At 49.2% G+C, this 64294-nt stretch overlaps 20 protein-coding genes across 20 annotated transcripts in view; 12 read left to right on the forward strand and 8 right to left on the reverse strand.

The window, feature by feature from the left end:
* Nucleotides 1-1002: 1002 nt before the first annotated feature.
* Nucleotides 1003-2088, forward strand: BC939DRAFT_40580 (uncharacterized protein). Its single transcript, XM_051552837.1, has 2 exons — nt 1003-1203; nt 1429-2088. The coding sequence occupies exons 1-2, from the start codon at nt 1144-1146 to the stop codon at nt 1993-1995; spliced, it is 627 nt and encodes a 208-aa protein (XP_051406629.1). The 5' UTR covers nt 1003-1143; the 3' UTR covers nt 1996-2088.
* A 252-nt stretch (nt 2089-2340) lies between these two features.
* On the forward strand, nt 2341-4050 carry BC939DRAFT_40582 (kinase-like domain-containing protein). Its single transcript, XM_051552839.1, has one exon. It carries the CDS (start codon nt 2489-2491, stop codon nt 3947-3949), a length of 1461 nt encoding a protein of 486 aa, XP_051406630.1. The 5' UTR covers nt 2341-2488; the 3' UTR covers nt 3950-4050.
* Nucleotides 4051-4140: 90 nt separating this feature from the next.
* On the reverse strand, nt 4141-7327 carry BC939DRAFT_468599 (uncharacterized protein). The gene has a single exon (XM_051557929.1). The coding sequence runs from the start codon at nt 7194-7196 to the stop codon at nt 4233-4235; it is 2964 nt and encodes a 987-aa protein (XP_051406631.1). The 5' UTR covers nt 7197-7327; the 3' UTR covers nt 4141-4232.
* A 387-nt stretch (nt 7328-7714) lies between these two features.
* BC939DRAFT_468600 (peptidase S8/S53 domain-containing protein) lies at nt 7715-11401 on the reverse strand. Its single transcript, XM_051557931.1, has 7 exons — nt 11368-11401; nt 10888-11273; nt 10700-10782; nt 10503-10599; nt 10223-10403; nt 9221-10128; nt 7715-9100 (listed from the first exon to the last, which is right to left on the reverse strand). Exons 2-7 carry the CDS (start codon nt 10999-11001, stop codon nt 7889-7891), a joined length of 2595 nt encoding a protein of 864 aa, XP_051406632.1. The 5' UTR covers nt 11002-11273; nt 11368-11401; the 3' UTR covers nt 7715-7888.
* A 2975-nt stretch (nt 11402-14376) lies between these two features.
* On the forward strand, nt 14377-15505 carry BC939DRAFT_468605 (ribosomal protein S5 domain 2-type protein). The gene is made up of 3 exons (XM_051557932.1): nt 14377-14683; nt 14778-15026; nt 15124-15505. The coding sequence occupies exons 1-3, from the start codon at nt 14392-14394 to the stop codon at nt 15465-15467; spliced, it is 885 nt and encodes a 294-aa protein (XP_051406633.1). The 5' UTR covers nt 14377-14391; the 3' UTR covers nt 15468-15505.
* Nucleotides 15506-15607: 102 nt separating this feature from the next.
* BC939DRAFT_481906 (DNA-directed RNA polymerase) lies at nt 15608-16946 on the reverse strand (the record flags this gene model as incomplete). The annotated part of the gene is made up of 4 exons (XM_051559065.1): nt 15608-15729; nt 15816-16593; nt 16711-16782; nt 16896-16946. The coding sequence occupies 4 exons, from the start codon at nt 16944-16946 to the stop codon at nt 15608-15610; spliced, it is 1023 nt and encodes a 340-aa protein (XP_051406634.1).
* A 126-nt stretch (nt 16947-17072) lies between these two features.
* BC939DRAFT_416988 (P-loop containing nucleoside triphosphate hydrolase protein) lies at nt 17073-22642 on the reverse strand. Its single transcript, XM_051553017.1, has 3 exons — nt 22524-22642; nt 18848-22382; nt 17073-18743 (listed from the first exon to the last, which is right to left on the reverse strand). Exons 2-3 carry the CDS (start codon nt 22286-22288, stop codon nt 17232-17234), a joined length of 4953 nt encoding a protein of 1650 aa, XP_051406635.1. The 5' UTR covers nt 22289-22382; nt 22524-22642; the 3' UTR covers nt 17073-17231.
* Nucleotides 22643-25860: 3218 nt separating this feature from the next.
* Nucleotides 25861-28871, forward strand: BC939DRAFT_468610 (uncharacterized protein). The gene is made up of 3 exons (XM_051557933.1): nt 25861-25976; nt 26087-26230; nt 26330-28871. Exons 1-3 carry the CDS (start codon nt 25948-25950, stop codon nt 28812-28814), a joined length of 2658 nt encoding a protein of 885 aa, XP_051406636.1. The 5' UTR covers nt 25861-25947; the 3' UTR covers nt 28815-28871.
* Nucleotides 28872-30920, reverse strand: BC939DRAFT_468613 (geranyltranstransferase). The gene is made up of 7 exons (XM_051557934.1): nt 30653-30920; nt 30405-30429; nt 30183-30298; nt 29996-30076; nt 29610-29894; nt 29289-29501; nt 28872-29184 (listed from the first exon to the last, which is right to left on the reverse strand). Exons 1-7 carry the CDS (start codon nt 30764-30766, stop codon nt 28981-28983), a joined length of 1038 nt encoding a protein of 345 aa, XP_051406637.1. The 5' UTR covers nt 30767-30920; the 3' UTR covers nt 28872-28980.
* Nucleotides 30921-31102: 182 nt separating this feature from the next.
* On the reverse strand, nt 31103-35370 carry BC939DRAFT_468615 (BRO1-like domain-containing protein). The gene is made up of 5 exons (XM_051557935.1): nt 35003-35370; nt 34461-34893; nt 33562-34359; nt 33063-33455; nt 31103-32962 (listed from the first exon to the last, which is right to left on the reverse strand). Exons 1-5 carry the CDS (start codon nt 35275-35277, stop codon nt 31214-31216), a joined length of 3648 nt encoding a protein of 1215 aa, XP_051406638.1. The 5' UTR covers nt 35278-35370; the 3' UTR covers nt 31103-31213.
* Nucleotides 35371-35621: 251 nt separating this feature from the next.
* On the forward strand, nt 35622-36910 carry BC939DRAFT_508174 (uncharacterized protein; the record flags this gene model as incomplete). Its single annotated transcript, XM_051560968.1, has 3 exons — nt 35622-35951; nt 36114-36728; nt 36815-36910. 3 exons carry the CDS (start codon nt 35622-35624, stop codon nt 36908-36910), a joined length of 1041 nt encoding a protein of 346 aa, XP_051406639.1.
* On the reverse strand, nt 36706-38761 carry BC939DRAFT_468619 (tryptophan synthase beta subunit-like PLP-dependent enzyme). Its single transcript, XM_051557936.1, has 5 exons — nt 38515-38761; nt 38282-38430; nt 37712-38189; nt 37165-37597; nt 36706-37072 (listed from the first exon to the last, which is right to left on the reverse strand). The coding sequence occupies exons 1-5, from the start codon at nt 38615-38617 to the stop codon at nt 37000-37002; spliced, it is 1236 nt and encodes a 411-aa protein (XP_051406640.1). The 5' UTR covers nt 38618-38761; the 3' UTR covers nt 36706-36999.
* Nucleotides 38762-38990: 229 nt separating this feature from the next.
* On the forward strand, nt 38991-39695 carry BC939DRAFT_508176 (oxidoreductase-like protein; the record flags this gene model as incomplete). The annotated part of the gene is made up of 2 exons (XM_051560969.1): nt 38991-39364; nt 39464-39695. 2 exons carry the CDS (start codon nt 38991-38993, stop codon nt 39693-39695), a joined length of 606 nt encoding a protein of 201 aa, XP_051406641.1.
* A 139-nt stretch (nt 39696-39834) lies between these two features.
* Nucleotides 39835-42057, forward strand: BC939DRAFT_40718 (HAD-like domain-containing protein). Its single transcript, XM_051552865.1, has 8 exons — nt 39835-40295; nt 40411-40477; nt 40575-40637; nt 40728-40788; nt 40872-41014; nt 41126-41159; nt 41256-41616; nt 41717-42057. Exons 1-8 carry the CDS (start codon nt 39973-39975, stop codon nt 41904-41906), a joined length of 1242 nt encoding a protein of 413 aa, XP_051406642.1. The 5' UTR covers nt 39835-39972; the 3' UTR covers nt 41907-42057.
* Nucleotides 42058-42645: 588 nt separating this feature from the next.
* On the forward strand, nt 42646-43819 carry BC939DRAFT_383481 (DNA glycosylase; the record flags this gene model as incomplete). The annotated part of the gene is made up of 5 exons (XM_051551779.1): nt 42646-42765; nt 42871-43164; nt 43276-43307; nt 43431-43527; nt 43613-43819. Coding segments are annotated over 5 exons (750 nt in total), but the record flags the coding sequence as incomplete, so codon positions are not given.
* A 3345-nt stretch (nt 43820-47164) lies between these two features.
* BC939DRAFT_403650 (Muskelin N-terminus-domain-containing protein) lies at nt 47165-52137 on the forward strand (the record flags this gene model as incomplete). Its single annotated transcript, XM_051552758.1, has 10 exons — nt 47165-47339; nt 47486-47593; nt 48423-48619; nt 48723-49198; nt 49304-49499; nt 49601-50111; nt 50730-50946; nt 51042-51147; nt 51340-51453; nt 51982-52137. 10 exons carry the CDS (start codon nt 47165-47167, stop codon nt 52135-52137), a joined length of 2256 nt encoding a protein of 751 aa, XP_051406644.1.
* Nucleotides 52138-53004: 867 nt separating this feature from the next.
* BC939DRAFT_403646 (armadillo-type protein) lies at nt 53005-56328 on the reverse strand (the record flags this gene model as incomplete). Its single annotated transcript, XM_051552757.1, has 14 exons — nt 53005-53220; nt 53323-53454; nt 53632-53926; nt 54017-54177; nt 54296-54429; nt 54518-54592; nt 54672-54811; nt 54907-55075; nt 55164-55229; nt 55326-55464; nt 55545-55685; nt 55785-55923; nt 56023-56153; nt 56242-56328. Coding segments are annotated over 14 exons (2025 nt in total), but the record flags the coding sequence as incomplete, so codon positions are not given.
* Nucleotides 56329-58124: 1796 nt separating this feature from the next.
* BC939DRAFT_468650 (SRR1-domain-containing protein) lies at nt 58125-59115 on the forward strand. Its single transcript, XM_051557937.1, has 3 exons — nt 58125-58460; nt 58551-58798; nt 58896-59115. Exons 1-3 carry the CDS (start codon nt 58224-58226, stop codon nt 59092-59094), a joined length of 684 nt encoding a protein of 227 aa, XP_051406646.1. The 5' UTR covers nt 58125-58223; the 3' UTR covers nt 59095-59115.
* A 2715-nt stretch (nt 59116-61830) lies between these two features.
* BC939DRAFT_468659 (uncharacterized protein) lies at nt 61831-62064 on the forward strand (the record flags this gene model as incomplete). Its single annotated transcript, XM_051557938.1, has 1 exon — nt 61831-62064. A coding segment is annotated over one exon (170 nt), but the record flags the coding sequence as incomplete, so codon positions are not given.
* Nucleotides 62065-64088: 2024 nt separating this feature from the next.
* BC939DRAFT_41130 (uncharacterized protein) overlaps nt 64089-64294 on the forward strand; it is a 974-nt gene continuing 768 nt past the window's right edge. The window contains exon 1 of the mRNA XM_051552938.1: nt 64089-64274. Within this exon, the coding sequence (XP_051406648.1) occupies nt 64183-64274 (92 nt within the window). The 5' untranslated portion in view covers nt 64089-64182. The remainder of the gene's footprint in view (nt 64275-64294) is intronic.

Genomic DNA, 64294 nt, shown 5'->3' on the forward strand with positions numbered 1-64294 from the left:
CGACCTGCAACTGAACCGTGCCTGCCTCTTTCTGATATATCCCATGGTAAAGATGCAAGCAGGTTTTCGCCATGACTAGTATCGATAGCTCCGCTCCTTGCTCCTCTTGCCTCTGGATACAGTACCCCAGTACAGGCAGCAAGATGAGAGCAATTGCGTGTGTTTATTTGAGCTGTTGTTTCGCTTCTTTTTTATGAGCCAACACCCAAACCGGCCTGAAGCCGGCGCTCACGACTTTGTATCCGCTCGTTGGAAATGGAGATGATATGCATGCTGGACTGGACTGGGCTGCAGTAACCCTAATTATCGATTGCGGCGTATTATTATTTCTCTTGCTCTCTTTCCCTCTCTTCCTTCTCTGGATTCCGTCTTCCCCCCATCCTCTCCACTGCTTCGTCCCATTGCTATCTGCCATCTACCCTTGAAGGGAGTAGTAATAGGAAAGGGCATTTGCATCTCATTCACTCGACTGATCCCACTTTCCATTCCACATCTGGACATATACAAAAACACACTGGCCCACAACCCTCTCCCCTCCCTTCCTCTCAGCCTCTTCTTCATCTAACACTCCTGGACGGCAGGCCCCTTCATCAGCTGCATCCCTTTTTTTTTCTTTTTTTTTTCTTCGATCTGCAGGTAAATAATTCATCAGCCATACCAACGCCTGTTTCTTTGGATGAGATGGGAAATCCTATCCTTTTCGCAAGTAGGATCGACCATTGGGCTGGTAGTGTTCAGCAATATAATAAAGTGTGCGATGCCCTAGCACCCATGGATGGATGGCTCGAATTCTATTTATGGAAGATTGCCCTGCACACACTCGAATTGATTCGACTGCTCAAGTCAACAGGGCACACATGATACAGCACAGCAATTGCCCCAGGACGCAAGAGACGAAGAGAAAGCGAATGATAGAGAGAAAGAGAGAAAGAGAGAAGGAGAGAGAGGGAGAGGAGGAGGAAGGGAGGGGGAAAGGGATGAATGAACCCATAAGAAAGAGTAGGAAAGAAGACAGTGTAAGGGGAGGAGTGAGTGTCGCCTCCAGTTGCTGTGTGTGTGAGCGAGATGATGGAGAAGGCGATTCTGTACCTGATTGCGCTCAGCCCACTCAGTCTCAGCTGATGCCACAGCGTGTTCATAGACATGGACATGAACTTGGGCATGGGTAGACAGGGCGGAGCAAGATATAGGGCGCTTGGAATGGTATGCCTCAAACGGTTCCTTCTCCGCTTTTCGCCCCCCCTTCCCATTCAAACGCTCTCTTCGTTACACGAACACAAACCACTCAATCGAACTGACTGACTGACTGACCTTTCCCTCGCCCTCCGCTGCATGCTCACACTCCTTCCTCTTCCTCCCCCCCTCGCCTGCGCGCCCTTTTCCTTCCCTTATCTTCGCTCCCTCCCAACGTCCCCCCCTCCGCAACAGGAACCCGAGCCTGGCTCCCATCTCTTCTCCCCTCGACTTGGAACCCCCATGGCACAGCCTCAGACTATCCCAAAACTGGGATACCCCTGTCTCGCTGCCTCTGATGACACCATCTTCCTCGTCGGCCTCCAGTATCCCGCTGCTGCTTCAGGGAACTCCACCACGCCCACCAAAAACTCCACCTATGCTCTGCAGTCCTACACCCTTCCCATCGACAAAAACCTCTCCAGCGGCTCTCCTCTCGACTTTAGCCCCATCCCTGCGGCCAAATCCAACACCGTCAGACCTCTCGCCAACAGCAGGATGATCTGTGCCCTCGACAAGACCTCTGGCACATTTCTTTACATCTTCAACGAAAATGTCTACCTCGAGAACGCCCAGACACCTGCCCTCGCAGCTTCAGAGCCCATTGCAACCTGGGATGCTACCCGAGGTACGGCGCCGCAGGTCGCCTGGTCCAAGACTGATGGTCAGGGCCAGTTCCAATGGCTCGGACTCATTGGCGGCAACTGGACTATGTTCGACATTGATGCCGCTCACGGCGTCTCGGGTCCCACGCCTGCGTAAGGCCTCCTGTTCGCTTTCAATGCTTTTCTTTTGAGTAAAGGCCCATTAATGCCCTAACTGCGGTACATTTTCTTTTACTTGTCGATAGCCCTGTTCCCGCTGACATCCCCACGACCAGCATTTTTTCGATTTACCGAGAACGGACCGGATCCTTCCTCGTCATCTACAACAAGTCCTCCAGCACAATGGCCTCAAGATTCACTCTCGGTGCTCCCAGTTCTACGCCCTTAGTACTTGCTGCTGCCGATATTGGCTACATTGGATTCTCAGCCGTCGCTCACGCCCATGATGCGACCTACAACTATTTCTTTGGAAGCGATGCTGTAAGTAAACAGAAAAGTAGATAAATTCCGATCGTTTCTGTAGCGAGCCATGGAGTCCTCGCTCAACTAATTTGGCTCTCTTCTTGTCCGCCACCGATGGGAACGCGGTCTTATAGAAACAAAAAATCTCCTTTACGGCAACGGCGGCCCTAAATGCGTCCTTGATCGAAATGATGTCCACCAGGTCTTTTCCATCAGATTTTCGAGGTCCTGTCCCTCAGTTCTTTGATTATGGCGCTGCGACCATGTTCGATACTTCCAAGGCATTGGTCTACGGAGGGCAGGTCAATCCTGCCATCAACAGCTGGAGCTTTGGCTTGACTACAGTCATCACTAATGCAGGAATCCATTTCAACAACTACTCCATCTTTGCCACAGACAAATCTACGAGTGCCGGTGCCTTCAACGTCTACACGCCTCCAGCACCCGCAGCCCAGGAGTCATCCAGTAAGGGCTTATCAACGCCGGCCATTATCGGAATCGCTGTCAGCGCTGTTGCTCTGGTCATGCTTGTGGCTCTGTTTGCCATCTTTCATCGTCGCAACAAAAAGATCGATGAGCGCGCTCGAGAGCAGGAAGGATTGGGGATGGCAGTTCGCGATTTGCACGCCAAGGGCGGCAAAGGCATGAGCTCCTATCAACCTCGTTTCGCTTCAACCCACTCACTGCTGGATTCAGAGGCCAACACCTCCCCTCGCGGCCAAAACAGTGTCTCGACCGAACGCCCTGTAGAAAATTTGACCTTGCGCGTCCCCATTGTGCGCTACGACGGCCGCGATGTTGCTCAATCGGTGCCTCATGCTCCATTGGGCGCGGTTGTCCTCTCACAATACCGTCTTGGCCAGACGGCCGTCAATTCCAAGATGATCGTCATTCAGTTAGGCGAGAACGTGGACACGGCCGAGAGTGTGACCCTCAAGTGGGTTCGGGACGAGATTGTCTGGCAGCGAGAGGCCGCTATGTTGAACCACATCGTCAACCCCGCCAAAATCATCTCGCTTCACCAGACTATGATCATTCCCGCTGCTCTAGAGTGGCGCCATATCCTCGTTCTGGATGCACATGAATCAACCCTGGACTTTATGCTTTCGACTCACCAGCACCGCCTTTTGCACCGACCCGATCAGCTGGCAGTCGCCAAAGCACTGTTGAGCGGACTGGTCTGGTGCCACGAGAAGGATGTCGTTCATCTTTCCATCTGTACAGGGTCGCTAGTGCTGAACGAGGAAGGCCATTGGGTCATCTGGTCTTTTGGCGGAGCTAGGTTCCTGAATGAGGCTGTTGGACCCCGTCAGGGTTCGTTAATCGGCCAGGAGAACGGCACCGTGGAGAGAAACCTGGCTCCTGAGCTATTGAACGCTCGACGGGAACTAAGACTGGACACAACATTGGCTACAACCGCGATGGATGCCTGGGCAGCGGGCTGTGTCCTGTTCGAGGTGCTCACTGGACAGCCTTTGTTTAGGACCGAGGAGGCGGCAGACCAAGCGGCAACTGGGCGATTCAGTGCATGGAAGGATCGTCTCGTCGATATTCAGGACCCCAACGAGAGAAAGGTCGTCGAGGGGCTCCTTGTCCTCGATCCTAACTTTCGCCTGAGTCTTAATCAAGCTGAATCTTTGTTTGTGTGAGAGACGGCAGACAACGCCAACATCAACGCCATCAAGACACCGCCAAACACCACCTACAAAGAAATAAAATACCCGCATTACCTTCATTCCCGACTACCGACTGTGTCATTATTGCTTTTTTTTTTTTTTTTTTTTTTTTTTTTTTTTGTTCTTTCTTAATATATATAAGGCCATCCCGTGAGATCGATGTAGGCAGCATCGTAGTAACCATGCTGTGTTTATTCATAAACGACAAATGCTTCAAACGCTTCTCATAAAAATGACAGCTATGGTTTCCATGCACCTACGCAGTCCACATGTAATCCACCTCGCCCAGCTTGAAGACGCACTTGCCCTGATTGATGTTGTTGCTTTTGTCCATTCCCAGGAAGTCAGGCTTGCGGACAAAACCATGCCTTAGCAGAAGAACATTCTTTGCTGTATTCAGTGCGAACGACACCGTGCGGAAACGAGTAAGTTCAGGAAGAAATCCGTTCAAGGCTACAAGAGTGCGCCACTCGAGTTCTAAAGGATGGTCCACAGTTTGTGACCCAGGAGGTGAGTAGGGCCACAATGACGGACGAGTAGTGCATGTGCACCCCTCGATATTGACGCTTAACGTTCTAACCCCTGGACAAAACTCGCGCAGGACCGAGAGGAGGCGGTAATCGGCTGACGGACTGTGTCTCTCCATTCTGGCGATCTGCTCTTCGAGGTCACGATTCAAAGGCGGCCTCTCAGGCAGAGTATCCAGATCTGGCTCCCCCACAGGGTCAGATGGGCTTATTGGCTGCGTCTCGGACTCCATGAAAAGATGTAGGATAGAGTCCTCAAAATCGTAAGGGCATTCCATGTTGATTATAGTGAACTTGCAGATCAACAGTCCCTGCGGCAGCGAAAATGACTTATTGTCCAACTCTGCTGCGACGTCGCAGATATTGACATATGCCTTGAGAATGCTACTGTATTCTAGGCCATTGACCTCCAGGACCTTCAAGGACGGCAAAAACTGCAGCCAGTCGAACCGAAAAGACTTTGCTCCGGTTCCTGAAAGTTGCAAGGTCCCGAGCTCGGCCAGGAACATCTGGGGCATCCAAAGTAGGGGCGGATGCCCCGAGCCATCATCGTGAAGGGCAAGGGACTCCAGTCGAGACAGTCGGGCCAGAGAACCGAGATCAAACATCTGGCGGATCGTGTGGCCATCCAAAAGCAGCTCCCTCAGACTCAATGGTGCTCTCCACACGTGAGTAGACCGGCGCGTTTCCCCATCAGATACCAGTATTAGACGTTGGAGGCGCGGACAGCCATCGAAAGGATCCTCTCCCAGAAAGTGAGTATGACCAGAAAGATGCAAGTACAGGTCCACAAGTTGAGGCATTGTAAAGGACGCACTGCCTAGGTAAAAGTCTGTCCTGTGCGGTTCAGGAGTAGAGTGCAAGTTTGTTCGACGCTGGGGGGGCACTAGTCCAAGTTTGAGCTCTCGCAAGCTATTGCTGAATTCCAACTTGATTAAGCTGAGGATGAGGTGTAGTTCATGGGTGTTCAAGGCATACAACTTCGCAACAGTCAACGCAGGTGGCGTTGACAAAGCTGGGCTAAGGGTCCATACGTCCTCTATCGCCAGTGGATCGCCTAGCGCTCTTTGAGTTGACCTTTGGCGGCTCTGAAGCTCGAACCACCAGTCATTGTCGCTCAGGACTACTTGAGTCGTGTGAGAACCAAAGTCGACCTCGCCTGCATTCCGGACAACCATCTCGATCTCTCTCAGCCGCGGGCAACGTCTCAGGAAGCCTTGGAAGGAGAAGGATTCCTGCTGATTGCCGAGTGATACAAATCGGACTAGTTCCTGTAAATTCTCGTTACCAAGCTCGATACTCAAAAATGCCCAGTTTGTGCAGGCGCTAACATCCAAAGAGAGTGGTTTTTGGACAATTTGAAGGAGTGTTGCTGCCTCGTCCTTGTAGTCGCCCATGAAATAAAAGTCTGGTGGAAGTTGCAAGTGTCGAATCCCTTTTACTCGTTCTCGATCCAAGGTGTCCATGCCTTTTCCCTCGAGCTCAAGGAGACCATGGAGAAGACGCGCATAGTTGAAATTGGTGTAATAATCATGCGAGCGTCTAAGCTCCTCCGGGACCTCTCGATAGGACGTTCTCTCTGTGTCTTTCTTATAGTACGATGTAGGAGGGGTCTGGTCGAAGCAAAGTGTCGTCCAGCTTGGCAGCAAGTTGGCAATGTCGCAAGGCAGGTTCGTATCTGGATGTAGCACAAGGGTTTTGGCGTTCGGATTCTCAACAAACCAATCGAGGATCGTGTGGAATGAGAATCGAAAGGGCGAAGCGAGATCGCTCTCACACGCTGCAATGCATCCAACATGGACGGTTTCCCAAAAATCGAGATAACGGCCCCAAGGCGCCCAGTCAAGGACCTCTAGAAAAGACATGTAATTCACGGTGGTGCGAATTTCGACTCCATCCTTGTCCACCACGCGGCAGGATCCCGCCAAGCCGCTGACCTCTTCGGAGACCAGAACGGTCTTCTCCCCGGGTTCACTGGGACAGAAAATGGAGCGCAATAACAGGCGGACGAGCAATCGCTCTTGAACGGGGTGCAACCATGGCTTTGGGGCGTGTCCGTCAGGTCCGCGTCTGCCTGTAGCATCGCTGTGGAAAGGATCGCGGTAGAGGTGCTTGACCGCAAAACAGAACCAAGGCTTGCTGACGGTCAAAGATGAATGAAGGGAGCTTTGATCGAGATATGAAAAGATAGAGTGGGCGACTATAGGCGGGATGTTACCAGGAAAAGTTGCATGACTAGGGTTAGACCGCTTGTCTTTGGTGATCGTTTTTGTTTGAGAAGAGGTGGGGGAAACACTGGGCTCGGAGCCAGGTGGGTCGTCCTGGGAGCTGGCGATGCTGAGCACGTCGTCTATGCTGTTCTCGTAGGAAGTATCCGAAAGGTGCTCGCACTCATCCTCAAAAATTGTCGCCGAGAACAGATTATTGGCGTGATGAATGTCTGACTCGAACGGATAGTCAACGCTAAAGACACCGTTGTCGTAATCCTCCTCGTGTTTGCCACCTCCGTAGTGGCCATTGCTGTCGCTGCTCTCGCCCCTGCTGTCTGCACACGATTTTTGGTCGTCGTCATCATCGTCGGCTAGACAAAGTTGGTCGTCCTCCTCATCGCTAACAAGAAGAAAGGAGGAGCTAGAGCAAGACGACGGTGTGCGTCTTAGTAGCCAGGACCGTGCGGCTGTGCTAGCGTCCATGGAAAGCGTGTGTGAGTAATAAAAGTATGGATAATGTGTGAAAAGAATGAGAAGGTATGAAGTATAGGAAAGAGGGGAAAAGAGAGAGAGTGTGTGTATGTGCGTGGGTGTGAGAGTGTGAAAGAGAGATAAGGAGCGGTACGACTGCGAGGGCGAGGGAGCCCTCGCCACCCATAACGGAAGTCTGCGACGTGTCATTTTCCCTCACTGCAGACAGCCGATGGCGAGAGGGGCACAAGCGCCTTCCTTCTTCCCAAGTAGCATTATCATTGATACTGTGGTAGGGCATTGTTGCGCTATCCCAATACGTGCCCTCGCCAAAAGGAAGAGTCTAGGCGAGAGAAAGCAGGCACCCGCCCCCTATTCCTTATTCGGCGAAACACACTTGTACTTCCCAGTGTGCAAGAGACGAACCCCTGCCTGCAACCTGTCTGATAGATTCGGGCAGATTGCCGCAGCAAAATCGGACCACACCCCAGGATGCTGCTAGTAACGTTTGCTTCAGCGCGCTGGGTGCAGTTTGCTACCGTGCTGTAGTTAATTATCTTTGGCATACACGGTAGTAATTGGTGCTGAATGGTAAGTAATGGCTCCAAATAGATCTTTATTCATTATTGGTGTATTATTATATATATATATATAAACGACTATATATAATAGATAGAGCTGGCGCTGCCTTTTTCAGATCATGTCTAGGATAATGTGAATGGTTCTGTAAGGTGCGACTCGAAGTCGATATCATTATCCTGGTTCCCAAAGTGCTTTAAGAGCGAGATTCTCAACCTGAACTTCTGCCCCACAGGGGCATCTGCTGGCTTAGCCCTCACGCCGTCGTCCAACAGCACCTGCCCATCCCATCCCATGACCTGGAATGCGTTGCCTTCGATCTGGTCACTCCTAGACACGTATCGTGCAATTCCGTTCTTGAGAACACCATAGCTCTTGACCTGGTAGGGATCGTCACCCTTATCCGAGACCAGATCAAGGACCAAGACCTCACTGGCTGTGATCATGCGAAAAACAATCTTCATCAGACCAGGCGATCTGCGCGGGCGACTTTCAGAGGCAGACGGGGTGGCTGTAGAAGCGTCTGGTGCGTTAAAGCGGATACTTCGGGTCTTCTTGCTGATAGCCCCGCCTGAGCCGGCCTTCAGTGTATCATTGCGGGAACTACTCTGCCTACTTGCAGAGCCCAAGCCTCGGCTACGGCTGGCATAAAGGGGACGTCCACGAGCATCAAAGATGCGGAGACCAAAGACCGGATCAAGGACATTGACGTTCTTGTAGTTGCCGTGCATTCCCATGTAAGGTACATGCATCACTGGCGACTCTGAGCTGATAGTCCTAGGTGTGAAGCGGATGTATCCCGAGTATATCACATACTGCGAGGGATTTGTATCGGGTCCTGTGAACATCATCTCGACGGTCATCGAGGAACCAGGCGCGACAATTACGGTACTATGAGGAACCTTGACCGAAGCCTTGGCAGTGATGATCTGCGGATTCTTTTCAACCATCATGTTCTTGTCAAAGGGCAAGAGACCTGCGGCAGAAACGACATCAAGCTCGTACTGTAGTGGCGTCTGACCGTTGTTGGTAATAGTGATCTTCTGCTTCGAATTCATGTTAACTGTGTCATTGAGAGAGATGCTAGAGGGCGTGATGATAACCCGGGTCTTGAGGACACTCATCATACTGAGGAGGCCAGCTCCCTGTTGTGTAACCGAAGCAAACCCTTTATACCCCGTTTGCTGCAAACGCGGTTGAGCACTGTTCTGGAACGCAACCTTGATGCCTTTTGCTGAGCGGTCTGCATTGGGAAGCCCTTCCAGATAGAGCGCAACGCATCCAACGACATAGGGTGTAGCCATCGATGTCCCAGAGAGAGTGGCGTATGAACCAAACTAATATCGATGTTGCATTGACAGTGAGTCATTCTAGTTGTGCTCTGCTCTTTCATACACTTGTCTAAATATTCATGAGAAATTCAGCATAGATATAATGCTCCAGGGAACCGCGCATACCTTGATAGGGAAAGTTGACCAGATCTGGCCGCCTGGTGCAGCAATATCCGGCTTCGAGTTCAGCTCTGAGTCCGGTCCCATGGACGAAAAGATTGATAAGAAGCCACCATTCGGGTTAACGACCTCCTTGGGCCCGACACCCGCAACGAGCTTGATGCCCTCGACCTCCTTCTTCTCTTCAGCAATTGTCCTGAGCAGGTATTCGCCATCGTCCAGGGTAATGGTCCTGGATTTGATTATGGCTCCTGATGTGTCTCCAGCAAAACCATTGGAAGGAACGTTGTCCATAATAATCACACCGGTCGCGTTGGCCAGAGCTGCATTTGCAACCTTGACCTTGAAAGTGCAACCGCCGCGGCGAATGAGAGCGATCTTTCCCTTCAGGTCAGTATCGATAGCGTGGCATGCATCCTCCTTGACTTGACCCGACGTTCCTGGGGCGACTTGTACAAGCGCAGTATTGGTCAGATTCATATCAAAGTCTCCCATATACAATATTGATCGCGGTTGCTCTGACTTTTTGTTCGCGTCGTCCTTATCACCATCAGCGTCCTTCACATCAACGGACTTGCCCTTGAGCGCGGACTGGTCCACCATAAAATACATGTTGCTTCTGGACTCATTCTCGATCGAGGCTACTGTGATAACAGACTCTGCAACGCCAGGTGAGGATGACTCGAAAAGACCCATCTGACCCTCATTACCCATGGCAGCGACAATAATAGTTCCTTTTATGGCCAGTGCATCTGCAAGACGCGCCTCCCGATCCTGGCGCCATCCACCTGGACCTCCAAGAGACAGGTTGATGACCTGCATTCCATCCGCTGCAGCACGCAGAAGCGCCTTCATGATCAAATCATTGCTTGTACCACCTTTGCATCCGAAAACTCTGTATGCGCCGAGAATTGCTGCAGTAAAGAACATCAAGATGGGTAAGAGTGAATAAACGACGGGTGCTTTCAGATTTTTTCATAGTTCAATAAAATATATCCTGCGTATTACCTTGAGGAGCAACTCCAAGGAAAGCGGTATCATTGGCTGCTATAATCCCAGCAACATGTGTACCGTGCCCATCGCAGTCAGTCATAGGATCGTCGTCAGGACTATTTCCATCATCTCCGACAAAATCCGTTCCGTATGCAATCTTGCATCCAGGTCCAAAGCATCCTCCTAGAGCCGGGTGCTAGTTTTGCAAAAGTTAAAACAAGAAGGTGGTGCCATGGCTTTTGTCATTTTGATCAAAGATCAAGAACCTTGCCACGAACAAAGAACAGTTCCTTACATGGTAGTCAACACCAGAATCAATAATCCCGATCTTGATACCATTCCCAAACAGCTTGAGCGATTCGTGCACTTCCTTCACTCCTGTAAGATCATGCCTGTAACAAATAACAGGAAAGGAGGTGTGTAAATGCGAGTGGGGTATCTTCGGTAAGAATAGGTTGCAGTCTGCATCAGCGATGTATAGGTAATTCTTACACGGCGTATTTTTTCATTCTTGAGGCACTTTGTTTATGGACATGAAGAGGCTCCTTGATATAGTCGGGTCTATCGTGTATGACCTGAGAAGCAGAAAAAGAGGAAAAAAAATAATTTAAAGTTAGCGAAAGGCATGCCAGCATGGTACCCATAGGGCAGACAATGCATGATATGTGTGACATTTTTACCACGGGCTCGATCATCTTGATCCCTGAGATCTGGTCAAGAATCTCCCCCAAAACACTCTCGTCCCGTACAGTAATTGACACGGCGTTAAGGGCATCCCAGAACTCGTGTCGCATAGTGATTCCAGGGTGCTCTTTGACGAGTTCTGTAAAGCGCGTGCGCTGGTCGAATTGGTTGTGGAAATCGATCCAGAACGCGTTCTCAATCGCATTCTCAACCAGATCGGAAGAGCGGATAATGGGGTCTTGAAACTGAGGGCGGTGGTGTTTGTGGCCGCCAACAGTGACACCTCCGTTAGAAATGACCTTCACGTTTTTTAGGACCTGGGAAACACGTTGCGATTCAACAAACTGGGCGAACAAGGGTGAGAGTGAGAGAAGGGACGCTGCTGTGAAAGATAGGATGAGCTTTGGGGCCTTCATCTGCTTGGAAGGAAAGTTGTCGCGTTGATGGCGACAATAATGATTGCTGGTAGAGTGTACCTTGTGTGAAGACTTGAGATGGGAGAAGAGACTGGTTGTATACAAGAGAGGAGAAGGAAAATGTGGGCCATAGAGTTAAATACTTGTAGCACCTGGTAACGGAGTGTGGCCCCTCCCCTCTCTTGACAGAAATGTGTATGTATAGTATATGATGTGTGCTGTGTAATGTGTAAACGTGTGTATGGTGTGGCATCCGATGAATTTCCAACCGCTTCGTAGCTGGTATGAGAACGAACGTCTCAAGCCGGGCAAGAGATCTCTATGCTGCTCTTGTTGCTCTTGTTTCATATTTCAAGTACTGTTCCTTATCGCTCTTAATCCAACGGCCACATAGTTTGCTGGAAACGCGTTCGTTGCAGGCTGTGCTGTGATTATCCCCCCCTCTCTTTTTTTTATCCATAGACGGAATGGCAGGCGATATATTCAATATGTGCCATTCAAAACTCTATATCTACTGGACGTTCTAATCAATACAATGTTGTTTTTGAACGAATAGCATGAGATCTATGCAAAACACAATAACGAGCACAGTTCGCCCTATCCTCGAAAGGAATAGATTTCTCAAGGGTGAGACCAGGAAGGTGCGCTGATCGGAAGAGAGGAGCAATCTTGGAGGGCTTCAAAAAGCTGTAGCGACTACCCAAGAAATCATTGTCTGAGCCGTCGATAGCCTGCGGTCAGGGTTCGGACTCAGTTCGCGATTTGAGAAGGCCGATCTTCAAAAAAAGGCTGGGAAATATTTCGGATAACATCGCGGATTGCAAGAAAATGGTAGCCTACGAGTTCGAGCACTAGTGGCAGCAAGCGATCGAGGATAGGCAGGAGAGCCAAGGCGACACGGAAAGGGGAAAGAGCGAGATCAGGAGCAGGCTCGAGAATGGGGGCAGGCGCCAATTGAGTTGACAGGCGACAATGAAGATGATATCCGTACCTGTATCACCACCATGAAAGCGATTCTCCGGTCGGATATACCTCACTATCACGACACTACCATCAGAATTGTCGAGGAGCAACAACGGATAGTCTCTCAGGTGATTGTGGAGCTATCAGCACTGGCGCACAAAGCACTGATTTTGGTAAGTTCAGCTGAGAATTGCCAAACACGATGGACATATTCCTGTGGTATTAAGTTCTTACACTTGATATCATTTTTGTGCTTTAGGCCGTCGATGGACAGTTCTATAACAGCGCTCTTAACTTACACACGGTAACCCAAGACTTTCAGCCTCCGTGAAACGTTCCCTGACGATTTCATTTCCCATGGAGAGGCCGAACCAATTGTGAACGTCGCACCTATACCTCGTCACCTCCAGGAAGTGATAAGATTCTATGTCGCTTCACGCCACGGAGCCAGTAACCGTCATCAAGAGTGGAAGGACCCACATATCGAAGAATCTCGCTGCAACTTTATTTGACCTCCGAGAGAGAAGCATGAATCCAGCAGCATCTTAAAGAAGCAGTTCAGAAGAGGGCGGAGGAGGAGATCAAGGCCAGAACACTGCCCAGGTTGCATTGGCGGACGCAGATCCTGAATCTCTGGGATGAATTGTACAATATTTCGCAGAAAGAAACCCCCAGATTTTCCGAAGAGAGCGAGTCTACGATCGCGCAGCTGGCCTCCTAGAGCTACCGCGAATCAGCCAGCAAGGATCAGCCGCATATTCCCAATTTGAGCGATCGGCTTTGTGCCTTGGCTCAGCCCTTCTAGTAGCTACAACACTGCACTTGGATGGCAGGTGAAAGGTGCTCTCGACGACTGTTTTTTGACCGTTGCGACTGAAGCGATTTGGACGCGATAGAGGATATCAGGGCAGCCAAAGAAGAGGACGAGGCCATCGAGAGCGGGACCCAAGACATGTAAGGCTCCTCCCATAGCATAGTCAAGGCTTTTCAGTCTGTTCTGGTCACCTTCGTTGAATCGCCATGCATCGCGGGGCGTGTGGATTCGAACTGGGCATAGTCCGCGTTCAAAGGGACATGGTTTACCGATCGATAATATAAGGTCGTCGTGCACCTCACCAACGCGCTCCGACTGTACGTCCCCAAGAGGCAAAGACCAGGTGGAATGAGCACCTTGGCAGCAATGGACCATACGCTATTGTGAGCCCCTTGGTCTTGATTAGCAACGCCATCCTCCGGGCCTTAAGTTACGGCCAGTTCACACGTCGCATGTCCTCCCTCTACCCCTAGGTGCCACCAGCATCGGTGCGCTCATTGTCGCTTGGCGCAGTAGGGTTTTACGAAGTTCTTTCCTCGGAGCAGGCCGACATTATGGATGCAGCAAGGGGTCCACTGACGAGTGTCACAAAAGTAACGGCCCCGGTTGACAACATCGACGCAGACATATTATTTATCTGAATATTTTGTACTGCGAAGCTTGAACTAACTGTGCTAGCTGTTTCCACAGTCATAGCTGCTCCGCAGATGATACCCATCAAGGACAGTTGGTGTGTCAGTTGTAAAAGGCATCGTATCTCGCAGGAGATCATTCCACAAGGCGAAGTGCCCCAGACAGGAACTGAAAGTCGCCCCAGTACTCTCTATCAGGTACGCATGAACGAGCGTCGGCAGTCGAATCGGTGAACACGGTCGAAAAAGGGGTAAACGTTTGAGGGGGATTTGTACTGTTGCAGCGACCGGCGAATTTATCACCCCTTGAACTTGTATATCCTGTTTTCAGAAAGTCTGGCAGAACAGGCTCTGCCGTCTGGCTAAGGAATCCGCACAAAGCCCAATGACTCCCACGCTGCCGTTGCAATCAGTATCTCTGGCGCATCTATTCTTTTCGATCTCGAACGAAGGAGGCTGACTCAACTCTTATACGGCACAAGCAACAAGGCTATCAGCACCAATACTATGCTTTATTCATCATCACCGACCTCGACTATTAGAAGATGCAATAGGAGCCTCTGCATTGGACTATCTGGGCGAAATAGGTCTTAATTCGCACGTGACTAGATCCCTGTGAACAAAACAAATCACTTCTCTCAAAGAAAAAAATAAAAACAGACTTCAACACTGACCATGGCCACATCAGCAACATCTGTCAGTCAGGCTGCATCGCCTGCCTTTACCTTCTCTGCCTCGACCTTCCAGAAACTACATCCTTCAGAATACTTTCGCAAGTTCGTCTCTCAAGGAGTGCGCCCCGACGGACGACTCCTCAACAGCTTTCGTCCAACGACAGTTCACTATGGTGTGATCACCACTGCCAATGGCTCTGCCATGGTTCGCATGGGTGGCACAACCGTTGTATGCGGAGTCAAGGCTGAAGTCACAGAGCCCAAACTGGATGCCCCCAATCAAGGATATCTTGGTGAGTTTTTCTGTCCATTATTTGGTCTCCATAATGTGCTGAACAATCGGAGTGGACATTCGTCTGACTTGAACTTTTCCTTCCTGATATATAGTGCCCAATGTGGATCTTTCGCCTATCTGCTCGAGTGTGTTTAAACCAGGTCCTCCTAGTGAACAGGCGCAGGTGGTGTCAGAGTCGATCAATCGAGTCTTGAAAGAGAGTAACGTTTTGAATCTCAAAGATTTGTGCATCGAGGAGGGCAAAGCCGCATGGGTATTATGGGTCGATGTCGTTTGCGTGAGCTATGATGGAAACATTAATGACGCTGCTCTGACCGCTGTCATGGCTGCCCTCGGAAACGGTAAGTTCCTTTGTTTCTAGTACCGGCCCGCAACTGCTCGACAAAAACGCTGCATTTTTTTTTGTTCTGACAGTATAGGGCATCGACTTTTTGATAGTGCGCATTCGCAAGCCGGCATACGAGGAAGGAATTGTGAAAGTGCCTGGATCAGGAACTGTCAGTAATGAGAACTCATTTAAATTGAGCCTGCTCAGGATGCCGCTGAGCTCATCTTTTGCACTTTTTGATACAACCTTGACTCTACTCGCAGATCCAGACTTTGCAGAGGAATCGATTGGTATGGGTCAAATCACTGTAACTCTCGATGAGCATGGACAGCTGTGCGCGGTCTCGAAAGTAGGCGCTGCAACGAGTTCGCAGGAAGTACTGAAACAGTGTGTGATAAGGGCAAGAGAGCGTAGCCAGGAGCTGCGGACCATTATGAGGCAACAGCACCAATAAATTCACTCGATGCTTCATAGATTATTTGTCCAGAGTAGGATACTTGTATATTTCTTGAAGAAAAGCTTGATATTATGACGAAAAAGAGAAAACATAATGCTAAGTGTGTGTGTGTTTGTATGTATGAGTGTGCGAAGGGTTTATTCAGATTGAAGCGTGGCCTGGAGAGCGCGCTTCACCTGCGCACACTTATCCATGAGCACCTGAACTGCCTGAACCAACAAGTCCTGAGGTTCAATTGACCCAACAGATTCGATCGTAACTAAACCAAGAAAATGTCACGGATAGGAAGTTAGTTCGATATCAGAATCGACTTCCTTGTCACTGCTGTACTGATTCCTGACTTACAGATAAAATGATCGCGGACGCGAGTCAGCTTGACCTTGTTCTCAAACTCGGCATGACGGAGCACTTCCCTTGAAACCGTATCCTTCCTTGGGTTCACGACCACAGCCTTCTTCACACCGTTCTCCTCGATGATATCGACGACACCCTTGGGGAAGCACGACTGAAACTTGAAAGCCGCCTCGCCCGTGATATCCCCATTGATCAAGATCTCTGGCAACAGGCGGTATGTTGCTGTGGCAACAGGCGACCACTTGGCATGATCCTGACCCAGACCCTTTTCACAGTGCACTTCCACGTCGATCTCCTGTCCTGGCCGCAGTTTTGCAATGACAATGTCGTCATGAACGGGCTTAATGGGGCAGTCCTTGAAACGTTCCGCCTGATCTCCCTTGGGGTCCCAAATCAGATCGCCAGAATAAACACTGGAATGGATATACTTCTTGAGAGGGTCTGTCTCTGCGGGTGAAGCCTGGGGGTTGTGTTTGCATTTTGCTGTGAGTCGGAAGACGATCGTGTTGAGATCCGTTGATGTGTCGTCCCTGGCTTTGAAATCGAACTTTGTAGGATCTGCCAAGATGGGCACCAGTCCTAAGCGGTGCGCCAGAACCTCATCCACGACCACTGAGGTATTGTTCATCACGAAAACGTTCGAAATAGCCATTGTTGGGACCTCAGCAATCAAAATTCTTCTAAAGGCATTAGCGATGGCTGCGTCGATCCCGACCATGTCGAATTCCATTTCACTCTTCGAGAGTCGGTTAATCTTGATCTTGAAATTCTGTTATTGACAATATAAGATATTATAGGCCAAAGCATAGAGTAAGAGATGTTATCCAGACCAAGCACAACCGTTCGTCAGTTGTCAGAGTAGATCGATATCTGTTCCAGCGCATACCTCCTTGAACTTTTCAAAGTCCCATGCTAGATTAACGCCTGGATAGTTATGAGGAAAGTCGGTAGAGGCAGCCTAAATGGGTAACATTAGATAACTGTGTCAGCTGCATACGGACTCTTCCTCCTGTGTCCTTATGCGTGCCTTGAGTTAGTCAGTCCTTGACTGCCATCAACCGAAATACATACGCTGGTGACACGGTCCCGTTCGACAATAACGCGAGAGCGCAGAGTCTCCATATCATTGTGCTTGAAATTCTTATTTTCTGCGACCATGACGATGTATATATGGTGCTGATGCTAGTGAACAATGGAGGCGAAAGATGCGGGCACTGGTAGAGCAGAAAAGAAAAAAGAAAAAACAAAAACAATGCGACGTCAGCAGGACTGTTTTTATTATATCAAAAAAGGCAGCGCCCATTTTTGGTGGCAACGTTTTGTTGCCACCAACTCTATTTGAAAACAAGGAAAACGATTGGGATCTGAAGTATGAAGCAAAAGATATTGCAGCGATGCTGGTGGTGTTTAAAACCAGGTTTGCTGACTGCCTCCTGTGCCCTGACCAGCATTCGTGGTCCACATCTCTCGTGGATCCTGGCTTTGTTGTATAAACGGTGGTGGATGGGCCAGATGTGATGGATGAGGGTGAGGGTGGTGGCCAGGATGGTTGTTATTGTAGTTATATGAGGAGGAAGAGTATCCCGCACGGCTACCCGGTCGACTATTATTGTTGCTGTGAGTTCCGTGACCATAGTACGAACCTCCGCCTCCATAAGCCCTCGAGTTCGTTGGGAAGGGCAGATGCTGCGACGGGTGACCTGCGTGATGATCCATGGCCGAACTCCGACCGCTGTTGCTGCCGCTTCCGTAGCCGCTGTTGTAGCCGCTCCCTCCACCATTGTAATATGAAGGTGAGTGATGCGAGGACGAATATGGCAGATGGCCGTAGTTGTGATGATTGTTGCCAACCATCATTTCCTCGTCAGAGTTCTGCAGGAGTTCAACGACACCCTCGACTAGCTGGACCATCGCAGGCTGGTCTAGCCAATCCTTTCCCGACTCGATTGCATGGCTCAATAGCCCCTCCATGTCCATGCCATCGTTCATAGCCGAGCCAGGGCCTAGATCTAGCCCGACTCCATAGTATCCCAGCTGCGGTGACGGCGTCGATCGGTGGCTGTCATTGTGGCTGGTGTATCCTTTCCCGTTCTTGGCCTGCTGCTGTTGCTGTTGGTATTGATTGCGTCCCTGCTGTAGATGACTGTTACGGCTCTTGTGGTCTAAAATCAAGAACATCTTTTCAAACCCATCGGCCATAAGCTCCCGTAACGATCTCAGTGTCCGAATCGTCCTCTCTGATCCATTAAACTTCCACCAGTCATCGACCACTAACTGGTTGTAACCCACGGCCTCGACATCGTTCTCGCCAGCAAAGAGTAGGATCGAGATAGGATCCAATCGGGTGGTGTTTCTCAAAAAGATTTGAGTCTCTCCAGTCCTGACCTTGGTTGAGAATGCATAGAGCGATCCTGGCTCGGGCACCTGGTCGGCGTATAGCATCTTCTCGCCTCTCATCGAGTTCACCGATCCAGGATGTACGATGCACGTGTTATCATGACGAGTGCGATGGATCTTCTTGCTGGTCTTGTACGAGATATTTGGAAACACGCCTGCGCAGATCATGGCACGAAGAAGGGGAATGCAGTTGGAGTTTTTGTTGTATTCGGCCGGTCCCATTTCGAACGAGTTGCCCTGTTGAAGACGTGCTTGGTATGGTAGACTAGCTACAACGCCTGACTTCTCAAGTAATCCCAGCAGTTGAGCTTTCGCACGCTTAACATTTTCAAGAGCCTGTCGACTCAAGAAGTTCTGGTCCGTAAAGTTAAACGATGCCCTGGTTGGGTCGCCACGCTCACCCGTCCGCTCCATCTGTGTTGCCGCTTGAGTCAGCACGTCATTCCAAGCGTTGTAGGCGTTCATCATGGCCAAATGGTCGCTGTTCAAGTCCTTTGCCCACTTCATCTTGGCGCGATCCGCCTATTTTTGTTTATATTAAGATGCAGAGCACTTGCGGTTAAAATAAACACAGGCTTGGGGAACCTGGAAACAGAGTGAATATACGTCCGACTCCACCGACATACCTGCTCTTTCTTCATGAGAGGCGACACAAAGACATCCTTCGTGCCCAAGGAAGCACACAGTGTCAGCACAGGATCCAAACAGCGAAAGACACAGCTCAAAATTAGACAGCGCCCAAAACTGGGCTCTACCGGAAGCGTCGCAAGAACTCTTCCTAGTGGCGTGAGATTCTCGTTTCGGTCCAAGGCACCGAGGGACGTCAACTGCAGTAATGCGTCGGAGACACTGAGCTGATCTGGAGGCTGGATGGCCTCAGCCAACACATTAGCGATTTTAGTCGAGCTATCGACAGATTTGATGTGCAGACAAATCTCTTGAAGGTCGGACCGCAGCATCTCCGGGATCGAAAAGGCATCCAAGAGTTCGCGCCGCTGCAAAGACATCATGCAGTAATACTGTCCTTCCTGAACGCGGCCAGCGCGTCCAGCCCTCTGCTTCAAGCTTGAGGCGCTGATCCAGGTTGACAAGAGCGTCGTCATCCTCTTGGTTGCATCGTAGTTGGTTTCCTTGACCTTGGCGCTGTCGACAACGTGAACCACATCCTGAATTGTAATGCTGGTCTCGGCAATGTTGGTGGCGAGAATGATTTTTCGCATGTGCGGATCTGGGAGCGGCTCGAAAACCTCTTGCTGCGATATCGATGGCAAGGTCGAGTGAAGCATGTGAATCTTGTATTTGTTGGCGTCGTTATAGTCAATTCCGAGAGGAGACATATTCAAGAGCTGGCGTTGCACTTCCTGCATCTCCTCCCAGCCTGGGAGGAAACAGAGAATCGCCCCTGTGGGCGGACTTGTCTTGACAATATGAGAGATCGCCATGGCAATCAAGTATGCAGGGACCTCAGCATCCAGGATTTCGTCGCGTGGCATCCTGGAAACACGCCTGGCCTGATTCAGAATGCTCTCGGCATAGTCCAACTCACTGTCATCAACATCATCCTCTTCGTCGTCGCTGTCATAATGCTTAACTGGCCTGTCGGCGTTGGTCGCATGGTGGGGCTGAAGAGGACCCACGGGCTGGATGTTCATCTCCCGTTGAATGTACTTGTTTGTCTGCTCGTGCCTTGAAAACTGGGCCATGGCCGAGGGAGGATGCTGCCGATACATGGCATCCAGAAGATCGTTCAGAAAGTGTTGCTGGACGGGGAAGGTTCGACCCGGGACAGAAATGGACGGGCACTGCCCATCCCTGAAGCCTTCCCCGAAATACGATGCAAATAAGCCAGTATCGATGGTCGCACTCATGAGGATGAGTTTGATAGCAGGAAGTCCCCTGGCTCGACGCTCGCGCTGCATCTGTCGCAATAAAACCAGCAGGAAGTCCGTGTCAATGTCACGCTCGTGAACCTCGTCGACTACAATGTGGCTCACACCTCTGAAGGGATCGTGAGGTGCGGCTCCAGAGCCGTCAGATCCTGCCGTTACAGATACGCCAGCGCCGCCTTCGTTATGCATCATTCTCAAAAAAATACCGGTGGTGCAGTATAAAATCGAACCACCAGATGTTGGGGGCTGACTGTCGAACCGAACCTGGTAGCCAACTGATTGACCGACTCGCTCTCCTCGCTCAACTGCAACACGCTGTGCAACAGAGATGGCAGCGATCCTGCGAGGTTGGGTGCAGATGATGTTGCAGACTCCACCTTGACGGTTCTTAATATAGTCCTCCAGAACGATCTGCGGCAGCTGGGTCGTTTTTCCGCATCCAGTCTGACCTACTAGTACAATGACATCGTTCTCCCGGATTTTGCTGGTGATCTCCTCTGCGTACTGTGCGATTGGTAGGGCTGCTCTGCTCTCGCGAAGTTTGGCCAACGAAGGATTTTTCTGGTACGCAAGATACTGATCGTAGAGGCGCGCAGATTTTCCTGCCACTTGATCCGTATCCAGTTTGCCGACCAAATGACGATTGTGTCTTCTACCGTTGTTGATTTGAAATCGCTGTTGCCCTTGTTGCTGTTGCTGTGGCGAATGCTGCGAGTGAAGCTTATTTTTCTCGCTAGCCAAGTCTGTCGAGACCTTGATATCCAGCTGTGGACGCCGAACGGTGAAGAAGGGCTGACGACTGAGGTTGCTCAACATGTATTCGATATCCTGCCGCATGTTCTCGTCCATTCCGACATGGATGTTTGGTGCGGCTCTGACCACATCTGCATGCTTGCCTTTGCTGTCCTTTGTAGAGTCGAATTGCTGCCAAATTGCCTGCGACTCTTTCTTCATGTTAATGGCGGCGTCGACATAGGCATGGTGCTCCGCCTCCTTCTTGCTTCGCTTCTTACCGATACCCATAACCCGATCCTGGACAAACAATTCTGCTTGCCACAGTGCCTGATGAGTCTTTCCTGAGCTGTGATAGTCGATGTAGGGCGGTCCCAGAGAAAAGGTGCGGATGTAGTAATCGACAAACTTTTTCGCAGTCTCGATGGTAAATCCCGACTCTTCGATCGATCCTGCCTGCGGCAAAATGGCGTCTGCTCCTCGAGCAATTGCGGTCTGTTGGAATTGTGCAGCCGCTCCCAACTCGGCTTCCTCGATGCTTTGTCCCTTACCCACACCCACAAGGCCGTCGTACTTGAGGATCGAGGTAACCGTCTTGGTATTGGGATCGACCTTGTTGTCGTATTTTGGCAAGCCGAGCTTCTTGTTGGTGAAAAAATTGACTGCCCAATCCTTTGGCGACTTTGCAATGTTCTTTTTGCCGCGCCCGTAGTGGCGATAGTACTCAATCAACGAGTGCTTTTCGAGTTGGTAGCAGAGATCGAGCGCGCAGATTTTTTCAGCTTCCTTTTTGTTCTTGCCATCGCCGCAGCCGATAATGATTAGATCGGGATCAGGAGTCTGGACTTTAAACTCCATTCTGACCCAGTTCATGGGCAATCCTGGGATAGACACGATCTCGAACTGGGGCGGGGGTTCAATTGCCCTGCAGATGAATTGAAGGTAGTTCTTGGGATTGTCCCACCATCGCTCGCCCTTTTCTGCTATGCTGTCAGAGTGATCGGTTTTGTAGGTGGTATCCAGATGGTGTTGGTCGTAGAGATAAATGCGCTCCTGCTTGACAGGAGGAGATGCGGCAGATCGACCTCCAGCTCCTCCACCTCCTCGACCGCCTCCTCGACCGCCACGCCCGCTGAGCCTGTAGGTCGAACTGTTATTGCTGTTGTTGCTATTGCGGCCATTTCCAATGCTGTTATGCTGGTGATTGTATCCTCCCCTGGCATGGGATGATCCACGTCCGGGAGGGTTCCAGTTGCTCTCGGTCGGGGCATCAGTGTGGTCCCATGATTGATGGCCGCGGTGTGGTGGATGATAGGGAGAAGAAGAATTAGACGGTGCGTTGTCAGCGCTAGGACATGGTCGTAGATAGTGTGGGTGGTTGGGATTGTTGACGTTGCTATTGTTGTAGTTGGGTGTTCGATGCGGTGGTTGATAGCGCGGTGGCATCGTTGAAGTAATCTGCGAAGGCTTCTTGAGGAAGTGCGAAGAAGGCGACCCGGAAGACAACTTGATAGCGCAAAGCGTATGCTAGGCAAAATCTCTGTAAGCAAGGAAAAAAAATGGAAAAGGATGCTATGGTCAGATCGAGAATTTGAATCGGAAGAAACGTTGTTTGTGTGTTCGGGACGAAGAGCAAGGACGTGTATGTGCGTGTGAATGATGGCTGAATGTAGTTGCATACCTACAAGGATGGAATGGATAAAAAAAATAGGATAAACAATGCCAATTGCTTATTTCCATGCGATGAAGAAGACAGGCCTGTGAAGAGGAGGAGTAGGGATGATCGAAGGTGGAGTGGAGAGAAGTGGGAGTGCGGTCTAGGTGTGGATCGTAAAAGATCAGTTATTGTGAAGGGCGTGCAATTAAGGGACTGAGAGACCATGCATTTAGAGAACGGAGAATGACCGCAAAACACAAATTGGTGGCAAAAAAAATCCGTGGGTCTAGCGCGGGCGGTTGTGGATGTTTCAGGCCTCGCCTATAAAAAAAACTGGTATCCAATGGCTTGTTATGAGTTTAGCGCGATGAACCTAAGCTGTAGGCCCAAGACACCATAGCAGAATTGCATTAATAAGAGATCTAGTGCGTTCAATCCTGACGACCAGATACTGCTCAATGCTGCCCTGGCCAGCCATTCCCTTGAAACGAGTTCATCTTTCGCCTGGCCAAGACAGGAACTAGGCTATGATGCCAAAAATACTTCACTCGAGTCCTACACTTCTAGCGCACTCTCGATCGAGAAGAGCATACCTTCACCTACGCCAAAGGTTAGATAACCAGCAGGGAAGGGACCGGCAGCTACGCCTGGAAAGACGAACATGCTATTGACAACCGAGTCATTATCCTCGCTCTCGATATTTTTGAAGTATCCGCCGTTGAACTTACAGACACATGGTTTCTGAATCGATATCTCCTGAACATAGAGGCTTACAAGAAGGCGATATTAATTGGTGAGACGGAAATTGAAGCAAGTTGATCTTCTGGCGTCAAGGCTAGCCAATCTATCTAAAGGACTTGCTGCCCACATCAAGCACGGCAACAGCGACGCTATTCAAAAAATACATTAAAGCGAGTTCAACGGTTTGGTGGATCAATTTCTGGAGATGGTAAAAAGAAGTCTGAGAGAGAAAAGGGGTCCGTTGGATTTGGTCGCTCAATACTAAGATTGCCTTGACATCCATGCACAGCTTCTTTGTCAAGTTTTTATTTTTATTTTTATTTTCGCGATAAGTCTTTACTTGGTCTTTAGTTCATTAGTCCATTCCGATTATCTGCATCTACTTTCGACGTTTATTTGGACAGATGTTAGGCATGGCCGCTCGAGAACGTCGTCGTCCGCGTTCATGGGTTTGATACCTCCATGTGCCGCTCTAGCTACCGTCGTCAGGGGATGGGGTTACTCTATTACGCCGCAGGATTCGTGTTCAACATCGGCATATTCTTTGCTCATGAGATATCTTTTCTTGAATGACACATTGATCCGTACCCTGACGGAATCTAGAGCCAACTCAGGTATCCATAGATGAGTCCACAGTGTTCAGGACTTGCCCCAGGTTTACAAAATGACCCTTCGCTTAATGTCAGTAGCCTAGACAATGTGCTGCTTTGTGGACATCGCTTCGTTGTCCTACTGTGCATTTCCTCTTTCATAGCGAGAGGCACAATTCGGTCAATTATTCTTTCAGTGAGATGCTCTTTCATCTTCCGTCAGGATTAACGCAAGCAGAAGAGTGCGTGCCTCAGATGCGCTAGTGCATCCTCCGACTCACGTAATCAACCCGGTATCTGTTACTGTTGTGATGCGCCGGGCTAAGTGCTGCAATTTTCTGATATCTGAAATACCATGCGAAGAGGATGGTTTTGGCGTTTCTTGTCAAGAATGCGAGAGAGCCCCATTTGATCATTGAGGCTGGCCACAGTCTCTAGAGCCTTCTGAGGTTCACTAGTGAGGAGTCTAAGTCTGTTCTCCAATTTTGCTTCGTGTAATTCACGCCCAGTTGATTTTTGGGCCGCCAAGTTAAGCATAACGCATAGGAGGATTAGTATGAAAACAACATGTATGTCGAAATTTCAGACGACACACGACATAAATATCATAATACGAAGCACACTCCTGACTTAGCGAGCAAGTAATGATCTGAGGAGCGGATGCCATGGCCAATGCCTGTGTGGGGGAAATATCAAGGAACCACAGGCGCATCCTTTCCAACGCGTAGCAGTAGCCGGTCGGGCATGCCGACTTTTGTGGGTTAGGTTGCCCTGATTCTTGCCGGCCAGCTGCATATGCAACACCACCAAGCTGGGAGAGAAGATGCGACAAAGTAGCCCAGAGAGTGCGAGCAGTGCAGGTGCGCGCCATCGATTGAAGAAAGGGATGTCGAGCGAGCACGATCAGATCAGTCTATTTTGGCTCCCATCTCCCAGCCTCCTAGCAAATGGCGTTCGTGCCAGAGAGCGGCTTCAAGGACGCGCATTTTACCATAACCGAGCATATGCTTATCCAAGCTTTGTTTGCTGACCGCAACCAAGCCAAGCAGGATATGGTCGTCAACGCACTGGGAGGAAATAAGGCACAGACGCTAGATCAAGCATCCAGGCACCCAGGAGACTTGTTCTTTAGCCTCCAGATTTTAAGTTGCACTCCGGGGTCCAAGCAATCGTGTGTTCCAATATTGCCACCAGCATCAGTGCCGGCGCCAACAGTAGCCACTGTCGACCAATGCACCACCTGGAGATCGCTACGCTTTTCGATCCAGAGACACATTGTGTCGCTGCTGGAAGTGCATTGACAACTCCGTTCCTTCTATTCATCAGCATTGTTCAAGGTAAAGAAGTGGCACCTCAAGCAGGCGAAAGGAGCAACCTTCGACAGGGGGATTTCACAGGTAATGAACGCCACTGGGTGCAGCGGGAAGTGGCAGCCAGGAATAACAAGACCGGTGTTTGTGGTGGGGGATGTAGAGTTTGGAAACAAGAAGGACCCCGTTTCGTACCCACAATTCAGCAATTCATAATACCCTTGAAGGTAGCGCGACTGCACGAACTTGATGATAGTGGTTTTGTACAAAAAAAAAGATATAGCACCACTACGGTACGCATAGGTGATGGCCCATAACATGCTCATAGTCCATGCCGATGAATGGAGGACCTCTATAACATGTTGCCAGTGCGGTGCATTAGGAAAGGTTGAGGGTCGGGCCATCAAGTGCCAATAAATACAATTATGAGAGAGATCGAGACCATAACGCTGGCCACAATATGGCTCGCGCCGCCCTCTGTATTGTAGAGCGCCAAGAGCGGTCTTCGGAGCTAACGGATCCACAGCAACAACAACAACAGCAGCAGCAGCAGCAGCAGCAGCAACAGCAACACTAAGCGCCGTGTGGAGCGGCAGTGTAAAAAAGAGCTGTGTCACTATCAGAAAATTGACCCTGAGAACTTAGACGGAGCATGGGATTCCTGATCAAGGACTAAGACAAGCCGCAGTGGTCCAAGGGTACCCTGAACTCAATTGACATCCTACACTCACACCTCGTACTTCAGCGATACCCTTCCCTTTCCCTCCAACAAACATATAAAGTACTGAACCGTGCCGCGCCGTGCGAATGCTCTATCACGCTTTGCGACTCGCCTGGTACGAAGGACATACACCACCGCAATCATGTGAAGGTGGCCTCATCCCTGTAGTCATCTCGAGATTATTAACGCGTACAGGCGTTTAATCTCCCATGTCCCCCTTGTTAGCATAACCGTTTCCTCGTTCAAGACATGGAAAGCCGTGGTTGACTCGAGCAACAGGGCTGTTGCACGGAGGTACATGTTCCTCTGGTTTCTGACCCTGACCGGACTCTCACTCGAGCCTATCGTTGACTCGCTTTTGGGCCATTGGTAAGCCCCCAAGATATAATAAATAAGGATTGCGGTCGCCAGCTCGAGAGTAGGGGCTAGTCTAACAGCTGTGCCCATTGGGTCTCTTTTGTCGTATAGGATTCCGATGTACGAGGGCCTCAAGATCACTGTCGCAGGGTGGCTACTTTTGGCACACTTTTATCTAGCAAAGCCCATAAGCTCCGATGCCGCTGATACGTACTGTACACTACAGGACCACAGTCCACATCTCATTCGAACACAAAGCACCCTCAGCGCGGTCTCCGCTGGCAGCCAGAGATCGTATCAAACAGCTGCATCGAGGCAATTGCATGGCCAGCAGCGGTCAACTCCTACCTTGAGGGAAAATGGAACGATCTCCTCCGCTTCAAATCTGGATTTTGGGCGGTTCAAGAGGGACCTCGAGCGGAGACGGACGTCCCATTCTGTCCACTCTGCAACAGCGTATGCCCTCAATCACAGCCCAGTAATCAGCAAATCGCAGATCAATGCAGCAGATTTCTACCCAACAATCTCGGCTTCCGCGTTAGCCAACCCGTTCCATGTACCAGCAAAATCCACAGTAGACAACAGAACCACATTTGGTCTCGCCGGTGCAAAAGCCGCTACAGAGGCAATAACGGCCCTTGGCAATAGAGTCCCTCCTGTCGATACCTTTCAGTTTGGAGAAACATCAGCTAGTCGAAAAAGATCTCTTTCGGCAGTGTCATCCCACATCAAAACTCAAAGATCAACCACCGGGCAGAGTTCTCGACGTCGAAATTCGGATCAATCCTTTCGCCCGACTGCCGACCCTGCCGATACACTGGCATCCAACTCTAGGATGACCAAGCGGCTAAAGCAGCTACTCAGGGAAGAGCAGGTCGATGAAACTACGCACGGGGAAGCTACCTCACAGGATGGACTACTAATGCCTTTGCAAACGATCGAAAAGAAACAACACAACGCACACGGGGATATATCAGCTCAACCAACGACCTTCATCAGATCAAAGCCGCCAGGAAGGAACCGCAAGAAGCTACTTTCACACCCCCGGACATTAACTGTATTACATAATGCGCCTCTGCAACAACAGAACAGCGCAGACAAACGAAAGCTTGTCGGCGCCTTATCTCCTTTGATGGTCGGTCAAGCTGATAAGCGGAAATCAAGGGCTGGAGCAGCCAGTTTTGATTCACGGATGAAGAATGTCCGGGACTGGCTCAAGGAACGGAATCCATCGATGATCTCCCCCCCACTCAGCGCAAACTCGGAGCTTTCAATAGCCACCATCACTCGCGCTAATAGACAGTCTTCGACAATCTTGTCTCCAAAGATGGTGGGAAGCACTGGCGAAATAGATGGACTTCACAAGCCCCACAAGCGAAAAGCATTTCGACAGCTCGCACCATCAATGGGCTCCAAGAAGCTGGCAAGGAATGAGGGAGAGAACTGTAGAAGAGGCGCAGAACAAGGTGGAACATATCCGCCATCGCATGAAACAATCGTCTCAATCCCCCGACCACAGCTGATTTCGCATTCATCCGAACTTTCAGGAACCCTACACCGTGAATACACCAACAAAAGTGCCGTAAACAGTAGTGATAGCAACAACATCTATACCAAGGCTCATGACCCATTACGCGACCAGCCTGAAACAGACTCTTTCTTCCCGCCTGTCAACTGGAGTCGATTTCAGCAGCAAGACAGAGCTCGACCTCATACCCGTCCCCCACCCTCAGTAGTAGATGCGGATGCTCTTCCTTCATCAGAATTTACCTTTAGAATGACTCCAACGCAGATATCGAACCAAGCCTTTACGCGTACCATCGGCGGTCGTGATGCCGACGGCGTCGCTATCTCCCCATTGATTAGGCTCCGGCAATCCCAGCTCAAACAGCGTCAGCAGGAAGACTTTTTGGGCATCAAGGCGGATAAAAACTCTTCTTCAAGGCGTGCTGCCGAGAGCGGAGGTCTTACATTCAATGAGACGCTAGAGGCATGGGAGAGGGAGGACGACGAAGAGTTGGCCAGGAATGCAGCTCGTGAGGAAGCAGAAATGGAAGCGTTAGGGCAGCACCAGGATGGATTCCTGTCATCATCATCTCTGGAAGAAGATCGAAAGGTTAATCCAGTTGCCAGCAACACTTCAGCCTCTAGTTTACTCAGGACTGTGCCATTCAATGGTGAATCCTCAAGGCGGCCCGAGCCAAGCTTTAATTCAATGAAGCCGCTTCAGGAACCAGCAGCCAAAGACTCTGGAGACGCCGTAGCGAAGACCTTGCCATCGTCACTGGACCGGCAGCCGTTTAATATTCATGGCTTCTCTAGCAGTCTTGGCAGGCCTGATGATCGACATAGTGTTTTGGTCGCCTCTGAATCGGCTCCTGAACCTCGGTTGTTCTCGAGCACTAGCCAAAAGGAAGATACCTACAATCGCCGTCAAAAGCGTCCAGGATTATACACACCCAGCAAAAAAAATCGGACATTCGATGCCACTACGCTGTTGGATCGTGTCCCACCGCAATCGCCCCAAACATCCACGCCCACCGTCATGAACAGATACATCCAGCTCTCCTCATTATCGGACGAGGAGTGCACTTAGTTCATACCAATGCATTTTTTCTGTACTCAATAATAACAATGACAGTGACAATGGCAATGACAAACCATACCATGTGCATTATTGCGTGCAGATGAGGTGAGAATATATTTCAGAGAATAGAGAAAAAAAAGGGCATACGACCGTCTATGTTTACATGAAGTTTGTTTTACTTGGTACGCTTGTAGATGCGCTTCATGAAGGACGTGAAGACGTCCTGGCTCAAAAGAGGATGGTCGACCTTAGCGATCAAAGCGTTGATGCGGGTGTAGGATTCTTCCTCGTATGTCTTGAAGAGACCCTCAACATCAATCTCTCTAAAGACCTCCTTGACAGCAACGACATTGGCGATCTCACGGTGACCATAGTTCTCCTGTTTCATACAGTGGGAGTAAACGGAAAGCAAAAAAAAGCGAACATTAGTCATCGGGGACGCCAAATGTCGCAAAAAAACGGGAAAAGACTGAGTGGACTTACTTCGAGGGTCTTGCGCTGCTCAGGGGTAGCTTTGGCAAGAGCCTGGTTGATCAGCCACGAACACTTGTTGTCCTCGATATCAGTGCCGATTTTACCAATAGTGGCTGGATCGCCGTAGCAATCCAAGTAGTCGTCCTGGACCTGGAAGTACTCGCCGAGAGGCAGAAGGATATCTTCGGCTTGCTTGAAGGCAGCCGGGTCCTTGACGCCAGCCTAGATAAGAACGAGGATTGATTGATTGGACAGAATATATGATCAGATCGGGAACAAAGAGGCGCTGTAGGTTGGCACGTAGACAAGGATCAAGACAGAAAGGCATACCATGTGCATAGCAAGGGCAACAGGGAGGTAGAAGGAGTAATAGGCAGTCTTGTAAATGACAATGAAAGAGTGCTTCTCAATCGAGAACCTGTTGAGATCGACATCATCTTCGGGAGCAGTAATCAGATCCAACAACTGTCCCAGCTCGGTCTGGTAGGTGGTCTCATGGAAGAGCTCGAGAAGATCGACGTAGTAATCGTCTTTCTTGAAGTGTTTCTTCAAGAAGAAGTAGATGGCGGACTCAAGGATGAAGGCGTCGTTGATAGCGATGCTGCCAACGCCGTCCTATTAGGCAAGTTAAAGATAACAGGAATTTTTTAGTATTGACAGATGCACACCCAACTCCATGTCGATGTAATCGCAATCCTTGAACGCCGTCTACTTACAACGCGGTACCAGCAGGGCTGGCCACGGCGGGTCTTGGAGTTATCCATGATATCATCCGAGACCAAGAAGAAGGCTTGGAGCTAAGAATCAAGAAAATAGCGAGTCCGTTAAGTTGGCTAACTAAAGATGGTTCCCATGGCCATGTTGTAAAGTGTTTCCAAGCAAGTTAGTAGACATTCCACATACCCACTCAATGCACCAGCCCAAGAGGTTGGCCTTGAAGATCTCCTCTGCCGACAAGGGCTGACCACGCTTGAGAATGCGAAGGGTCTCTGCGACGGTCAAACCGCGGTTCATCTTGCCTGAGAATGAAGAGAAATATCAGGTCAGCTTCTTGCTGCCTCAGAATTCATTGGACCCGATATGGCCTGATCTGGCCAAGGACACTTGCACAGCCAGGCGACTCACCTCCAAGGACATTGTGGCGCATAGACTATATGAGAAAACGAAGCAATCCAACGGGCAAAGATAGAGAAAGGGTGACGACAGAAGTAACAGCAATTCAGGCACCAGTGTGGGAATAAAAAACAGGGATGCGGAGTAAAGATGATCAGTAGAAATCAAATCGCAACGAATGGACATGGCTCCAGATATGGTCCCCTCCCGGTCCAGCGAGGGTTTAGTTCAATCCAACTCAGTCCAGCATAGATTCGTACCCTGTCGAACCACTCGATGGCATTCTGGGGGATGTTGAGGGATCGGAGGTGGGCGAGCAGCTCCTCGGCAAGGACGGGGAAGACATCCATGAATTCCTTGTAGGCGTCAGTCATATTATCGGGTTTGGTCCAGTGCGAGCAAGAGTGGGAGTGTGTGGTGTTGTGGTGGAAGAGAAGGAAAAGAGAAAGAGAGAAAGAAGGAAAGAAAAAAGGATGGGGATGAAGAAAAGTTGAGGAATGACTCTTGATCGTCAGTCGTTGTGTTGTGTGTGGGTAGAGTGAGCATATATCAGGCCATTGCAGATTTTCTTATTTCTGTGCCTGACAGTATGGGGCGTCCTGATTGGCTGACACGAAGATCAGACAACTTGACGGGCTGGAGACGCCTAATCTCCGCAAGTATGGAGACTATCGGGCGATGCTTGAGAGTTGCCGCTGCTACACGTTCCACGTCCACAATGAGCATTATCGACAAAAGTCATTGAACATGTAGTTTTTATTTGATGTTTCTTTACACGACTGCTATAGATGCTGTCTTAATTCTGTGTTCCATACATCGAGCTAATCGAGCAGTGAGCTCTGCCGATATGCTGTAGGCTGCAATGGCGCGTATCCACCCTGCGCATATTGTGGCTGCTGCGGCTGCAAGGGTTGTTGCAATGACGGCTGCTGAGCTGGCTGCTGTTGATATCCCCCTTGATACGACTGCTGCACCTGCTGTTGTGATGGCATTGGTTGTTGTTGTTGTTGTTGTTGTTGTTGTTGATACTGGACCTGGGCCATCCGTTGGTGCTGCGGTTGAAGCTGCTGCTGTGTTTGAAGCTGTTGCTGTGGTTGAAGCGACTGCTGGAACTGGGAATGAGGTGGGGTGGGTGTGGCCGTAGGATATGGATTATACAATCCCTGCTGGAATTGACCACTAGACTGAGGCTGCTGTATCTGAGGACGATACATGGGCTGTTGCTGATACGGTTGCTGCCGCTGATATGACTGTTGTCGCTGCTGTTGCTGAGACATTGGCGCTTGCTGTTGCTGGAGGGGCACCTGTGACAATGGCTGCTGCTGCTGCGGCTGGAACTGCTGCATTGCTGACTGATAAGGACTCTGAGATTGCGGTTGAGGCTGTTGCTGTAGAGGTTGCTGATACTGTGGTTGAATCGGCTGCTGATACTGGCCCTGAGGCGTCATAGGTTGGTATCCCGAAGTCGAGGAAGGCACTTGTTGCTGGTACTGCACCTGGGGCTGATATCCAATATTCTGTTGCTGTGGCGTGCTCAGAATAGATGATGTCTGGTATGGTTGCTGGAGAGGCTGGTACTGACCCTGAACGATCGGCTGCTGTTGCGAATGCTGATGCTGAGGAGACATCAGTTGCGGTTGTGAATGCTGTTGCTGAACACCGTATGGACGCGCTATTTGCTGTACTGGCTGTTGCTGCTGTGGAGTAGAGCTAGGTAATGTATAACTCGACTGGCACTGCAATGACTGAAGAGACTGGATTGGTGTTGGGAATGTTGGAAGAGAGAATGGCCCGGTGTTAGGAATAAGCATTGAGTTTGCCTGTTGCGGAGTCGCCTGCTGAGGTGATGTTGTCGATCCTTCTCCATAACCAAGAGGGGCATTTGCTGTTGGAACCGTCGATGGCTGTGGGGCATAGGGCAAAGCAGCCGATGAAGATCCAACGGGATCATACGCAGTAGGGGCTGGCGCCGTAGGCGTCCACTGTGGCACAGATGGGGCAGCCGGCGTAGAGCTTAGTCCTCGAGGCACTCCAAGACTTAGGTTGGTCAATGCATCGATAGGCAGCGAGCTAATTGGTGGCGAGGACACTCCACCAAACTTTGATAGCTGGTCTTTTAGTGCTCTGGATTCCCGCTCTGACTGCGTAGCCAAAACCTGGCGCTCAATCATGTCGCGTTCCTCCTTTCTCGAGCGACAGAACTGGTCGATAGCCTTGATGAGATCCTGCACTTGCACATTCAGATCCTCGTAAAAGCGAATCCCGTTCTTGTAGCCATCCTTGACAGCAATGAAAGTGGGCCTGGTCTTTAGCAGCTGCTCTGCCAATGATTGCCGTTTCCTCTCTGTGGTGTCCCATACTTCCTGAAGACTCCGCGCTTCCTGGCCATTCATGAGCTCCTTGTAGTACGTGGTTAATTCCTGCATAAGCACCTGTTGGTGATGGATGGTTGCTGTCACCCGCGTTTGGTGCGGCCTGAACTTTTCCAGCTCCTGCGCAAACAACTGAGGCTCGATGCCAGAGCTCTTCTTATTCAGAATTAAAAGGTTTAAGATATCATCTTGCTGGGTCTATTATGATACAGAGGAGTGGTATCAGCGGAGTAGATAATAAGCAAAGCAAAGCATACCGCTTTCTAACTTTTACCAGCCAGTCGACGCATTCTATTACCTTAACTTTCAAGTCTTCAAGGGTATCCATGCGCTCCTGCTTCAGCTTTTTGAGCTTGGCAATCACTTCCTCCACCTTGGCAACAGTTCGCAGGATGGCTTCGCTTTCGCCGCTGTCCTCGACGTCCAGCAGACTGTTGTCCGACTTTGCTGATCCCTTCCTCATCTTGCTTGCCTCAACAACTATCTTGGCAAAGAGCTGCTCAAGAGCTACACCTTCACGCCCTTCACGCAGTACCATGACACTATTGGCGATTTGGTCAAAGGACCGGTACAGGCTGTGATCCGATGCAGAGGCCTTATCGATGGACTCCGACAAGGCTTTGGAGTCTGTCCTGAAGACCTGAGTTAAGGGCCCAGAAGGTCGCTGCGTCCAAAGATCTGCATACTTCGCCTATAGTTCAGTCGTGATGAGCAAACAGTCAGTGTCTTTCTGACAGTAATCACCATCATTAGCTCCCTCCTGTACCCATGGTCGTGATGTCTTAGTGCCCGCTTACCCGCATCGCCTCACATCGACTACGCTCCTCATCTAACGACAAATTGGCGTTCTCGAGGGCTTCCCTCGTCCCTGCCTTGATCCGATCCAGGTTTGCAATCATATCAGCAATGGACTCGCCGCCGTTCTCCTGGACCTGAATAAAGTCCGCGTATTCTTTGACAGAAGACGGTGGCGAGGCGAGGGTATCAAGTGTGACATGCTGACCTCCGTTCGCCCCGTTCTTAAATTTGTCGAGACCTGCAGGAAGGTTCATGAACTCAAGTGCACTGGCTAGCTCTTGATTAGCCGTCTCGCATTTTTCTGCCTCTGCGCGTACGAGCTTGGCCTTTTCCTCCGAATATAAACTTGATGATTCGTGGACGGATAGCGGAATCAGCCGCTGGAACGTGTCAGGGCCGATCACCTTTTGCATTTCGCTCTGAGAGTACAGCTCTGAGATAGGTAGCGGCTTTGTCGCGTTCAGCTTCTCTAACGCTGCTAATGACCCCTCGCTTGGCACCGCCTCGTGATAGATCATGTCGTTGTCGCGTATAGCCTGAGCCTTCGTTTCCGTAATGACTGCGAGGTGGGACTTTGTGATGTCATGGATGGAGTTAGCCGCCTCTTGTGTAAGCGTGACAGTCGGGTGGGAGCTTTGGGTAAAACCAGAGGAGAATGCCTTGGCCTGCTTCTCAGCGTCTTTGATGGCAGTCTCTGCGATTTGAATTCTGCTCACCATTTCGCCCCACTTTGAGTCTGACTCTGCAGCAAGTGATCGATAGTACTGAGCAATGGCAGTGAACAGCTTGGCCTTGATCTATAAATCGATTCATGCCAAAGGAATGTATTCGTCATTAGATTCCAGATTGCAATTGAACAGTTAAGAAGACGGGTGAAGACAATCCGTCCTGCTCTTACTTGACAAAGGGTTTGCCAATTCTTCTCAAAGACCTGCTTGGACACTCCATCAGCCATGGCCTCAAGTGTAGACTGATAACCCCATGCAACCTGAGCGGCCAGTTTGGAGATGAGGAGGGGCTTCTTCTTTTCGGCGAGTGTCTTTTCCCAAAAGACCTCTTGTGCTTGAGCAAGCATCAATGTGACAAGCATCTTGACAGTATCCCGACTGAGGTCGACGGAGGGTGCGTGCAAGAAGTTCTCGTTGATGTATGTGTAAATTCCGGCTGCAGCCTGATAGAAATGGAATGCCTTCTTAACGCCCTCTGGCTCGTTAGTCCTGGTCTGCGACGTGGCAATTGCGGAAAGAACTGAGGCGATGTTGAAGATTGTGCTTGCTTTTTCAAAGGCTAGAGAGTACTGTGAGGTCGGTCTTTGCGTAAACGCGTCGTACCTAACAGAAGAATAATAATAAAGACGCAACCGGTCAAAAACCAGCTACTCGTTTTATTCCAAGAGATGCATTCACGCCAAGACTTTTTTTTTTTTTCCCCCGAATTTACCACATGAAGCCAATCTTGATATGAGCCTCGTCGACGGGAAAGCGCAGGTCGAGGATCTCAAGCTGACCAAAATAACGGTAGAGGACATCTCTGCCAGTGATATCGTTGCCTGCCCCACGCATGTCCTGGCGCAAGCGATGGATAGTTCCTGTCTCTTCGGCATACTTTTCGGGATCGTCTTGGTACGAGACTGCGATGTATCTCTTGAGCGGTGTCACCCAGTCGACCTCGTCCGTCCTCTTGAGAGGAACGGCAATCATGGGAGACTGCGACATTTCGTGACAGAGCAGGGGAGAAAAGACCAGAGCAAAGAAAGAGGAGGAGAAGGCGTGTGTGGTGAGAGGCTGGCTGATGTTCGATGTCAAGAAGTAACGAATCAAAAAAGATAGGAGGAATGGCGGTGGGTCGACCCATGGTCCTTTGGGGGGTTCTTTTTTTGTGGCACGTGTTCAGTAAGCAGTGCTCGTTCGCCGCAGAGGCCCCAGATAGACTGGTTTGGCCCCCACCTGTTGGGGGTATCACGACGCCAAAAAGACAAAAAAGGATTCGTTCGCTTCCTTTCTTTTTCTTTTTTCTTTCAGCTCTCCTTCATTGAACAACTTCCTTGGCATTCCATCCTATGGCTACTCATACTAACAATCCAACTCGGTTTAGGCTCCGTGTCAGGGCTGGATTAAGCGCTGGCCCCAAGGACCTCAAGCCCATCCCTGTCAACGACGATGCCAACCCAGCCTTGATCGAGTCCGAAGAGTTTATTGGCCAGATCGTCGTCCGCATCCGTGGATTCGATAAGACCCTGGGCTACGCAGAGGGTCAGAAGCAGGATGGGCTCAAAACCGTGCCCGAGAGCCTATGGTTCCACTTGCCTGGCGGTGGCAAGAATCTCTGCTCCATCCAGATCTCCTGCAGATTTAAGCGGGAATGGGGCGGAGACCAGGTCATCTTTGGGGTATGTCTGTCTACCAACGAAAATCACTGACGACATCATGCGCCGCTTGGAACCAACCCCACTTGGCCTGACTACATCCCTTTTTCAGCATCCATGACATGTGCGAAAATGTATGAGATGTCATACTTACGCGCGAACCTCATGTTTTACTGTCTGATATAGAACCAATTCGAGAGGCCATTGAAACTGCCGCCATTTTCTTCAGTCGCCCTCAAGTTCATTCAGTTTATTGACCCTGGACTCAAGGCTGATATCTACTGCGATCGACCCTGGGCGTTCAGTCCTCTGATCGCCACCATGAATACCGTCAATGTCTCGGGATGGCATATCAATCCAGCAACACAGAAAAAGGTCGAAAATCAAGGTCAGGAAGGCGACAAGAAGAATCTTGAAAATGAACTCCCACCCTGGCCATCATCTCAAGGCGAACATATTATCGAAGATACCAGTCTCCTCTTCAGCGAGGGCGTACAAAAAATGGAGGCAGAGGAGGAAGAGAGAAGAAGGGCGCAGGAGCAGGAGGAAGAAGAACAAGGGAATGACAAAGAGGAGCTTGTCGAGACAAAGTCCGGCAGCGCCTTGACAGCGACGCCAATGAACCTTGATTCAAGCGCGAGACGATCATTCTTTGCTAGGGAGGTGAATTTGCTCAAGCACAAGTACCGGCCAGACCAGGTGTATGGGTTTGACTTCTTCAATCCTTATCTGGACTTTTCCAACTTTACGCTTAAGGTCCCCGGATTCAGCGTCGACATCACCAAGTACTGGGACGGACAGGTAATGAAGCATACATTTTGGATTACATATTGAACTGTGAGAGTGTCCTTTTGTCTAATACTGTCATTCTTGACCATACACTATAGCCATTGACATATATCATCAAATCGCAGGACTCTTCTGTGGTGTTCATGGCTTTCCAATTCGAAATGATCCCAGTCGAGGACTTTGCGGTTGAATAAACATGGAGCAACTCGTCAATATGCAATATGCACACAGTCCATATGCGACTAAAAACTAGATATCTACACTTTTCAGTACAGCTATCATCCTATACAATGAAGTCCAGATCCTCAACGACATCATTGACAGTAAGACCTTGCTTGACCAGATATTCGTCGTTCCTACGTTGTATCGATAAAAAGACGGTTTAGTCATTCTGTCGGTAATATTTCAATGAGCGAAGTAGAGTTGAGAATAAAAGCATCCTCCTTACCAAAATTTTGTTAAGTGGCGCTGACCAGAATCGCAGAGCAGAGTGACAATGGTATGGCCGGGACCTAGCTCGCGCGCGATCCGAACAGCTGCTACGCAGTTGACTGCTGAGGAGGATCCAATAAACAAACCTTCTTTGTGTACCAGATACCTTGCCATGTCAATGGCCTCCTGATCCGTCACCCGAATGGCATCGTCGATAAACCCTTCCGACAAGGCAAAATTGCGGGTCAATCGATTGATTCCCACGCCCTCAACCACGGTGTCGACCTGATGCCGCTTTCTTTTGCCCTCTTTTTCCGTAGGCGAGTACATGATGTTGTATTTGACCTTGTTAAACAGTCCTGATCCTTGTGGGTCAGCAAGATATGTCCTGAGGTCAGGCAGCAGAGCTTTCAAGTATTTCGCCACCCCGGCAAGGGTCCCACCGGTTCCTATCATTTGCGATTGCGAAGTGCTCAGTCCTCGGCATGTCTGCATATCTATATGTCCTGCATGTCCTGCAACATTTCAGGTGTGGTGAGCAACAGACACAGATATAATCTTACCTGCACCCATGACGATAGCATCGACGGTGCCTTGTGTCTGTCTGTAGATCTCGGGCCCAGTCGTTGTGAAATGGGCCTCGAAATTGGCCAGATTCTCGAACTGGTCAGCAAAGAATCCAGTCTTCTGGCTTGCCGATCCCTCGGCTCCGTCATCATTCTTTCCAAACTCCTGAGCACGTCTCTTTGCTAGATTGACAAACTGGTTTTTGTCGACGATGCTGACGGGCCGAACTTTCTCCACATGTGCTCCCAACTTTTCCAGCAACTGCGACTTCTCCTGTGCGACATCGTCCGGCATGACAACCCAGGCATTGTATCCCCGTGCTTTGGCCATCATGGCGAGTGAGATGCCAGTGGACCCCACGGTGCCCTCAAAAATGGTTGAGCCATTTCCAGGTGTCAAGATATGTTCACGCTCTGCAGTGTTAATCATGCTAAGTGCGACTCGATCTTTAGTGCTGCCTCCAGGGTTCAAAAACTAGTTGCGGATCGGTAAGCAAAGATGAGTTAATACTGATGCTCTTACTGTCACATATACCAAACAAAAACAGTGCATGACAATTCTCTTGCCTCCGCCTTGGCCAGGATTTCGCAACCGGTGGCCTCGCTGAGGGATTTGATCCGCATCATAGGTGTGTTGCCTATCAGTCCCGCTACACCGTCGCAGATCAGACTGCCTTGGTCTGCCTTGGGTAGTGAGATCAGCCTGGCGATTTTTTCTCCATTGGACGATTTCCGCCGACTGTTCATGCCATGGTGGGAATGGGTGCTCCGTCGGGTGGCATCGTACGAAGAGGAGATACCTCTGGTTGCGAACACAATGGCCGTTGTCGAGAGAGTGAAGAAGACGCCCACTGCAGCGCCGAGAGCGATGTGCTTGCTCCTGTCCGAAAGCGAGTCGAGCATGGTAGTATGTTGAGAAAGTGCGAAGTTTGTGAAAGAATTGGCACCCCAAATAAAAAAATGATGGCGCAGTGCCTCTGATAAAGTTATTCGCAGACGCAGACGCGGGAAGGACATTCGATCGTACTCTGGGGCTGATCTGCGATGCGATGCGATGCGATCACTCTCTTCCACCTTCCTCAACACAATATCCCTGAGCAATCAGCCCGCCATGGCAGCGGCATTACGGCGCATCTGCATGAGATCGCACCCACGCTCAGCTGTCTCGATAGAGAAACCTCTGCAACTTTTATACCTTTCCTCACGGTTCCTACACTCAGCAAACACAAAGAAGCTTCGTACAACAGACGCAAATGATACGCGGCAGAAAGCCATCATGGCCCGGAAGCCCAGCTATGCTGGCTGGTGGACAGAGGTCATGAATTACCAGGCACCGCAAACCCTTCCTGAACCAACAGAACAACCTTTCCAGGATCATGCGTTCCAAGGGCAGCCTTCCGTATTACCAACAGCAAGCGAAATAAAAAATGGATACAGTAACACATTGCCAATTGCAGCAGCAATGGTAGCGGCATCCGCAAGGATGGAGAATACTCTGCCGACTGCCGTTTCCCAAGAATCAGCCAGTTTTACTACAGGGGCATGGTCCAGTTTGTCTCAGCCTTCATCATCGGCCGAACCGACTTTATACCACGGGTTCTCTATACCTGTCAAACCTATGCCCCCTGGCGCCGAGGATTGTTGCATGAGGTAGGACGGATCATTTCTTCAGCATGATACAAGTTCTTTGTATGCGGATGGTATGCATCAATCAGTACGAATGCTTACTAGTGGCCTTTTTTTTTTCAGTGGATGTGCACACTGTATATATGATGTTTATGAAGAAGATCGACAAGAGTACAAGCAGAAGTTGACCAGAGTTCTTGGAGAGATCGAAAAGGCTGGGTTACCACCCCCACCGTCTGTCGCAGCTGACAAGGCGGCAGGTGACATTATCGGTTTGGAGGAGGAGAAGGATGCAGACATGGACCCCGGCATGAAGGCGTTTCTGGAACTAGAGCGCAAACTCAAGGGTTCATGATGTCAATGACAGCTGCATCCCTTTTGGCACCATGTATAGACATCTCAGTAGACCTGTCAATAATAATAGAGCAACCGACCAGCCTCATGAACCTTCTTTACAGGACAATACCTCCCAGAAAGGGCTCTTCCCCTCTTTTTCAGTATACCTCCTTAGCTTGCTTCCTAGCTTGCTCCTCATTATAACCAAGAGCCCTTGCTTTCTTTTGGTCTTCATCAAACACTCCTTTCCTCGCCTTCCTTCTCCATCAACAGCAGACTGAATATATACTTCACTCATGATTTCGAATTCAATCGCAAGCACCAACTCCACTCTGGTGCCTGACCACACTGACCAGGCTAAAGAGGGCGGGCAGGTCGACAGGACCGAAGCACCGCCAAGGACACAGAAGAGCACACTCGAGTCCGACAGCCTTTCTGACCTCGCTTCAGATTACAGTCCTGATACTGGGCTATCTAAACTACCTATTACTGAAGCAGCTGTGCACAAAACTGCATCGGCAACCGAGCCTTCAAGTTCAGTCTCTTTTTCGTCCTCGATTTTGGCTTCTGAACACCTAAATGAGAACAACAAGAGGGTCATCTCCCTAACCGCACAATGGTACGAACCATTACTCCCCGCTATACCTCCTGTTCAATCGATTACCTGTTATTCTCTTCCTCCAGTATGCTGACCCTTTGTTGTTATCAAAATGTCATGTGTGTGGGTACCATAGGAATGGTAAGAAGCTGCCGTTTGAAGTTGACCTTCACTACACAATCGGAGAGCTAAAGAATAGGCTGGTATGTAGAGAAGAATGCCCGCTTCTTTGTCCAACATTCATATGAGATACTATGCAGTACACAACATCGCTGATCCTTTATCCGCCAACCTTTGTAGATGGAACTCACAAACGTGGAGCCAAAGCGGCAAAAGCTCATGCTCGTACGAGGGAAACTGCCTGTAAGTTACATGAGGGGGCCCCAAGCCGATATTGGGAGATAACAGTGTTTATTGTGCTCATTTTCACTCAATTACTGTGTATTTCCACAGGAGGATCATGTTGTCCTGTCGTCCTTGTCGCTAAAGAACAACCAGACGTTCTTGATGATGGGTAAGAATAGCCGTTTGCTCGTTACTTTATCTTACGGCATTAGTGTCTTGTATAGAGATGCTAATGTGCTGCTGTGCATGCAGGTACGCCCGAGGCTAGGGTTATCAAAGCACCAGAAATCTTGCCGGACGTGTTAAATGATCTGGAAGAAGATTATACCCCCGATGATGAGGCGTTCGCCAGCATGGCTCAGAACCAAAAGAGCCTCAAGAATACGATTGCCAAAGTATGGCTTCAGGATTCATAATGTAGCTCTTTTAGCAATTGCTTTGTGTCCTGTCCTTCACTGGAAAAAGGTTGAATCTACTTTGACACGCTTATTGCTTCGGTGCTATAGTGCAACATCAACATCATGAATCCGCTGCGTCCAGGTGAGCCTGCGAAAGCCTTTTAGTGCACCGATTTTGCGGTTGGACAATACAGCATACTTGGAAGACTTATATTTGTTTCGACTTGCATGAGTGTAGGCAAGAAACTGCTGGTGCTGGATCTGGATTATACGCTCATCGACTGCAAAGCACTCAATAACTCGTTGGCGGATGTCATGCGGCCGGGTCTGCATGACTTTATGGCGGTGTGCTATGAGCATTACGACATCGTGATCTGGTCCCAGACTTCATGGAGGGCCTTGGAGGCAAAGGTTACGACCGTTGGATTATTGACACACCCGGACTATAAGATCTCATTTGTAATGGACATCTCTACCATGTTCTCAGTCATGAGCCAGAGGGATGGCAAGCCGTTTAGACATCAGGTCAAAGCTCTGGATATCATTTGGTCAAAGTTTCCTCAGTACACTGCCCGGAACACTGTCCATGTCGATGACCTGTAAGTCCTTTAGTCCTTTCTTTCCTTGGATATACGATGTTTTATTTCATTCTATACTGCTCTGCTGCTGTTAAACCCCTGCGAGAAAATGTATGAATAGATCGCGCAATTTTGCGATGAATCCACGATCTGGAGTCAAAATTGGCGCCTTCAAGAACGGAGCCCTATCAAGACATACAGACCGAGAGCTGTTTTATCTGGCACGGTACCTGATTAACATCAGTAAAGCCCTCGATTTCAAAGAGCTGGATCATAAGAACTGGAAGAGCCATCGCAAGACTATTTCATGAAGAGAATCCTAGATATCCACCCCCGCTAATGAATGTGCTTTTGTGTATTTTTGCTCTGTTCAAAATAAATAAATTCCGAGACCAGCAGAGATCGCATTGTCGCACAAAGTGCAAGCGAGACAAGGACTGCTTGTTGAAGAGATTCTGATGCCGACGATGACAGCACCTTCGTTTCGACTCATTCCCTCCTGAAGAATCTCTCACACGCTGTTCCCAATAACACCAAGATCACCAATCTTGAACGGTTGCCTCACTCGCCAGGTCTGAACTTGATTCATTCCAACGAGACCGGATTCTTGTGTGTACCAGACCCCGCACTGTGTAGAACCTAACTCCTTTCCAATTCGGTCTATACCCTGTGTAGATACTTCACCTAATGTCCGCGCGATCCAGCTTGAGGCTGAGAGAGGCCAGAATCAAGGCCGAGCAGGCTGAAAACTCTACCTATGTAAACGAGCGGACTCGACCTCGAGTCTGTGTTGACAATATAATGACTACCGCCAGCACCGAACCTGTAGAAGGCCAGACGCGGTCAAGGCGCACCATTGTCAAGCGGGAGGATGAGGGACTGGACGAGGAGACGCTAGCGCGGTTGAAGCTGGAGGCGGATGAGCACCGCAGAGCCCTTGCGGCTGAAAAGAGAACCAAGCGAAACAGCGCAGCAGTAACAGGAAAACTACCCGACACGATCAAGCAGGAGGAAGTCACGACCAAGAAGAGTAAATACGCGACAAAGGAACCGGTTGGGTGGAAGATAACCTTAGATCGACTGAGAGAATTCCGGCTCCAAAACCCAGCACCTGTCGACACTATGGGCTGTGAGCGCCTTGCTGAGACCGGAGATGAAATTCCTCCAGAGGTATGTTCAGCTGCGTTTCGACCAACCAACTCATCACACACTTGCTACCGTTATCTCTATGTTCTGAACTCTTATTCATATTTTAATTCCTTGGAACCCTTTTAGGTGAAACGCTTTCAGACGCTCATGTCCTTGGTCCTGTCATCGCAAACTAAGGATACAGTCACCTCCGTTGCTGTTCGACGACTGCAGAAGGAACTTAAAGGAGGGTTGACTATCCAGGGTGTACTGGATGTGTCGGCCGAAGAGTTGAACAACATTATTGCTGCAGTTGGATTCCATAACAAAAAGACTACGTACATGAAGCAGGTCGCGGAGATTTGCAAGACCAAGTACAGTGGTGATATTCCAGATACGGCTGAGGAGCTGATTGCATTGCCGGGCGTTGGACCCAAGATGGTGAGGGCTGCTTTATGGAGTTCACTTTGCTCAAGATATCCTTTACATCCTGTTTCATTTTGTTCCTTCTACACTTTGGCACTTACGTCTTTCTCCCCATCTTTGATTTAGGCTTATCTTACACTCCAGTGCGCTTGGAATAAGTAAGGATGTCTCGACGCATTGAATTTTGAAGGAAGTCATGATCAAGTTGACGCGCCCAGAACTCACTCTAAGCTTCCTTTTTTTTTTTTTTTTTGTATTTTTAAACCCGCAATCTTCAATAGGAACCTCGGAATTGGTGTGGATACCCATGTGCATCGTATTTCGAATCGCCTTGGGTGGGTCAATACAGAGAAAGATGGGCCTGAGGCCACACGCGAGGTCAGTATGAGACAGATAAATGTGGTCTTTTTTATTAAACACAGAAGTATGTCTAATGAACAACAACTTTTTTTGCGCGACTCAGGCTTTGCAATCGTGGCTTCCTAAGGAACACTGGCGTGAAATCAACCATATTCTTGTCGGATATGGCCAGGTGCTTTGTTTGCCTCGCGGACCACTTTGTGGAGCGTGTCCTGTTCAGGAACGCTGTCCCTCCGCTATGGTCACCAAGCAGAGGAAAAAAATGCTAGCCATCATCAAAAGCGAGATGGAGGAACCCTTTGGCGAAGTAGAGGTCCACAGCGTGCACGCTTCCAACAAGAGCATGGAAGCTTCAAGTACCGATGAAGAGTTAGACATCGAGAGAGGAATGGTGAAGAAGGAGGTCAAGGAGGAAATAAGTCCATTTTTTGCAAGTGACAGCGGAAACGATGTGGACGTCAAATTGGAGACTCATGATGTAGTTGATGTGCATAAGAGCACGCTCAAAGGGAGTGGCCTTCACTTGGACGCTCGCAACCTCGACGAGGAAGATATGGATATTGAGGACCTTGTATCATAGACCTTCACTTACGTGGATAAATAAATACAGCTTCATTCCGCCCATTATATTATTGTTGCTATGGTCGCCACTATGGATGCTTCTGCCACTGCACATCAGTGCCACTCTCAAGACGCACCAGCATCAGAGCTGAGCAATTTCAAAAGAAAGGGCCACGTTTTTTTCTGCCTATAAATGCTGCTGTCATTGCTTACCATCCATGATATCGATACGAAACCCCTTCAGCTTCAAAGAAGGACAATAGCCCGCGCTCATGGTCTGGTGATGTGAGATCCTCGAGCCAGATCACAATTTACCATCAGCGTTTCAATGGTGGAACCTCGTCTCTGACACACGATCAGCATACCGAGCGAGCTCTGCTCTCTTCTACCACTCTTCAGGGGTATACAGGCGCGCGATCAGTTTGAGTCGCGTAACATAACTGCAGTTAAAACCATTTTTGGCGTAGATCTGCAGCTCGCATGTCCGAAGGCGCCCGCCGCAGCAGCCCTTGTTGATGTCCTCAGTGTTGGGGTTTATTGCTATAGAAGACACACCACCAATGACTAGCGTCCTCAACGGTGGGATCTGCTCGAACCGAGAGTGGGGCGCTGGGTGTGCAGACATTTGAACGAGGCCCGCACTCTATTGTCCACGTTCAGAGCACTGTTTGCAGTGTTGAGAGATCCCTACCTGCAAACTCTGCAGGCAATATGTCTCGAAGGACTAAGGATTCTAGTAAGGGTGAATGCTGGTATAACTCGAACTGGAATTGTACTGCCGCTCCAACGCCTGGCTTCAAGGGTTTCAGTCGGGAGATATGAAAGACATTGAAACCGCGTAGTTCACGTCGGCGAGTCGCTTGTCCGCTTAGCCAGGGCTCTTGAGCATTAGGCTGCCCTGGAATGCGCCATAGCCGATCGACATGGCCTCTATCGTTTGAACGAGCTTTTCAGAGCGCTATCGCTAATATGGAATGTTTCATCCAGTATGGCCTTGCTTTCTATCCGAGCGACAGTGTGGCTGCAGAGAGCATGGAGCAATTCTGCGTGCTCGTAGACGTTACAGAATCAAGCCTCGAAGCCATGACTGAACTCATGGGTGATAGTCTTCAGTACCCTGCCTTCGATTCATTCAGATGCTGCCATCCATGCTTTCCAGAGCTGAATCAAGGCCACTGATGGATCTGTTTCTGTCAAAGAGCCTCGATTGGCAAGCTGCGTCTCCACTTCAACCCAGGCGAAGATACTTCTGTCGAGCCACGCGATTCCAGGTCCTGTAGCACACGACATCGCCATAAGAGCTTGCCTCCATCGCCATCCATGAATGCAAGGGCATATATAAACTTTTGAAGACGACTGAGCGCTTGACAGGAGACGATGTGGCTGACCATTGAAGGGTCTTGGCAAGAGCTCGTATCCAGTGAGATAGGGTTACCCAAGGCATGGATCAGGTGCAGCCGCTGCGACTAAGCCAGCTGCGCAAGTTGTTCCGAACTAGGCTGGATTTAGTGATGGTGATGATAATAAATAGTGCGGTGAGGACATTAGTGATTCTGGCTATGTCTGGTCCAGCTGCTTCTTAGGGCTGATTCGATGGCCTAGGATAGGTTACACACTCTCAGGCCAGGTCATCTTGCCCCAGGGACCTATCTGTGGCTCTGTCTTGTTTGTAATAACCGTATCAAGTGACTCATTTCAGGGTTGTGGCTCTGGCCGGTTTCAGCTTAAATCCTTAGTTTGAGCTGTGATAGCTACTGCTGCGGATATCGATGTTGCTATTGCTCTTACTGTTATTGATTTGACTTCTGTCGATACGGTGGTAGCGGTAGTTTGGACGGAGCGCATACAGACAGCGTGAGATGGAGCCGAGTAGAGAATGGAGGTAGCGACCTGAAGAGCGTAATGATTTCGTGTTTGAGCTGCAACAGGGTCTGCTCCACACACTCTGGCCGCCGAGAGTTGAGTGATGCTATATTGAAGCGGACTGACTCTGAAAGAGATTCGATGGGAGACCAACAAGAAAGTGGATGCACGATGGGCGGGTGGATGATATGAACGAAAGGGTTGAGGATATGGCTGGGGTGTAAGACTTGGGAAGTGAGAAAGAGCCGGTTACAGAGTAGGGAGGGGACACGACATGACAGAGCAAAAACTTTATTGATTTTCACATTCATTGCCACCAAAACGCGTACTCCAACCCAGCGAAGCATGCGCTAAGGGCAAGGCGCCGTATCTGGCCCGAGGCGGAGTTTCAGAGCGTGTTCGGCGGTGAGTTTGGCCCACGTCGATCTTGTCCCTGGAGCAATCAGCAGCGATGAACGCTTTTTATAGCACACGCGCACGTATCACATATCGCAACACACACGCAATAGACGATATCGCATACACACATGTAGAATGTGTATACATTATATATATCACATTCTGCACTTTTTCTTGGTCGTCTTCATATTCCTTTCACTTCTCCTCTGCCTCTTCCTGTGTCACACCACCGTCAGCGCCAGATCAGCTTCATTCATAGTCATTTCTTCGCATCTGAACACTCCCCTCCCTTTACCCGCTTTCATTCGCTTTCATTCGCTTTCATTCGCTTTCATTCGCTTTCATTCGCTTTCTTCTATTTATCCTCTCAAGCGTGGCATTCCCTCAGACGATGATGCTCCATCCAGGGCCACACCTCCATCGCCAAGAGCACCCCCTCAACAGCAACAGCAACAGCAACAGCAACAGCAACAGCAACAGCAACAGCAACAGCAACAGCAACAGCAACAGCAACAGCAACAGCAACAGCAACAGCAACAGCAACAGCAACAGCAACAGCAACAGCAACAGCAACAGCAACAGCAACAGCAACAGCAACAGCAACAGCAACAGCAACAGCAACAGCAACAGCAACAGCAACAGCAACAGCAACAGCAATAGCAACAGCAATAGCAACAGCAATAGCAACAGCAATAGCAACAGCAATAGCAACAGCAAAAGACCCGACTACAGCTCTAGTACCCATCATGGTACCCTTCACTGTTCCTCGTCATCCACCTCTGCAGCAGCAGCTAGCAAGAAGCAGGGGGACTATCTGACAGCATTGGCCATCATGCGGCCACGCGTCCTGGACTACGACGTGCACTCGTGCTCATCCTATTCGTCCTCGTTCCTGCCAGGCAACATCAAGATCAACAACCCCCAGGACCAGTCCTCAAGATGGTCCTCCGGATCCAATAACCAGATGCAGTACGTCATGATTCAGCTTAAAACCATGGCCATTGCCCGTAAGTTTGACACCCTTCAATCACCAGTCTATGTTTCATGGAACTCGCCTGTGATCGATCTCAATTAGCGCCGTGGTATGATATGCTTATCCTGTGTACCCACCTACATTCCATTGGCATTTGCACTTGTATCATTTCAATTTTAGATACCATCACCTTTGGCAAGTACCACAAAGTACATGTCTGCAACTTGAAAGAATTCAAGGTCTTTGGTGGCCTGACCACTTCCAATATGACCGAGCTATTGCATACTGGTAAGCTGAGGAATGCCCTTTTCTATTCCTTCTCCAACAGCAACCCCACTGCGGCCCTCAGTCTGCAGACCTTTTTCACTTCATTTCTTCCCGTATTCACCCCACAACACTGGATTTATGAGACACATACTCATGCGGTCAATGTATGTCAGGGGCAAGAAGCGATTGTGCACAAGACAGATATAAGAAGAGCGCGTATGTGTGCAAATGCATATGCACCTGGTTTCAAATACCAGGCGCTTCTTCTGACGACGATGTCCTGGAATATCAAATCCTTGAGAAAGGAGCATAGGCCACCTCTTACAATTCATATACACCTACCGCAAACAAATAGCTCCTTCCAGGACAAATGGAGATCGGAGGCACTTTCATGATCGGTGCGAGGATATGAATCATGCGATCTGACCAGCTGCTGGACACGATTCCGGTGGCGTGTCCAAACGATGTCTTGGCTTTAATTCGCTATCATCCTACCAAACTCTCCTTAATTTTATCCCTCTGCCCACGCGAACATGTTGCGCTCTTCGCCTTTTGACGCTCCTTCGGCTTCTTGCTTTGAAAGACAGCGGTCCGTCACTACAGCACCCATTAACATCGAAAACAGGGAGATCTGAATAATCCATATAAACGAAAACCACTCCTCCTTCTCCTTGCTCAAGTTGAGCCTTCTTCCCCTTGACATTAAAAAAAAACATCGTCATTTTCCCTGGCTTCTATTACCTTCCTCGATCCATACTCTGCACCAAAAAATGGAGGAAATAGAGACTGGACTTTCCGCATGAAGCAGAGCGCTGGTTTGACTGATAGTTTCTATAATGATTGACTTTAGGACTCCGGAATGATAGTGAGCCGGAAACTTTCTTGCTGAAGCACAAGACCAATTCGGTAGTGTTCCCTTGCCAGTATATCAAGATTGTACCATTGGTGGCATGGGGCGCCAACTTCAACTTTAGCGTCTGGCATGTCGAGGTGAAGGGTATTCCAGACCCAGAATTGGTGCAAGAAACATATTTCCAGTACATCAATGTGAGTGGGAGAAAGTAGAGCACCATAATCTAAGAAATAACCTCCATACTCTGGTCTACATCGCTTTAACTTCATCTCCTCTCCCTCTTCATTCTATAACTAGTTCCGAGAAACAAAATCAGTGCGACTTTGTCTCAAGCATTTTAGACAGCGTAAACTACTGGATGCGTTCAAGGCACTGCAGGATCGCACTAATATCGAGCTAGAACATCCGCTGCTGACAATGCTACATCATGAGCTAGTCGTCAGAGGCAACTTCAAGCGAGCGGAGGAGCTGATGATAGAGGCGGCAGAGCGCGGTCTCTTTGACGACTATATCCGGTCTTACGACTATAAGCCTATGTGGAAGCGACTTCAGTCTAACAGCCATCGCCAAGGCTTCCATCATCACCACCATTCACACCAAGCCCATGATGAGGAAGGCCCTAGACAGCGGGGCGGACATCAGATGTGCATTGATACGCAAGGAGGATATGTCTACCTGATGGGCGGTTGGGATGGGGCGCGAGAACTGGCAGATTTTTGGGCATACCATATTCCGTCCCAGGTGTGGATCCTGATTTCTGCGGACACGTCATTGTATGCATCAGAGATCTGAGATGAATGCAGCCGTCATTGGGGACATTGTTTTGGTTCTTCGTGGTTTTTAACGGGCTACATTATTTCTGCTCGATGTCATTGTAGGCAAGGTGGTCCCAGCGCGCGATCTTGCCACAAGGTCTGCTACAGCCCACAGCACCGTGCGATCTTCCTACTTGGAAAGTACGTCGACCCAGACAACCGGAGCAAGGTTGACCTGAGCTCTGATTTCTGGCGATTCGATATTAACTCGGCCTCACCACCACACGGTCGTTGGACCAAGATATCTGGAAACACAGCGGTGATGCACCACTGCGCTTTTGAATGCTTTCCTTTGTCTTCTGCCGTCTCATTTTTCTTGTGCGTATACTAAATTGCACCCACTGTATATCTTGGACATAGATCGTGAATGGCCCTGAATTAATATACGACCACCAAATGTGCCTCGACCCAGTATCGCAAACACTTTACATATTTGGTGGAAGAGTGGTTCACCTCGATAAGAACGTCCAGCATTACAGTGGACTTTATTCATATCATATCCCTTCAGGGGTATGGCGACTTCTTCGCGCAGATGGTCAACCTCCGCCAAAACAGGATGGCGCTACAGTATTGCGTTCACGTATTGGACACTCTATGCTGTACGACGATATGACGCGCAGTTTGGTGATCTTTGCAGGACAGATGAACAAAGACTACCTGTCCGATTTCTACGTCTATGACATTGCAGCGGATCGAGTGATTGAGGTCTGCAAAGATTATAACAAGCAAGGTGGACCCGAGGCCGGATTCACACAACGCGCCACCATTTCATCAAGAGGACGAGAAATCTACGTCCTCTCTGGTCTCGTCAAGGATAGAGCTCTAGGAGCTGAGACCGTCAAGAACAGTTTTTGGGTTTTTAAGCTGCCGGGTCTGGACCAAATGCACGCGATCAGGGATGTGCAGTGGGCCCTAGCCAACATCAAAGCTTCAGGATCTATCGGCTCGCTCAAGAGCATCATGAACCACGGACGCTCTCTTTCGGAGAAAATGGAGCCAGGCGACAGAGACGGTGACACCTCTCACTCGAGTACCAGCCGTAGAAGAGTTGATGATGAGGGGAACCAAAGGCGCCAAGAAACGCGGTCATGCTTAACGCGGTCGTCTGGTCGATCAAATGATACATCGTCGGAATCGTTGCTGAGCACGGACGCAGCCTCTAATGGCGAGCCGATCGCTGTCCGAACCGTCCAAACCAGGAGCACCAACAACGGCAGGAAGGTGAGTTTGAGGTCTGGATCCCTTCTTCAGTCCGACGCGGCAAATGCATCTTCCACTTACTCAGCCATTTTTGGGAATGACCCCTCTGGCGCATCACAGACATCCAATCAGGGATCATCCAACACAATGAAAGAGGTCATCTCTGCAGTTTCTCCCGTCATTTCAGCGCGGTCTCTATCCAGTATGGAAGACGGCACCAGTTTGGGTGCCTGTCAAAGCTCTGCATCGCAGCATACACCCACTATCGTTGCGGAACGTATGTCACTAGCCTATGTTCTGAGCGACCAGGGATCCTGGCAGAAGATATTCCAAAACTCTAGTCTTGAACTGGGTGAGCCAAGGGAGCTGGAACCTGTGCCTCGTTATGCGCATCAACTGGTCTATGACGACGTGAACGAGGTCCAGTATCTGTTCGGTGGGAACCCAGGTGAGCAGGGCAATATGACTAAGCGGCTAGACGACTTTTGGGAGCTTCGTCTGTACAGGTATGCGTGAATAAACCGCTGTTCGAAGCAGTATGACAGATAATTAATTTCTACAGCTGCTTCTCTAACATTTCAATTCTTTACTCCATGCTTAGACCAAAACCAGAAGAAATCGTCAGAAGGGCAAAATATCTTCTTCGAACGCAACAATTCAAGGAGCTTTGTCGACGCCCAGAAGCCTCTGCAATGACAAGTACCACCGTCCCTTCACTGATGACAAATGGGTTGGGCCCGAGCGATTCCATCAAGTGTGCGTCCCGAGCGAGCAGGACGCGATCAAACGGCATACAGCATGCGCATAAAAACGGACATGCATCTGGAATGGGAGTACGAATAAGTATGGTCCAGAGAGGAACACCAGAGCACCATGATCAGTCTGTCCGGGCGCTCAAGTTTCTGCAAACGGAGCTTAGCTGCGTCGTCGATCAATCCAACAAGACTGAAAGCGATGACTTTAAAGCTCTCATACGCGGTCTCCTGTTGGGTGCCTTCTCGCCTTCGATGGGAGTTGCTTCAACGCTTCCTAACGCACCCCCTCAAACCCCTTCGTTCTCTTTCACGGGCGCACGGGCCAGACCCGCTGGAACTGGCACGGCGAGCAGCCAAAAGTCCACTGTACTGCTGACTTCATCGCTTATTGCCTCGCCGTCACTCAACAGCAACCGGTTGATGTTCTCATCTAGAACCTCCTCAGCACATGCCTCAGGAACGACACCCTTCTTGGCACCTCCTGATTCCAATTACATGGACATGCCGATCTTTGACACAAATGGACATGCTCCAGATTTCAACGGCGAGGTCGAAGGCTCTCCAATGAAAGATTCATCGACCGAGGAAGAAGAGGAATCCCGGACATCACGACGCTGCGGAGCGGCACGTCAGATCCATGATATGGGAGATTTGGATAACAATGGAGACAAGATCAGACAAGTGAATCAGAATGTTACGCAAGGCGAGGGCAAGGGCGTTGAGGAGATGAATAGAGATAGCGATGGGGATAGCAAGGCATATGTGGATGAGGTGGTGATTGATGAGGACGAGGATTCGGATATGGATGATGAGGAGCATGATGCGATGATGAGGCCATTTTTCCGTGACCGAACATTGTTATACGAGAAGTTGCTTGATTTTTTTTCAGACGAAATGAAGCAGCCCAAGGGCGATTTGGTTGACCTTGTCAAGGTTGGCTAGAAGGATGGCCACTAAGGAACATTAGCTGTTTTCAGAGTTTCTTGTATAGTAATACTGATTGTTTTGGTAACATAAAAATGCTGGTAATCATTATGTAGAGTTCAAGAACTGAGTGTTCACGATGGCGCATCACCATCAATAGGGCGCAGCATCTCTAAAGATATTGCGACTGCGCCCAAAAGAGTACCGCACAAGGCATGACTAAAGAGCATGAGCTAGATACACCACTCATCTTCTCTTTATTGCCTATTTTCTTTTTACTTCAGCTGAGGACAAGAGCAAACCTGGTCATATTGCGAAAGGATTGCTGGGCCATATAACTTCGTGGTTTTTTTAATGCGAAAACATGGCGCGGCGTGAGACGTAATAACTGATGCCTTTGGAAATCTCGAGCGTACTCTGGTTCTGCTCCGGATTCAGTGAACTTGAAGCTGACGAAGCTGGGGATGTTTGATGCCTCATCAAACCCGATCCGGCGCCTTCCTCAAACGATCGCTGTTGCATCGACACCGTTATGTGGTGCGAGTGCTGCTGAGAGCGTTGCTGCTGGGGCTGTCTTGCGGCGGGCTCCATCGAGGTTCCTGCCATAGACTGGGAATATTGCTTCTGTCGCTTTTCAGAGGCAATCCCTTCTGCAAATCGACAAATGAACTCGTCATGACCTACCACATCCGACTGGAACGACCGCGCGACGGTTATCCGGAGCTCCGTCGGGGTCAGTCCCCAGGCAGCATCGGGGTAGATCTCGATCGATGTGCGGAGTCTGTAGGTACTTGTTCGAAAGATAGAATCATCATTGGCATCATCCGCCGTCTTTTCGTCTTCCAAATCCGTGAATCGAGTGTCGATGTCTCCATTTATCAGAGTGAAATGGTCCAGCGGAGGGTAATAATGTCGCACCACGTTCTGCGGAAATGTCACCTGAACCGCAATTCCTGTTGTGTCTCGAACGTGTTGAATAACGCCCTCGACGTTGACAAGAAACGGGAACGAGGGGTGGACATCCAAGGGATTGTCACGGTTCGGTAAGGGCTTCGTAATTTGTGCCCCAATTCTCTCGAGGTTGAGACAGTGGAAATTGATCTCCAAAGGCACAAATTTCTATAAAGGAAGAGCAAGCTGTTAGCCCCTGCATCTCACGCCGAGTGCAAACTGTGAAAACGAGATGCATCCTCCGCGTACCACAATCCCGGACATCAGCATGATAATTTCTTGGGTGGATGGCGACTTGAATGCACGCAACATTGATATCCTGAGATCAAGAAGCATGTGTCTGTGCCTTTGAACGCGCTCATGATCGACTTCAGGTTGATCCATCTGCTGGAGTAGGTCTGTGATTCTCTTGATGGCCATCTGTAGCATGGATTGCAAGTATTCTCGGGTCTGTCCATGCTCCCTGTCAATGGGCCACGTTGGTGAAGATGAAAGGGTGGCTACGCCTGCGGATGATATGCCTGTGCCTGCCTTTGTTTGAGCCATGCCAAAGAACCAGACCAGATTCGCAAGAACGCGAAAGTAGTTTATAGAAACTTTGGCCGTGGCATTGAGCCCTAGGAAGGTATGGTCCATGTAATAGGATAGTCGAAACAGCTGTGCGGAAAGTGTGGGGGCTTGAATGACAAATGCAGGAGTGTCATGGCTGTCTTGGATTTGGATAAGAAGGTCACAGCACTCTAAAAATATGTCGGCAAACTCTGCATTCCGCCCTTGCTTTGCATGCACATTCACAATATAACGGAGGTCTCGTTGGCAAACCACAATCTGCTGAAGGATCATTGCGCGGTGGTTACTAGCCGCATGACGTGTCCGCGGTTTCTGTTTACTCCCCCAGAGCGAGTAGATGCGATCGAGGTTGTTAAGGGCTCGTCCGTAGAATGACTCTGCGTCCTGCTCTGTTTGAACTCGCATGGCGGCGATGGTGGTAACATATGCCGAAGTAGAAGCGGAAGCAGACTCCGAGCGCCGAGAGTCTGAGTCCTCAACTTTCATACGATTTTCTGCGTCGTCTGCAATGGCCATCGTCAGCGCTGAAGCTAGGTCCTGCAAGGGCTGCGTTCCAGGACAAGGAATCTCCTAAGGATGGATCGTGGTTTAGGGATTAGCAATCTGCGCGCTATTTGCTTGCGTCATCGCACAATACCGATGAATCACCACCTACAGATGGTTCAGGAAAACAGCTGGGATATTTGTCTCGGAGATAGATATAGTGCTTGTAGGTGTATTTTGGCAGCATTTGCAAGATCCGCGGGTTGGGGATAGCCGCATTAAAAATAAGAATAAGGTGACCGCCATCTAGATAATAGAAAAGCAAGAGATAGATCTGAGTATACAGATAGCTGAACCCTTTAAAAATACCCAATCTAGGCAATTGACAACGTACACTGCATGCTCTCGACGTTTTCTTCGATCGGCAGATACATTTTGCTAAGATGCAGCATCTCGGAAACCATGGCCTCTAATTTAGATTAAAAGCGCAATATTAAGCAACCGACGCTCAAAAGCCAAGGTAATCGAGACATACAAATGCCACTTACCGACAAATCCGCCATGGCGCCTTGCAACCGCCTTGATACATTGATAAATCGACAGTTGGTCCTCCGGAAACCTCTTCATATTCGATTCGATGCTTGTCATGAACGAAGTCATGCCATCGGCGGTGGCCATCACTACAACCCTAAATAGTAAAATAGAACAGCATCAGGAATGTAAATTCCTAGTAGTTGAATTATACATGCATATTTCTAAGACACTTAGATTTCTCGAACATACTCAAGCATCCTTTGAGTGGACTCCCGCACATCGCGATCAGCGTCCTCTAGAACACCCAGAGCAATCTGAAGCTGCTCGGTATCGAATGTGATGGGGGCCCTGCTCCCGATCCTGAAGAGACTTGTCAGAGCATTCAGGCGAACATAGTCGATTTCGTCCATAAACATGTCTAGTAATAGAGGACCTATTAGACATCAATTCGTCGCACGTGGAAGATGACATGTACAACACAACATGAACGATTAGACCTCACGTACCAACCATATAGTCGAGAGCGAGAAGAGAAAACTCAGGGTTCTGCAAGCACAGCTCGCAAATAGAATCTAATTATCAATGAAGCATAGTAGGACGATCCATCGCGTGTTAGATGGGGCTATTAGTTCGCGAGTTACGGCAGCGAGCACCGACGAATGCCTTACTGATGGCTGCATTTCGCACGTCCTGGTATTCGTCCTCAAGCCCATGAACAAACGCTCCACACGCTCCGGAATCAAGCAAGCGGACTTCTTGTGCCGTCACATCCTGATCGCCCTCAGGAGTTGCAATCAATTTTGCCCTCTAGATAAAGAAAGACGAGAACTCATTAGCAACAGCAAAAAGAGTGTTGAAGCATATTGCCTAAGGTGACGAGCGTATACCTGAGCCTGTTTCTGGGCTGGTCCAGCGGCAAGGTTTTTGGGCGCCACGTCCATTCGAAGACGGGCCATAATCTTCTTGCTGAATGTCTGTGATAGGAACTTGTAGTCTACAGCCCTGAACTTGCCTAGGAGAGAACAGGCCTAAGGTTCAATTTCCAGTGGTATTAGTGAGTGGAAGGTCATTTTTAGTCCCACTGCATGGCCGTGACATGACAATGGGTGAAGCATAGGAAAAGTTACCTTGGCTCGCACAGTAACGGAGCTGTCATTGACCATGTCGCAGATTCTAATAAAAGAGTCGTCGACTAAACGTGTGGCCTGTAGCTGAGAGGCGAACGGATTTTGCACAATCTGGTCCGGATATAGCTCGCTCAGAAGACTATGATTTATTAGGGTATGGGTAATTAGTCGATGATCAAAAGTTCGTTCCTTACGAGCACCTATGGTTAATTGTTCTATATGAAAGAAGGAGGCTTACTAGATAATGTCAAGTCCTTCCATGCGAACCTCCTGATAATCATCCTGAAGCGCCAGCACTGCGACATCGTACATCTCCAATGCAAGTTTGAATCCTTGTCGGTGGAGTTCCAGAAGCGCCTTGCATGCATTCTATTCAGGAACGAGAAAGTACTGCATAAGTATAGATACGATGTATTGCGTTATAGTCAATTAACAGCGATTCTACACGTGTGCCTACCTTTCTCACTCGTGGTTCAGGGTCCGTCACATAATTTCTGACAATAAGCTGGATATCGTGCTGAGAAAATGCTGGGTGCTGGCGCATGATCGGCATGACAGTAAGGTCGCACAACTTTACAAGCGGTGCAAGTTGCGCGACAAGTTGGAGGACTGCGGAACGAATTCTGTGGTGGCGATCCTTAAGCTCGGTGATGGATGTCGTAATAAGTGCCCGAATCGTGTTGATATCGGACATGTTACTCCGTGGTAGCCTACCAATCTAACCAGCCATGTGAAATGTTACCTTAGCTCTGGCTATGAAGCAAGCAGACGGTATATGTAGTGTAGCAACGTTCAAATTCCAAAGGAAATACCTTGATGATGTATGATATCGCATCATAGACTTGAACCCGCACCTCCGTAGAGTCTGCTTGAAGCTATAGGTATGGGTGACCATGAGTAAGAACCGACAGCAAAGAGTGTGGTAAACCTGGTCGTCAATATTAGATCGATTTACACAAACCTGGTTTAACAAGTGTTCCACAGCGCTCCTCCCATTAACAGCGGTTGCTTCTAATATGTTTTGGATAACTTGGATAAGGAGAATCTATGAAGATCAAGACAAAAGTTATGGATGTGATCCAGCATTATCCGCGCAATTTTTCAACGTAACAAACTGCGAGGTGTTTGTCGTGTACTTTTGCTCCTTTGTCATTTTCCGTGTAGAGCATGCGCTGCGCTATTTCCATGAATTGTGTATGCTGCGAATTCGTGAGCCCAGATAGTCGGTTGAGAAGTAACTTGAGGGCCTAAACATATCAACGAAACATATCTGTTAATGAACCGTTCTGAAAAGTCGGTGTAAGCGTGAGAGCTGACAGTGAAAGGACGATCATATCTCCGTGGCAATACCTTTATCCTGGTGTGCGTAGCCTTGGAATCTAACGCTAGAAGCAGGCCCTGTGTGAGATTAATAAGTAGAGATGTCAAGACGCCGGTGAGTTGGCTTTCTGCGGTCTTTAGAACGATGCCGCGCGAAGGATTATGTACACATTCCTACCTCGATGGTTTCTTCTTCTTCCAGATCAATTGCTCCGTCAACATCCTCATCATTGTCCGTGTCTTCTTCTGGACTTCCAGTGTACTCTCGGCCTACGGCGTGGCTGTCATCAACGACCATATCATCTTGATTTCTAGAGCGTTGAAGGGCGAGCACGGGTTCCTGTTGGACGACAGTGATAGACCCGTCAGTGATGTCAGCGTGTTGTCGTGCATGCTTTCCGCGGCCCGCTTCCTGTGCGGCATCTCGGGCGCTACGCTTCATGTTGTGTAATGTACAAGTGAGATGACGTTCTTTGGTTTGAGCGCGACTTAAGTCTTTTATGTGGCTGAGCAAGGTCTTCGTTGAGACGGTGTCCTTGACAGCTCATCGTTCAATGCTTAGATCAGATCAGACGAATCGCAAAAACGATGGCGGCATTCAAGGATCTTACCAAGGGAACTCCAGTTCTCCCCTTGGGTACAGGTTCGACATTTTCAGCAAAGAACCTAGTACAGGAGCCAGCTGAGGAACCGTTTATCCTTGTCAGGGGCAAAAGTAATGGTCGAAAATGGGAGTCAGCAACAACTATTCGAACATTGCCTCAGAGTCGCGCTATTTCTGAATGGATTGAAAAAAAAGAAGTGGGGAGCCTTCCTGGATGGACGACAACGCGGAAACCAAGGAAGCCCAAGAAGAACAGTCAGCGCGCCATGATGGGGCGGGGAGCATTCGATCAAGAGGAACGGACAATTGAATGGGGCATAATCATGCTGGAGGACAAAGTCATGACCCTCAAACAATCCAAGTTTTATTCGGCGTTTCATGGTATGGATTTGCTGTTGACCAGCGTCATGTTCGAATGATGTCTCTATGCTTGTGACTCTAACCTACTGATCTGCCATATAGAATTGACGCAATTGACCCTTTGCCCTCCTTGCAAAAAGCAGCATAAGCACATTATGGACTCGACAATGCAGCTCCATCCACGCACAGCGGCCGACCAGACACTGGAGCCAGTGGACCTGAGTCATGAACCAGAGGCAGGAAACGCAACGAGTCAGGAGATAGGCGCCGAGGTTTGTGCCCAGCGGGAAAAGATCGTGGACATTATCTGCTATGGCATTGGATCGGTGGAGTCCTCCCGCAACTCGCAGTTTCAAATAGCCTTGGCCCTCTGTCTGAAAGATATACTGCGGGTAATCTTCACAACAGGGTCGCGCGTGGAATGCATAATTGTCGTTGTCTGTTCGAAGACTGACCAATGCATTGATGCGATCCACTTTTAGCTATCAGGGACGATGTCGATATTTGATCCTGTCATGACCGAGTATGACAAACAGCTGGCAGAAAAGCTAGGTCTCCATGTTCTAAAGGCCAATGATCAAGCAAACCAGGTCCTCAGTGCTCGGACCTTACTTTACATGCCTCACTGTCCCAAGGGCCTGTATTCTCATGTGCTTGAGGCGAATTGGTCTCGGAAGCACCTAGACAACATGGTGATCCTCGGCAACCGTTTCACCATGTATGATGAGAGGTAACTTCGATAATATCGCTGAACCATTATATGCTACGGCTTCATTCAACGATAGGTGGGACTAATATTCACGTAACTGCGATTACGGCTGTATCAGTCCTTCTTTCAGACAGTTTGCCAAGCAGGCACCGTTCATCCTCCCAGCGCTCACCATCGCGACTGTTCATGGTTTGCCAGAGACCAAGTTTGAGGATAACACAGTATTCAACGATCTTGCCTTCCACTGCTTTCCTGCAGATAAAATCCTGCCAGACGTGGATGTACAAGGCCGCGAAGTCGATCCTGAGCTCTTATAGTTATCCACTTGTAATAAAGACAAAAGAAAAAGACGCGTAGTGTGCACATAGTGTTCGCAATATAATTTCCTTTCTGTCAAATATAGGCATGAAACTTGACTATTGATCTGAATGCAGAAAGATGAACTCTAAGAGCGAAAGCCATATATGTACAGTCGAATCTGGTTTTTGTCATCATTTTGATAGTGAAATCGATGATAAAAGTTAATTCGAACATTTGAATTGACCCCCACAAAAAGAATACTGTAAAACGGAAAAGTATATAGTGTCCGTGACATTGACGCCAGCCACGCCTCATCATGCTAGTCAAAAAAAATACTTTCATTCACCCACACGCCTCTTCATGTCAACAAACATCCTCAATAAAAGACCCTACACTCCTTTTTGCGAAAAGGCCCAATTTTCATAGTAAATGTGGGCCTTTTCGCACTGAATTGAAAATATAAGGGGTGTTATTCAGTCCACATGGCACCTGACCTTACCTTATATCCTCGCAAAGATATGTCATGCTTACAACATGCAATCACTCTGTCACTTTTCCCTCTCACTTTTCCATATGCCAAAAAACAAGACACCTCGTATTATAACCGATACGCGTCCACGGGGCTCCCCCCTCTCAGACATCACATCTATGGTCAACCAGCTCAAGAATGGCACCTCGGCACTACCAGAGGAAGCGCAGGTGCTGGACTACTACTCACTGTTGGCTAAAGCTCGGGCTAGCACTGACCAAGTCGTCGATCAACAACCTCAAAAACCTGCCGATCCGAAACGCCGTAGTGGTGGGAGAGGTGGAGGATGTAGTCTAAGGCATCGGATGGAGTTGGTCGAGATCTTTCGCTACCTCAAGAGGACTGATGTGAAGGTCACAGCTGGCAATTTTCACCAGTTCGTACACCGCCCCGTCTATAGGAAGTCGATCGCGCAGTGGGACAAGGACTTTGACAAGATTCGGTTTGATGTGGCGCATGGTCGAGGCGACAAATGCATACTCTCCAGCAATCCAGTCGACTTGATACGACACATAATGGACAAGACTGTCCTTGGGTGGCTACTAGAGGTTCGGAAGAGCAACGGCGTTGTCAGTGGTCTACAGCTCCAAGTCGCAGCCGATTCCGTTCTTCACATTCTTGCGGACGACATTGCGGACGATATTGGTGACTTCAATGATATCCCTCATGGTCGCACCATCTCTTTTACGACATCGTGGCGTTCGAGGATGACGCAGGAGTACGGTGTCGCCTACTGCAGTCTCAGAGGAGAAGCGGGATCTGTCGACAAAGATGCCATCGCAGAAAGGATGAACGAGATCCGCAACATATGCGCTGACTTTAAGCCCGACGACATCTACAATTGCGATGAGACTGACATGTACCTCAGGGAGCTCTCCACTCACTCGTACACTACGGCGGAGTTCAAGAGTGGTGCCAAACCAGAGCGGGGGAAATCTCGCGTGTCGATTCTCTTCTGTCTCAACGCCTCTGGATCTTCGCTTGACCGTGCAGACGTAACGGCTTTGAGGCCGCAAGTTCTTGGTAAGGATACAAAAACTCCGTGTTTTGTACTAAATTTAATAGAGGACTTATTTAACATGAAAAGGAACTAATGATTATGTCTAATTGCTTGATATTGTAGGCGAGCACCTTGCTCGAGGTATCCGACCATTGCCTGAGGTCCCTATTGCCTCGATGAGACATGAAAAGGGATACATGACCCTGGATCTTTTCAAGCAATGGCTTCATTCGCTCGACGAGAGCCTCACCAACAAGTGTCTTCTGCTTATCGACTCATGTGGAGCACACGGCAAGTCTGGAGGCAAGGACCCACTTGCAGGAGAGATATGGAAGCATCTTCGGGTTGAGCGCCTGCCTGCCAATTCGACATCCGTTACCCAACCTTTGGACGCAGGAATAATTAGCGCATTTAAACGACACTACCTCGAGATGCTCAGCAACAAATCAGTTACAAAGGAGTATGCCACTGGGGAGAAGATATCCAACGGCGATGCATGGTCACTTATTCCGTACGCGTGGTCGCATGTCAAGGCCTTGACGGTGAGGCATTGTTTTTGCAAAGTCGGCGTTCTTTCAAAGGCGCAAGTTGATAAGCTGGAGCAAGAATCAGTGTATGTGAAGGAGCGATCACCACTGTATCCACCTGTGGAGGACACGGATGCAAGTCAGGCCAGGCGACGCTATGTACGATTGATTGCTTCGGTCATGGACGAGGACAAGATTCAGTTTTCCCTTGACAAGAACCAAAAGGACGCACAGGATTTGGCAGAGGAGATCAAGCAGAAGATGTGCAAGAAAATCGCCAAGAGGTACGGCTCGCGAGAGAGGAGTTCTTCCATCGAGCGTGATGCTGTCGAGTCGTTCAAGTCTAAGGAAGGAGAGACTTTGAAGACCAAGGTGTTCGAGATGCTTAGAGACAATAATGCGAGCCACCGAAAAGCAGCGCGATGTGTGATTCGTGTGCTTGGTGATCCGTAAATCCTAGCAAAATAGTCACAGAACACTGAATAACACCCCTTATATTTTCAATTCAGTGCGAAAAGGCCCACATTTACTATGAAAATTGGGCCTTTTCGCAAAAAGGAGTGTAGTCCTTTGTGGAGAAGGCGTGACTGGCGTCAATGTCACGGACACTATATACTTTTGCGTTTTACAGTATTCTTTTTGTGGGGGTCAATTCAAATGTTCGAATTAACTTTTATCATCGATTTCACTATCAGAATGATGATAAAAACCAGATTCGACTGTATTGGAATTTTGAATGAGAAATGTCATTGGAGCTTGACCAAACTGCGGGTCAGGGCAGGAACACCAGAAGATTCAGTTGGCGCCAGCATCAGCGTTCCCATTATGATGAACAGCCCTCCGAGAAACTACACACGCTCCTATTGATCGGCAAAAAAAGTTGGTAAAGGATAGACAGGACAGACAGGACAGACAGGACAGACAGGACAGAAAAAAATCTGCCACACTGCCATGCAGCCTTCAGCCTGTCAAATTTTTTTATCAAAAAGAGAGTGTCAACACAGAAAAGCATATATAATTTTTATTTTTGCTGATTGGGGATCTTTCTGGCCGATGGAGTTGATGGACCGATATCGTTGCAATTTGTATCGATAGATTGGATCAATGTTAGGATCACGTTGTTCGTAGTCGTGTCCTTCCCGGCTGAGGCTATGGTGCACTTGCCGTGCGGCCTCCCTGTGCTTGATGCACTCCATTGCTTTTCTTTTTCGGCGAGTTCATGATAATCGCATCAAGATTACGTGGTGAAAATGGTAGTGTGACCCGTCCCTGCTGCAAGAAACTGTCATCCATAGCCTGTATCTGCGCATTTTCGACTTTCTGCTGCATGCTGCAGAGATGTTGCTACATGGGAGTGAGCGCAAGCAGACAAATAAATAACGAGAACAGGAGAGAACAGAACGCAACACATAAAACTACGACGTGAATTTACCACGTATGTGAGCAGCCATCCAAGGGACTGTCCATCCAGAAATGCCTTCAGCCCTTTCTCATCAAATGGTAGCTTGATGGCCACTCGGGACAACAGACCAGAGATATGGATGTCTTCGTATCGGTGGAGATAGACAATAGCACCAGTGTACCCAGAGACGTCCAGGAAAACCATGTAGTCGCCATTTTGAAGATCAAACTTTCCATGTCACTGTAAGTAGACCATAATCGCCTTGTTGATTCAAATGTTCTTCCGTGATTGCTTCTTGTTCTCCTCACTATCTACCCCAACAGCCTTGAGCTCATTGTTGTTTAACTCCAGGCCATCGAAATGCAGGTGGAGATCCATCTCCCGGCCACAGACGCCCTTGCTCGCTCCACTAAACTCCTACTCTTGAAGGGTTCTGATCTCTTTCGTAGCGTCAGATGTGAGCTCGCCACTAAAGAAAAGAGGCAACAAAATATCAGTTGCAAGACCACATGAGCAAGAACATTAGTAACAAGGAACACTGTGAGCGCATACATCTCGAACTTGAGCGACCCTTCCGAGATGAAATCAAGAACAGCCTTCCATGTTGACACAACCGCATATACAGAATTGCCAAAAGTTCCTGCAATAATTTTGTCCGCTCTAACGAATATGAAATTTTAAGTTAGTAAAGACCATGAAAACAAAACCTAACGAAAGAATGAGACAACAGCAGATAGATATGAAGCTTACAGGAATCGGACAACGTCTAGAACAACCTTCAGCAAAGGGTCCACTTGTTCTCCCCGCCGCACCTTGCCTACGCGTCCGGCATCCAGAATGCTGACCTCGTCACAGAGATGACTTATGCCGTGCAATGTTTAACCCCTATATCTACTTACAGACAGGAAGTCAACGAGACAAGAGAGGGATCTTTATTTATTGGGCAGACGGGCCCCTTATAAAGTACTACCCATCTGCACCACGTTAAGGGCACTTGTCTCTGCTCGTACGTACCACATAGGTCAATATAGTGCACGCATTTGGTGAGAATTTCCTTTAGCAGTTGGAGCGTGTCGTTGATGCTGCCATCAGGTTGTGCTTTGGTGCTGATTCTTCGATATCATTAATCAAATGCATGCCGAACATGTCCCTGGTGTCAGCAGCTCGAAGATTAATTACTCCTGATAGTTCCACTAGGAGGTCCTTCTCATGCTGGAGGACAGTTTTCCTGTCTTCAAGGTTGGCACAGATGTACGTATATAACGCCTTGCGCGTCACAGACAGGCTGCCTCCAGAGGGGATCGGCGTGACTGATCGGCCATGGTGTAGAATACCATGCATAATCTTCATAAGTGAGCCCCAAGGCTCGCAGAGGGATAACAAAGCTTCCAGCGCCTCAGTTCGGGTTCGCTTTCGAACAAACTCCTTCTCTCGCTGGTTGGTGGTAGGATGCTACTGATTTGTGATGTCTTTGACCAGCTCATCTTCAGCGTAAATGATGAGTGAAGCGGCGCTCGCAAAGGAGTTCTCTCGCACTTTTTCCTTGAGTACAAAAAATAAAAAAGAATTCACGAATTCAGATTTTGGGCAAAGCAAATATTACATTATTGCAAATTACGCTCTACCTTCGCATGCTCAGCAGCTCGTATGGCAGCCTCCTGTCTCATCAAACCGGAGAGTACTTGGGGCTCCTTTGATTTAGGAAATTTTACGCGTCTCTGTCTTCGCAATTTTTTTATGTACGGTTTTGCAGAGCAAA

This window comes from Gamsiella multidivaricata, assembly GCF_025024155.1.
Source record: "Gamsiella multidivaricata strain RSA 2152 chromosome Unknown BC939scaffold_120, whole genome shotgun sequence".
In the NCBI taxonomy this organism is placed as follows: domain Eukaryota; kingdom Fungi; phylum Mortierellomycota; class Mortierellomycetes; order Mortierellales; family Mortierellaceae; genus Gamsiella; species Gamsiella multidivaricata.

Bases quoted from the DNA above. Each gene is read 5' to 3' on its own strand.
- BC939DRAFT_40718 (XM_051552865.1), top strand. From the start codon at position 39,973: ATGATTTCGAATTCAATCGCAAGCACCAACTCCACTCTGGTGCCTGAC. The intron at 40,638-40,727 runs GTAAGTTACATG...GTATTTCCACAG, and splicing joins TCGTACGAGGGAAACTGCCT to GAGGATCATGTTGTCCTGTC. The intron at 41,015-41,125 runs GTATGGCTTCAG...TCGGTGCTATAG, and splicing joins TCAAGAATACGATTGCCAAA to TGCAACATCAACATCATGAA.
- BC939DRAFT_468650 (XM_051557937.1), top strand. From the start codon at position 58,224: ATGGACTCGACAATGCAGCTCCATCCACGCACAGCGGCCGACCAGACA. The intron at 58,461-58,550 runs GTAATCTTCACA...ATCCACTTTTAG, and splicing joins GTCTGAAAGATATACTGCGG to CTATCAGGGACGATGTCGAT. The intron at 58,799-58,895 runs GTAACTTCGATA...CGGCTGTATCAG, and splicing joins TTCACCATGTATGATGAGAG to TCCTTCTTTCAGACAGTTTG.
- BC939DRAFT_468599 (XM_051557929.1), bottom strand. From the start codon at position 7,196: ATGGACGCTAGCACAGCCGCACGGTCCTGGCTACTAAGACGCACACCG.
- BC939DRAFT_468619 (XM_051557936.1), bottom strand. From the start codon at position 38,617: ATGCTCGACTCGCTTTCGGACAGGAGCAAGCACATCGCTCTCGGCGCT. The intron at 38,190-38,281 runs GCAAGAGAATTG...ATCCGCAACTAG, and splicing joins AAATCCTGGCCAAGGCGGAG to TTTTTGAACCCTGGAGGCAG. The intron at 37,598-37,711 runs GTAAGATTATAT...CGCAAATGATAG, and splicing joins TGCTATCGTCATGGGTGCAG to GAACCGGTGGGACCCTTGCC.
- BC939DRAFT_468610 (XM_051557933.1), top strand. From the start codon at position 25,948: ATGCTCTATCACGCTTTGCGACTCGCCTG. The intron at 25,977-26,086 runs GTACGAAGGACA...CCCCCTTGTTAG, and splicing joins CACGCTTTGCGACTCGCCTG to CATAACCGTTTCCTCGTTCA. The intron at 26,231-26,329 runs GTAAGCCCCCAA...TTTGTCGTATAG, and splicing joins GACTCGCTTTTGGGCCATTG to GATTCCGATGTACGAGGGCC.
- BC939DRAFT_468605 (XM_051557932.1), top strand. From the start codon at position 14,392: ATGGCCACATCAGCAACATCTGTCAGTCAGGCTGCATCGCCTGCCTTT. The intron at 14,684-14,777 runs GTGAGTTTTTCT...CCTGATATATAG, and splicing joins CCCCAATCAAGGATATCTTG to TGCCCAATGTGGATCTTTCG. The intron at 15,027-15,123 runs GTAAGTTCCTTT...ACTTTTTGATAG, and splicing joins CATGGCTGCCCTCGGAAACG to TGCGCATTCGCAAGCCGGCA.
- BC939DRAFT_468613 (XM_051557934.1), bottom strand. From the start codon at position 30,766: ATGACTGACGCCTACAAGGAATTCATGGATGTCTTCCCCGTCCTTGCC. The intron at 30,299-30,404 runs GTGAGTCGCCTG...CTTCATTCTCAG, and splicing joins GCGCCACAATGTCCTTGGAG to GCAAGATGAACCGCGGTTTG. The intron at 29,185-29,288 runs GTAAGTCCACTC...TGTATGAAACAG, and splicing joins AGCAGCGCAAGACCCTCGAA to GAGAACTATGGTCACCGTGA.
- BC939DRAFT_40580 (XM_051552837.1), top strand. From the start codon at position 1,144: ATGGACATGAACTTGGGCATGGGTAGACAGGGCGGAGCAAGATATAGG. The intron at 1,204-1,428 runs GTATGCCTCAAA...CCTCCGCAACAG, and splicing joins GATATAGGGCGCTTGGAATG to GAACCCGAGCCTGGCTCCCA.
- BC939DRAFT_468615 (XM_051557935.1), bottom strand. From the start codon at position 35,277: ATGTCGCAGTCTCCCATGATTGCCGTTCCTCTCAAGAGGACGGACGAG. The intron at 34,894-35,002 runs GTAAATTCGGGG...TTCTTCTGTTAG, and splicing joins ATCAAGATTGGCTTCATGTG to GTACGACGCGTTTACGCAAA. The intron at 32,963-33,062 runs GTAATAGAATGC...GTATCATAATAG, and splicing joins TTGAAGACTTGAAAGTTAAG to ACCCAGCAAGATGATATCTT.
- BC939DRAFT_468600 (XM_051557931.1), bottom strand. From the start codon at position 11,001: ATGCGACACGAGTTCTGGGATGCCCTTAACGCCGTGTCAATTACTGTA. The intron at 10,783-10,887 runs GTAAAAATGTCA...TCTGCTTCTCAG, and splicing joins TCAAGATGATCGAGCCCGTG to GTCATACACGATAGACCCGA. The intron at 9,101-9,220 runs GTATGCGCGGTT...CATCGATATTAG, and splicing joins GGTCAACTTTCCCTATCAAG to TTTGGTTCATACGCCACTCT.
- BC939DRAFT_416988 (XM_051553017.1), bottom strand. From the start codon at position 22,288: ATGCCACCGCGCTATCAACCACCGCATCGAACACCCAACTACAACAAT. The intron at 18,744-18,847 runs GTATGTCGGTGG...AAACAAAAATAG, and splicing joins CTCTCATGAAGAAAGAGCAG to GCGGATCGCGCCAAGATGAA.
- BC939DRAFT_40582 (XM_051552839.1), top strand. From the start codon at position 2,489: ATGATGTCCACCAGGTCTTTTCCATCAGATTTTCGAGGTCCTGTCCCT.